Consider the following 72,089-nt stretch of genomic DNA (forward strand, 5'->3'; position numbering starts at 1 on the left):
GCTGATAGCCTAGCTGAGGCACCAAGAAGACAAAAGTCCTTAATTCCTGCTCTGAGGAAGGTTAGACACAGACATACTCCCTGAGCCTATAGCACAGGTTGCATATGGGCATGCCTCTGAATAGAAATATTCTTTAAGGATGTACCCAGGTGATTTTCCCTGAGTTGTGGAATAATAGGTGATGAGTTTTTTCTTCTTTTTGTTTATCTATACTTTCTAATTATTAAAAAATTAATACACATTAATTGTTGAATCAGAAATAAATAAAAATATGGTTTTTTCTTTATTGATTTTAGAGAGAGAGGAAGGGAGAGGGAGAGAGAGATGGAAACATCAATGAGAGAGAACACTGACTGGCTGTCTCCTGCATGCCCTACATTGGGGATTGGGCCTACAACCTGGGCATGTGCCCTTATTGGGAATCGAGCCGGCGACCACTGAGCCACACCAGCTGGGCTAAAAATATGTTTTTAAAGGCCATTATTAATTAAATACTTGAAATTAATTAAAATTTTTGTTTCTATTCTTCTCCAGCAAGGAGCATGATATGTAGAAATTTGTGATTGTGACAAGTCAGGAATTCACTATGAGGCTGGCATATAGGTGCCAATCTCTGATCTAGAGAGTGAGCCTAGCTAACATCTCAAGGTGGCAAGATGATCATAATTTAATACATGATTCCATTTAACTCTTACAACAATACAGGTAGATATGTTTTACAGACAAAAAACTGAGAGTATTATATACTGTGTTGTTAAAAAAGAATTTGGGAATCTGAGAATGTCATGAGTCTAGGACCAGGGTTCTGAATCTCAGCACTATTAACATTTTGAATCAGCTAATTCTCTGTTGTTGAGATGTCCTGTGCATTGTAGGGTGTTTAGAAGCATTCCTGGTCTCTACTCATTAGATTACAGAAGCATCCTGGAGCTCCTACAGGTTGTAACAAGCAAAAATGTCTCCAGACATTGCTAAATGTCCTCTGGTTGAGAACCACTGGTTTGGTATTGATACCATTGTAACCAGCTAGTTATTAATAATAGGAGAGGAGCAAAAGGGAGACCAGACATTATAAGCATGGCCATTGGGCAGCTTTACCAGGAAGCTGCAACTTCATACTCCCCAGGGAACCACTGGCCCATTCCCTGAAAAACACTGGGTACAGAGACTTTTGACCAGAATGGGTGTGGTCACTGCAAGCCTGCAAAAATTTGGGGATACATAATCCCCTAAACAAAGAAATTATCTCTTGTTGCCCTTGGCTCTCTCATTCCTATTTCCTTGCATTTGCTCATGTTTCTTCCATAACCATGTGGCCCTGGGGATCCCACATTCAATGGACTGATGAACTTCAGCAGGGGACAAAAGCTAAGCTAGCTTGATGGTCGATTGGACACTGCTCCAATATGGTGAATTTCTGCAGGTGCACAGAAAAAGCATAGGACAGTTCAGAAAATCTGGGTCCCTGAATATACAGTAATAATGGCAACCATTTACTAGATTTTTCCTATGTGCCAAGCACTGTGCTAAATGCAGACTCCATTTGATCCTCACAATACCTCTCTAAGGCGCATATTGTTACTACCATTTCACAGCAGAAGAACCTGAAGTTTAGAGGCCTACAGTCACATAGTCAGTAGTGGAGCCAGACATGTCCATTCATTCCCTTGTGTAAAACAGCTATTACCTCTGGTTCTTCGCTGTTCTCAGCTGTAAATCTAAAAGGATTAAATTGGAAAATCACAAAGTTCACCATTTCTAAAACTATATTCTAAATTAGAATAATACCCCCTATCTTCTCAAGCCAATGAAATATACAGGGTTCAGAAGAGCAGCTTGCTACCTTCCCTGCCTACCACCCAAAGGACATGCTTCCTCCCGTCCATGCCTGGTCCCAAAACCTTCCTTTCCCATTCTGATGCGGTTTCAACTAGTTATGTTTACCACGCACCACACATAGACCTGAACTAGATAATATAATTAGATAACATGCTCAAGGAGTGATTCGCTCCAGTAGACAATCCTAAAAAAAATTAGCTCAAAGCCTAGTGCACAGTAAATGCGGGGTGAACATTCATGGAATCAACTTCAAGGGGACTGGAAGGAAGCTTTGAGTCAGCTGAAGTGCACTAGTAAGGCTATTACTCAGAAAACCGTGCTGACTGAACAAAACCCCGAGTGGACAGCCTGTGTCGAGGCTGGAGACAAGGACTGACCCGCGGAAACCTGAAGAAGTAGGAAAACGGTAGGAGTGGTGGCGGTGACGTTCATGGGGGGCGAGCGAGACTCCTCCCCCACGCCGGCAGGGCGGGAAACTCCACCCACGACGGAACAGGGTCGCCGGCCCGGACTCGCGGGTCTCCCAGCTTCCCGGGATCCTCCCAGCCACGCCCTCTTCGGAGGTCGCGGCAGAAGCTGCGGCTGCGCAGTAGCGCGCGCGTGGGCGGAGTGGCGCGCGCCGCGGTCAGCTGACTTGCTCCGGCTGGCACGTGACTTGCTCCATGGGTGTTGGGGTCGAGGAAACCGTGAGGACGGAGCTTGGGTCTGGGAGGGATGGAGCGCTGAGCCGTTAACGTCTGCCAGGTTGTGTCCGCCTCCGTACCTGTTACTGCTGCCACTTCCTCGTTTGACACCTTCCTGGGTCAGTGAGCGATGGCTACCCCGGAGGGGAGTCCCGGCCAGGCCGAAGCTTGCGTTGCTGGCGCGGGCTGGGGAGGATGGGGGCGGGCGCGGGGCCCAGGCTGTGGCGTTGGAGATGGCTGGGTGGCTGTGACTGGTTTCTCGGCATCGTTTCTTCGTAACCTTGGGCCCAGGTTCGTCTCTTAAGAAGAGGAAGGAGGGAAAAGGAGAAACGGCGCCAGGGGCTACTCAATTGCAGAGGCAAGAAGGAGTAACACGGCGGGTCTGGGACATTCTCCATGGATGGGGGTGGGTGGGGGTGTCACAGCATATCCACGCCCCCTTGATTGGGGAGGATGAAGGTGACAGAGTGGCCCAGATGAGTACCTGGGGTGGTGTGTATGAGGTCACAGCGAGCGCAAGAGCCTTTACTGAGTGTAGGGGCCTGATGGTGTAGGGGATGGAGGTTTAAAGGGGGTGGGAGCCCCCCCGGGTGGGAGCCCCCCCCCCCTGTAGGCAGGGCGCCCTCACAGAGGACGCAGGGTCCTTGCAGGCACCGAAGAACAAGAATCCAGAGAATTCAAACCATTTGTTAGACTGGGGAAGGGTAGGCAAGAAACCCCTGAAAAGGAACTTGAGGGGAGAGTCACAGAAGGCTAATTGAATCACCTGAGAAATAGAGCAGTTAGGGGAAGTTAATGTTCTCTGGAGGGAAAAACATTTCAGTGAGCGCCCAGTACTTAGCAGTGCTCTGGAGTGGAGGAATGGGATGTAACCACTTCAGCCTCAGGAGTTTGCACCAGTGTTGGGTAGATAAGTCACGCACACGACACACTGAAATACTATGTGGTTATATGTAATTATCAAAAAGAATGCTAAGTGCTTTGGAATTGTGGAACAGGCACAGATGTATGAACTGGCACTACGAAATATCCTGGAGGAAAGATAACTGGAGTTAGGTCTTGGCAAGCCAATGGGATTTGAACAGGTGGAGAGAAGCGGGGCGAACATTTTAGGTGGGGAGAGCCGCAGGATTTTAAGGCCTGAATATGAGGGAAAAAGTGCTTCTAGGGGAGTCAAAAGTGCAGTTTTGTGGATTTGAATTTCGGAGAAGTGGGAAATAAAGTTGGGGTCAGATAATGAAGTCTTTTGAGTGACTTATTCAACTAATACATGTTCAGCTATATACCATGTGCTGGTGATAGGATTTAGAAAACAAGGCCTCTCATAGAGCTCACAATCAAGTGGAGAAGATGGATTTTAATAAATAATTGTGTAAGTCTGAAATTTGCTTTGAAGGAATGACAGAGTGATGTCAAAGAGTTTATAAAGGACATGGCCTTTCTAGAAGTTTTAAAGAAGGCTTTTTGGGGGTTATGGCTTTTGCACTGACATCTGAAAAGGATGTGAAGGTGTAAATGAAAACATTCCAGACTGAGGGAACAGCATCTATTATTGCCCTGAGATGTCAGGAGGAAAAAAGCTTTTGAGAAGTTGTAATAGGACTAGCATGGCTGAATCCGGAGGGAGTCGTGTAAGATAGGCAAATGGAGGAAGCCTGGGGTTAGGCCCCGCAGGGCTTTTATTCCTAAAAGCAGAGGGAAGCCAGTGAAGATTATAGGCAGTGAAGTGAGTCAGATGAGTTAGATATGGATTTGAAAAGAAAATTTTGTTGAGAATGTGGAGGATGCAAAAGGATATTGTCATAATTTCACCAAGAGATGGCAAAGCAGTTTAAACTTTCCTGCAGGAAGTGAAGAGCCTCTGAAAGATTGGAAGGCAACATGCTTTATCTCTTCCCAAAGGTAATTAAGGAGAATATTTAACTATACTCACTTTTATTAATTTTTTTATTTTTTCAAATCCTTACCCGAGGGCATTTTTCCATTTATCATCAGAGTGGGAGGGAGAGAGAGAGAGAGAGAGAGAGAGAAACATGGATGCACCTTGACTGGTTGCCTTCCGCATGACCCAACCAGGGCTGGGGACGGACCACGACCGAGGTATGTGCCCTGTGACTGGAATCAAACCCGAGACTCATTAGTCCTCGGGCTGAGGCTCTAACTGCTGAGCCAAACCAACCAGGGCTAACTATGCTTACTTTTAGAGGGGCTAAGGATTTTGGGAAGAGGAAGAATGATTCTATTTGCACCCTTCACTGATAGTTGTTATAACTACCTCTAGGCAGTCCTGAAGTACACAGGGGAGGCTGGATCATTTTGGGGTTGATGGTAGACTCTTTTGCAAAAATCTGTTTTGGCCTTCCAAATTTATTCTTTGGTAATATCATTTACTCAGAATATCGTTTATTGAACAGTAGTTAGTCACAGGGAGGACTCAGTTACCGTTCATGTTTATTCTCACAGATCTTTGAGGGAAGTAGATGAAAATGCTATTCATTGTATAAATGGGAACATTTCTAGGACTTTGGAACTAGGAAACAAAGTGATTTGTCTAAGTCTGGCATAACTTCCATGGTAGTCGGTGTATTGTTCCTGCTGATTACCTACACAGTACTTGCCACATTAACATCTAGAGAGAAGGGTGAATTTCTTGAAGTGCTCTGTAATCTTTGGTTCAGAACTTTGGGTGAACTTTTTCTAGTAGGACAGCTTCAAGGGATTGGCAGCTGGTTAAAAATTGTGTTCTGTAAGCTTGGGTAAAGCTATTCACTTTACAGTTCAGCTGGAGGTGATGATGAACAACAGAGGCAAGCTGAAAGTGCTCAGGTTGTCAGGGTTCTTTTGCAACAAGCAAGTCTCAGATTGTGCTGAAGACAGCCTCGGGGTTGTCTCTCAGAATTCCCGGATCTTTGTCTCTTTTGGTATGTCTTGCATGGACTAGACTAGATAAAATCTAAAGACTCAGTACTTGGGGTTTGACTAAAGTAAATGCTGAGCAAGCTAGGTGGTTAGAGTGATTCTGCTTTTAAAACTGTGCAGGAAATGCTCATTTTTATTTTTTGGCATATTAGTCTTAGGAACCTCATTTACATTAGTTTTTAATAACCTAAAAAAAACTTGTGGGCTTCAGAAATCTGATTCCTTGATTCTACCGCCCCCACTTGTGAAATAATTCATTGACCAAAGAGCAAAACTGGAATGCTAGAATAAACCTTTGCAAAAGGATCTCCTAATAGCCCACTAGTCCCTAAACAGTCAGTCTTTCCTTTGAACTTAAGTTGCTTAGGGACAACTACAGTTTTGTAACTAAGTACCTCCTAGTTAAATGTTGTTCTTGTCTATATTCTGGTCTGTCTGCAAAAGTAAGTCAGTCTCACCATTTGGATGTGGATTTCTATACAATTTTAGTTGTATAAAAATGAATTCATATTAAATTCCCATTTCAATGATGTTTTTAAGACATAGTAGAAACCATTAGCATAGTGCCCTTGGAAAGATAGCACAGGCAGTGAACCAATGAATCTAAAATTTCCTGTTGACATGAGTGACCCTTGGAACTAGAATTTTCAAACTATAATGAAGCAAAAATGATTTTCCAGTGGTAAATCTACTTCTAATGTTATATCATTGTGCAAATGTACTGAAGGGAGCCAGGTGGGAGTGGAAGAGAGGTGCTTTGGTTCCATCAGAAAATATAAAATGGAATATTAGCTCTAGATTTAAAATGAAATGGGTATTTGAAAATAAAATGCGAACCCTGACCACTTTGGCTTAGCGTTTAGAGTGTTGGCTTTGCAAACGAAAGGGTTGCAGGTTTGGTTCTGGTCAAGGGCACATACCTCAGTTTGATCCCCGGTCCTGGTTTGGGTTATGCGGGAGGCAGCCAGTTGGTGTGTCTCTCAGATCAATGTTTCTCCCTCTCTTCCTCCCTCCCACTCTATCTGAAAAATCAATGGAAAAGTGTCCTCGGGTGAGGGTTTAAAAAAAGAAGAAAGTAAAATGCCAGGTAAGCCCTTGGCTAGTGGGCTCAGTGGTTAGAACATCCCTCTGTGCACCAAAGGGGTTCCATTCCCAGTCAAGGGCATGTACCTGGTAGAGGCAACCAATTGATGTGTCTATCTCAGATGCTTCTCTTTCTCTCTCCCCTTCTCTCCCTCCCTCCCATCCACTCTCTCTCAAAATCAGTGGAAAAAATATCCTCGTGTGAGGATTAACAACAACAACAAAAGCCAGGTAAATGCAAAAACGGTGATATGTAAAATGAGACTGATGTCCCTTTTAAGGTATTTTTTTAAACTATCAATGATAGGAAGTTACTTGAAAATTAGGCTGATTAAGAGATGAATTAACTTTACCATGAAAGGTATTTGTTTCTCTGTGGGTGTTATTGGCATTTGGACAGTCACTTATTTAGCCCCTATCCACTAAATGTTGATAATGATCCTTACATTGGGCAACCTAAAATGCCTCCATATATTATTTCCAAACTCCTGGAAGAGAGGTACCATTTGGTTGCAAAATGCCATGTGTGGTGCCATTTATTTGTTGGACAGATACCTGAGTGCTTGTTAGTGATAGGCAGTCTCCTAGATGTTGGGGATATAGATGTTAAGAGTAGTATTTTAATAAACTAGCATGTAAAATGTATGTAGTCACTAGCTGTGTGACCTTGGGCAAGTAACTTCCTTATTTGTTCTCTCATCTGCAAGTGGGGGTAGTGATAACGTCTTTGAAAGAATTAGGTACACAATTGCGTACCATATTAAAGTGTTTATTAAATAGTACATATTCAATAAGTGGTTGTCACTAAGAGCAAACAGAATCTCAAACTTACTACAGTAATGCATTGAGGAAAATACATTGTGTTAGAGATATCAGCACCTTCTAATGGAACATGGTATTGTGGTCCACTCACTATTCTAAAATACCAGTCTGAAAGAAAAGGGAAGTAATGTTTTGGGAGCCATGAGTGTAGTAGATTCAGGGAATCCCCTGGCATGGAAGGAATTCTTGGCTCCTTGGGGTGTTGCTGAGTTGCCTGTGGCAGAGAGGAAGTCTCTGGGAACTCAGAAGGTTCTGACGATTACTTTGGAAATAGGTGTACAGTGCCTTCCTTGCCACGTCTACCGATTTTCCAACCTTACCAGAAATTACAAGAAATTTTCTAACGTTTAAAATCCTCTGTATTCTGTCCTCCATAATTAAATAAAATTGTGCATTTCTTGAGCAAAGAGAGAGTTTAACCAGATTTTGTTTTGCCTTGTACTTGATTTCATATTATTATATAGCTTTTCACTTTTTAAAAGTTTGTAAGTTTCCATATGCAGCATGCAGTAAGTGGGTTGATGTATTTAAGGTTTCTAAACTCCACAGAACAAAAACCATTTCTATATTATAGGGTTAACAATAATTTGTAATTCTTGATAATGATGAGATGACATTTAGCCATCTTTTTTTTTTTTTTAAATTTTTTTGGTATGTGCCCCTAGTGGGAACCGAACCTGGGCCTCTCTGGTCTTCAGGCCGACGCTCCAACCGCTGAGCCAAACCGGCCCAGGCCATTTAGCCATCTTTTAAAGAATATTTGCCATTTCTTTTAACATTCACTATATAATCACAAATTCCTGTTTTAGTACAATGGTTCTGAATATTTATACCTATACATAACTTTGTTTCCTTTCTTAAAGTTGGAAAAATTGGACCAAAGTGTGTCCACATATTTATGGCTTTTCATAAATATTGACCAACTACCTTTCAGAAATTGTGCTGCCCCCCTTTTTAATCACAACACTTTTTTGGGGTCTCATGATAAAATTTTAGGATAATGATGACACATATTATATATTCTTTTAAGTGAATTTATATTTTATCATGATAACATGCCATACATTTGCAAATTAATGACATATGTGCATGTGTGGGACATTTATTCAAGCTGCATCTGTTCTTTTTATTTTTAATGAAAATGAACATTTTTCTTATTACCCAAAGCTAGACATGAGCACTGTACTTCATTCTTCACAAACACAATATTACTGCAGTCTTACAGCCTAGACTTGTTACATTTTTCACATTCTGTTGTTGTTACTCCTGTTTTCTATCAAATGTTAAAACATGGGGCTGAGAGAGGCCGGGAAGTTGTGGCCAAATTCCTACATAGAAACAGAGCAATTAGATAGCAAAACTAAAAACTCAAGAACAATCTATATAACTAACTAGGTAAGACTTTATTTATTTACTTATTTTTTATCCTCACCCGAGAACATTTTTTTGATATTTTGTTCAGATAGAGTAGGAGGGAGGGAGAGAGAGAGAGAAACATCAACGTGAAAGGGATATGTCGAGTGGTTGCCACCCACATGATTTAACCAGGACCGGGGACAAACTGCAACCGAGGTACGTGCCCTTAGTGGGAACTGAACCTAGGTCTCTCCGGGCCAACGCTCTAACCACTGAGCAAAACCGGCCAGGGCAAGACTTTAAAAGTGTTTGGTCGTGATGGGATAACTAGTAACATATTTGCTTTTCCACCATAAACAAATAGAAAACTAAACAAAATATGTGAAAAAACTGCTTCCAAATGTTGGATAATAGGTAGTATAGGAACTGAGAGCGAGGAAGTAAATGAATTGAGCTCTGTAATCTTTCGACTTTCTGCCTAGAGTCACTCTCTGGACCATGGTTTGGGAAGGGGAAACCAAACAAGGCATGTTGTCTTGCTGAGTTAAGGAGACTGAAGTTGGGGAACGCTTATCTAGCCGGGATTTGCAGGTCAGATTGGCAGAGAGGAGGAGGGAGTTAGACAGAAGTCTGTATAGGGATAGCTGCAGAAGGGCCAGCAAAAAAATCACCAGAGAGCTTTAAACTGAATAATTTCCAGGGCTCATGGAGCTGAGGGTATTTGAATACTTTATTGAATACCTGGGGCATTCGGTAGAATCCCCAGAAGGTCAGACCTTAGTAATAGAGCTAAATTAGCTCTAGAGTGCAGCATTGGACACATCTGAACAAAAAAGTTGAAAAACAAGCCTTGCTGGATCGTGCTGATTCTCAAGTGACTTCACACACTGAAAAGTTGCAGGTTGCAGGTTCGATTTCTGATCAGGGCACATACTTAGGTTGTGGGTTTGATCCCTCCCTGGCCCTGGTTGGGCATGTGATTGGTTTCTTTCTCTCTTTCCCTTGCTCCCGCTCCCTCTAAGGAAAACAAAATCCAGTGATCGACATTGTAACATTGTGAATTATAAATATGCTCAGTGATTTAACAGAAAACATGAACATAATGAGGAAAGAAATGGAAGGTTTAAAAAAATGGAACTTATAAAGCTGAAAAATACATCTAAAGTGAAAATTTCACTTCATGAGATGAATGGCAGATTATTCTAAAGAAAAGGCCAGCAAACTAAAAGATGCAGCAAGAGCATATCCAAACTGAAGCACAGAGAATAACAGAGCTAAAAAATGAATAGAAGCTCATTGACCTGTGGGATAATATCAGGTAATTTAACATTTCTGTCTCAAAGGAAGGGAAAGGGAAGCAGAAAAAAATTAGAAGAAAATGATGGATGAAATATTTCCAAATTTGATGAAAACTGTAAACATAGATTCAGGATGGTCAGTGAAGTCCAAGTAAAATAAGTCCTTGTGACCTTGGGGTAGGCACATTTTTTCTTATGCCACAGAAAGTATATACAGGGTTGGGCAAAAGTAGATTTACAGTTCGTATGGAAAATAATGCAGTACTTAATAAACTCTGTTTCTTGTATTCATAACTGTAAATCTACTTTTGCCCCATACTGTATTATAAAAGAATATTGCTATATTAGACATCAGAATTAAAAACTTCACAGAACTAAGTGTTGGTGAGCATGTGGAACAAGTGGAACTTGCATACTTTGCTAATGGGAATACAAAATGTTATAACTATTTTGGAAAACAGTTTGGTAGCTTCTTATAAAGTTAAATATATGCTAATCAGTCAACTCAGAAATTCTACTTTGAGATGTTTATCCAAAAGAAATGAAAAAATATTTTACAAAAACTTTGTAGGGGAAAGTTCATAGCACCCTAGTTGTTAATGGCCCCAAACCAGTAACACTCCAAATTTCCATCAACAGATGAATAGATAAGCAAACTAGTATATTCATGTAATGGAATGCTAAGCAATAAACAACTACTGCTGATACACTCAGCATGGACAAATGTCAAAGACATGCTACAAAGGAGTACATAATGTATGCTTACATGAATTTGCAGTGAAATAATCCACAGTGTGACTGAAAGTAGATTAGCATCTTTTTGAGGTTCTACATATCAGCCTCTGTGCCAGGTACTGAGAATACAATTGTGAACAAAAATTATCAGTGTTTCCACTTACCCTAATGGGCATTTTATTTGGAAGAGAGACATTAATAAAAAGTGTTCCTTGGGAAGGTGCTGTGAGAGCATATAATACATGCTCCCATGTGATATATGACATGAATACATATAATGTGATATATCTCATAATATATGAGGTACTTTCTGTGCCTTGGTTTCTTCATTTGTAACTACTGCCCATCTGATAGGGTTGTTTTAAAAGTGCTAAGTGACAATACATGTAAAGTGTTTTGACTGGTGCTAGTAGACACTAAGTACCCAATAAGTATTGGCTGCTCTCTTGATGACATTTGACAATTCTAGTTGACAGCTGTACAAATTCAGGAAACACTGGAGTAGTGCGACCAGGTTTGGGGGAAGAGATTATGAATCTGATGAGGAATACTGAGTTTTAGGTGCTATTGAGACACCCAAGTGGAGATGTCATGTAGTCAGTTATGGAGACCTGTTGGGTACAGCTCTAGAAGCAGCAGAGGGGCCTGGGCTGGAGATACAAATTTGGGAGAGTGTTCAGCATCTAGGCTGGAATTGCCTTGAGTGTAGATAAAATCATCAAGAGAGAAACTATGTATGCACACATTCATACACACATATAACAGAGGGACTGAGACCTAGATCTGAGTCTTGAACTCCACCATTTAATTGGTATACCTTTTAAATAATTTTCTCTTTTGTTTAACATATGATATACCTGCATTTTTGCCTGGCTTCCAAAATATGGGATGAAACAAAAGGAAATAATTAGAAGTCATCTGAAGCAGTTAGAGGAGGTGGAGGTGTCCAGGTTTTTGGTGAGATGATAACCAGTCAACACCAACTCTTTGTTCCCATGCACCTGAGAGAAGAAGGGAAATGTGTTTAGCAATATATGTTGGATTTCATTTTCTTACCAAAACATATATATTCATCTACAACAAATTTTGTTTGGAACTGAGCTTAAATTATTCTTAAATTTCAAGGAGAATTTTTTTTTATGTGACTTTCATAGATGACAAGATGACAGTGAACATTATTTAAAGACAGAGAAAACAGGGATTTTGCAAAAGACTTATTTGATGCTGTCCTTATGGGCAGTTCTTACATTTATCCTTAGATGTTTAAGTAGCTTGTCTTTCCCATCAGGTCCTTTTTATTATTTACTTTGACTAGGGGATAAAAGAACTGAGGCCATGGCTTTGTTAAAGTACAGATAAGGTTTTTTTCTCAATTCCTCTCTTATATTTTGACTGAATTCACCCTTAAGACTTAGTAATTTGCAACTTAACCAGTTTTTAATTTATAAAGTAAAACTAGGATTTGTTCTCTGAAAGCCTCTAAATAAAAAATTAAGTATTTTTAGTGGTCTTTATTTTTTCTCTAATTAGATGTTTTGGTTGACTCAGAGTCACTTATAATTACATTTCATTTATTCATAAAACAGTCTTTATTAATTGTATATGCTGGCTTATAGGGCTTCAGAGACTATATGATTCTGGCTCTTCAGGATTTCCCAGTGTAGTAGAGAGGAAAGTATATTATTTAAAAAGTGTAATAGTGACATTTGTAAGGTATTAAGTAAACAAGATATTTTTCATCTGAGATACTGGGAACAGCCTTTGGAAGTAGAATGGGTTGGGGCAGCAGCTAATACAGTCACCCTCAGGAAGGGAGGTCAAATGGAAAGGAGAAGATCTAGATGCATCATTTTATTCATTTCTTCCAACTGCTCTGTGAGGAGTTTTGTAATATTCCTCCTTACAGATGAGGAAACTAATAAGGGGGTAGAGTCAGGGTTTCAACTACGTGAGACTCCAAAGTTTGTGCTCTTGAACACCAGGTCTCTTGAATCTCTAATTTTAAAAAAATTGCTTTTCTGTTTGGAGGAATCATTGTTTATTTTAGGAGATGGCATAGTTTTGGAGGCTGGTTGATGCTGTTTTAGAAATGAAAACAAAAGGGAAGGGAAGCCCAGATCCCTTTATCTAGTAGCAGAATTCATTGGGCTTACAGGGTGCTGTGAGCCTGGAGTCAAACATGGAGTGAAAAGGTTTAAGGCTACATGTGGATCTCTCTCCAAATAGGAGAGCTCAGGTAGGGTTGGGTGCAGAACATTCTCTTCTCCCAGCATGACATGGTGGAAATAACATGGCCTTTATAATCAAATACAATGAGATTTGAACCTTAACTGCTGGTTGTGTGATCTTGGTAAATGACTCACCTCTCTGAGTATTACTACCCAGCGTATAGGGCTGGCATGAGAATTAAGATAATGAGAAGTATATATATAACACAGTACCAAACATGGAAGACATCTTTTCCTCCTCATCTCCAAACAGGCTCTAGAGAGGGCTCCAGTTAAAAGGTGGAATTAGAGAACATGCTATAAATTTCCTAAACATTTCTGGACTCCAGTTTTGTTTAGAATTATCATGATATAATTTTATTTGATCCTGATAAAAGCTCAGTGAAGTAGGATAGGGCAAGTATTTATAGATGAGAAAATGGGATCCTCTTTCTAATTCTTGAAATCCTTTGGAAACCTGTTGGATGAAAAAGATTTTCCAGAACTCTTAATGGTATGATAGTGACATCTACTGTAATCGCTCCTATTATTACAGTCTTTGAAGAAGCTGCAGTTTAGATAATTTACCAGTATCATCAGGAAGGATTTAACAATTGATTTTATCACCTGCCATTTTTTGGGAGAAAGGAGGTATAAAAATGTGTCATCAACTATACTTTGTTTAATAGAAGCACTTGTATAAATAATTACAATAAAACCTCAATTTTCTAAAACTGCTATCACTTAGAAGATCTGGATTATTTATTTTTTTCCTCACCGGAGGACATTTTTTCGTTTTTTATTCAGATAGAGTGGGAGGGAGAGAGAGGGAGAGAGAGAGAGAGAAACATCGACGTGAAAGGGGCACATGGAGTGGTTGCCACCTGCACTACTCAACCAGGGCCCGGGACAAACTGCAACCGAGGTACATGCCCTTAGCGGGAACTGAACCCAGTATCTCTGGACCGCAGGCCAACGCTCTAACCGCTGAGCCAAACCGGCCAGGGCAAGATCCGGATTATTAAAAGAAGTTTAGCCCTGGCTGGTTTGGCTCAGTGGTAAGAGCATTGGCCTGCGGACCAAAGGGTCACAGGTTCAATTCCAGTCAAAGGCACGTGCCTGGGTTGCAGGTCTGGTCTCTGGTCCTAGTCGGGGTCATGTGGGAGGCAACCAATCAATGTATCTGTCTTACATCAATGTTTCTCTCTCTCCCACCCTTCCACTGTCTCTAAAAAAACAATGGAAAATATCCTCAGGTGAGGATTAACAATAAATAAATAATCTATACTTAAGAAAAAAAATTTAAAGATGGTATTAGGTTTAACTGATAATTTTAAAGTTCAAGGTAGTCTTATGATTGGTGTTTGAACTAAAAAAGCTAAATTTGTTAAATGCAAGAATATTAGATCCAGGAAACCAAGGCCAATGTGGACAAAGGGAAGTGAAAAGGGAGCAAGTGTTGGAGCAGCTTAGGTGAGGTGACCCAGGTTCAGGTGAGGACACGAACAGGGGATGACAGGAAAGCAGGTGATAGACCCACACCATTTCATTAGGAATTTAATTTAAAAAGCAACTTAGTTATGTTACAGATGTAGCCCAAGCTTGTACTTTTGCAACACTATGCAATGAGAATTGTTAAATACATTGATCTGAAAATACTATATATTTATTTTTAAGTTTTTTTTTTTTGTTGTTGTTAAGAGCAAGAGAGGAAAGGAGAAGGTTCCGCTTCAGCCTGTATACTGAAAGGTTGCTGGGTGATTCCTGATCAGGGCACCTGCCCGGGTTGTGGGCTTGATCCCCAGTATGCAGTGCACAGATGTTGTCAGCTATAGTGTTGTTTCTGCCAAGTGGCCTCTTATCCTATTGTAGGCTAGACTGGTTTCCTTCCACATGGTCTGAGGACAGCCATCCAATAGGTTGAAGTTTCAAGGTCTCTTAAGACCTGGGCTCTGAACTTATAGTAGTGTGGCTTCCATGGGTTTTGTTGGTCAAAGCAAGTCACAGGCTGGCCGAGATTTAAGGCAAGGGGAAATAGACTCCATTTTTTGATAGCAGGAGTGGCAGTCACATTGCGAAGGAGCATGGAAAGACTTGTTGCCTTCATCTTTGAGATAATTCTACCACATTATCATACTCTTCAATTCAGCTGTTTTACAGTTTTCTCTCAGTCCTGGAGAAACTCACAAAAACAGAGATGTGCAGTACAAAATTGTTCACTGCAGACTTGTTTATAATAGCCAAAAAGTAAAGCAATATAACTGTCTTCCAGAGGAAAATGGATGATAAATTTTAGTTTGTTCATAGAATATTATATAGCATTGAAAAGGAAATGAACTACATTTATATGAATCACCATGAATAATTCTAAAAATGGGTTGAGTGAAAAGATCAAGTTGGAAAATAATATGGGTAGAATTATATTTATATAATAACTTTGAAGTTTAACATTTGAAGTTTCTCCTGTAGGCTAGTGAGGATTTTGTTTTTGCTTTTGTTTTAAATCAAAGCTTATCTTTGGATAGCCTCCTTAGAACTTGGTGCTTTGAGTGGCTTCCATCTTTGGACAGCCAGTTAAGTTGTACAGTTTTCTGGCCAGACTGGGTGCTTTTTCTGGTCTAGCCATCACTAACAAGTCTGTGTTTAGTTGTTGGCCATTTGATTGTTGCTCTTTGTGCAGTTTCATCAGTATTGTTGGAAAAATTATCTTAGCATACAGTTGACTGTCTAAACTTACAGCTTAACTTCTCTGATTTTCTTATCTGTAAATGGGGAGGAGGATATATATTTCATAGAGGTGTTGGGATGACATTTAGAGCAGTACCTGGTATAATGTAAATGCTGTATAAACTGAAGTTCATAAAAACACACAAGCATGTAGAATGGCTTCTATGTTGAGTTCACTTTCAGTTGTGTAATGACTAGGTAGGATTACTTTAATTGTAGTGGGCTTCTGAAATTATGAAAGTCCATTATGATTAACTGTAATTAACATTTTAAAGGAAGTTTAAATTGATCAAATTCTTTACAAAGTTCACTATCTGATTTTGTTATCAAGACAACTTTGTAAGATAGTTATCCTCTATCTAAGATAGCCTCCAAATTTCAGGACAGGCTAAACAAGCAGTGGTAATAGAAAGCTAATAGTGGTTCTAATGAAGGCATAGTTAAGTGTAAATAATGATATTATTATATTTTCATTTTTACTCTTTTTGGTTTATGTGCTTTATCTACTTAAATTCTGAATACACTTGGCTTTGTACTTTTTTTTCGTGTGTGTGTGTGTGTGTGAGAGAGAGAGAGAGAGAGAGAGAGAGAGAGAGAGAAAGGGGGAGGGAGAAAGACTGTGGAAGAGAGTTGGTTGTGTCTTAATGGAACATGGAACTCTTGGAAAAGGAGATCATGGCTTCTTTCTTATTCAGATCCAGGGTCATATATATATGTATTTTTTTATCCTCACCCAAGGACGTTTTTCCATTTTTTGTACAGATAGAGTGGGAGGGAGAGATAGGAAGAGAGAGAGAGAGGGAAACATCGACGTGAAAGGGACACATCGAGTGGCTGCCACCCGCACGACCAACCAGGGCCGGGGACAAACTGCAACCAAGGTACATGCCCTTAGCGGAAATCGAACCCAGGTCTCTCCGGACCGCAGGTGGACGCTCCAACCGCTGAGCCAAACCGGCCAGGGCGAGGGTCATATTTTAAATACAAGGGTAATTGGCAAGATTTTTTTTCTTTTGCAAACTTATGTTTTATGGCAGCCAAGTATACACCAGGGATTGGAGGAGAATTTCTTAGGTTGACTATGGATGAAAATTAACCCCTATTCAGCCAGCCTTGTAGTATTTGCTAAGCTAGCTGTGGTAAATTTATTTGGTGGCTACTGTTCAAATGCATTGATTCAAGTTACACGTTAAAAAAATTTTTTTTTTAATCCTCACCCAAGGATATGTATTTATTGATTTTTAGAGGGGTGGGGTAGAGAAACATTGATGTGAGAAACGTCAGTTGGTTGCCTCCCATATGCCTGCTGACTGGGGATCAAACCCGCAACCTGGGTATATGCCCAGTCAGAAATCGAACCCATAGTCTTTCGTGCACGGAATGACACTCCAGCCAACTGAGCCACACCAGCTGGAGCTGTGGATTTTTTAATTTCCTCATTTACGTTTTAGAAGTTTAAGATAAACTTACACATTTGTGTTTCTCTGACTTCTGTGGAATGAAACTGCTGATGGTTGGTATTTTGGGTAGTCCATCTTTTTGAATAATTCCCATTTTATTATGTTTTGTAGTTTTTTAAAAAAGTAATAGTTCATGAATTAGGCCATTATCATCTCTCTTTTTATTTATTTTTTATTTTTCAAATCTTTATTGTTGGATGTAAAATGTATTACAGATGTTCCACATTTTTCCCCCATTGACCCCCTCCTCCCCACTCCCGCCCCCCTCCCACCTTTTCCCACACTATTGTCTGTGTCCATTGGTTATGCATATAAGTTCTTTGGTTTATTTCTTCCCACCCCCCTATCCCCTTTCCCTTTGAGGTTTGTCAGTCTAGCAATGAATTTGTGCTTCTTAATCCATTATCATCTCTTTTATATTATAAATAACCTTTACCATTTATATAGATTTACTTTCCAGTAAGTAATTTTGAGTTTGGGATCATATGTCTGTGGTAGATTAGTTTTGAAATAGGTTATACTTATCACTTATCCTGTGACTCTGAAATACTTTAGAAACAAATGATACTAAATTTATTTATTGTTTTATTTTGTATTTCAGAGTCTTTCTTGATTTTGGAAGAAATATCTGGTAACAAACATGACTGAGTTCTGGCTTATATCAGCTCCTGGGGAGAAGACATGTCAACAAACATGGGAAAAACTGCATGCAGCAACTACAAAGAACAATAATCTTGCTGTTAGTTCAAAGTTCAACATTCCTGACCTAAAGGTAAAACTGCACCATGCAAATAGTGTATGAGTCATAAAGAAAGGGAGGACAGTGTTTCTCTGTTTCCTTTTTGGAATAAATGAAATATCCAGGTTTCTTCTCTAGTCATTGGCATAATTTAAAGCCTGTCTTGTTCTTTCCAATCTTCAGATTTTAGAAAATAAGCGAATTGAGATTTTAGAAGTGAGATACTGAAACAAAATAACATTTTTTTAAACATTTGTGCTTTTCTAAATTGTAAAGAGAAATCTTATGAAAAGATTTGCTATATTACATTTACAAATATAACTTTGAAGAGGAAAAAATCTTAATAATATATTCTTAAATATCACAGTGAATCAATTTTTCTGTAATTAAATGTATATAACGCTCATTAATGTTATAAATATTTTACCATTGTCCTTTAATTATACTTGGAAAGTTTAACCTAATTATTTAATCTAGTTAATCTAGTCAATAACCTAGCAGCTTCAGAGTGAAGCAGGCTGTCAGTGTAATCATTTGACTGAACTTTTGTAAAGAATGGAGAAAATTATGATAATTTATATTTTGCTGGGTAACTAAGAAGTGAGGCAGTTACACACAGTACTCATTTAAGAAATATATAAAATTACTGGTTTTTAATATTTTGGGAATTATGAATTCGTTCAAGACAATGATGTAGACTGTGAACATTTCTTCCCAAACATGCTCATTGACACACACACAGTTTTTAAAAAAAAATTTTTTTCTTTATTGATTTGAGAGAGAGAGAAACATAGATGATAGAGAACATCGATTGACCACCTCCTGCGTGCCCCTTAATGGGGATTTGACCTACAACCCGGGCATGTACCTCGACAGGAAATCGAACCAGCGACCTCTTGGTGCATGGGTCGATGCTGAACCACTGAGCCACACCGGCTGGGCCACACACATAATGTTTTGCATATAAAATTCAGTTACAGACCCTCTAATGCACAGTCTTGGACCTGTGCTTAAGAGCTGCTGTTGTAAACCATGGCTTCAGCTGATCTGTTGTCACTGGGCCATGCAAGCAGAGGCACAGGCCTGCCATTGCAGAACCATCATGTCTTAAACAGTGGTTGTACCCAGGCATTAGAGGATTATCTTGTACATATAATAGCTTTGAGATGCCTGGCAAACATTTTTTAATCACACTTGCATATTATGAAATAAAAAGGAGAACTTAAACTTTGTGGACCCTTCAAATTAAGATATTATATCATCTTGTAAAAAGAAACCTAAATAATAAAATGCTATATTGCCCCTCTAGGTTGGCACACTGGATGTCTTGGTTGGTTTGTCAGATGAACTGGCTAAACTGGATGCATTTGTAGAAGGGTAAGTACTTATATGCACAAACTAGAGCAAAATGAGAGTCACTGTTATCAAGCTACCTGGACATTGGGTTTATTATCATATGATACTGTGCTTATTGGAATGGTTTTAGAAATGACTCTTGTTATCAACTTTATGATGATATAATTTACATACATTAAAATACACTTGCCCTGGTCGGTTTGGGTCAGTGGTTAGAGCATCGGCCCGTGGCCCAGAGAGACCTGGGTTCGATTCCCGCTAAGGGCACATACCTTGGTTGCAGTTTGTCCCTGGCCCCGGTTGGGGTCGTGTGGGGGGCAGTCAGTTGATGTGTCTCTCTCACATTGATGTTTCTCTCTCTTCCTCCCTCTCTCTCTCTCCCTCTGTCTGAAGATGAATGCAAAAATGTCCTCAGGTGAGGATTTAAAAAAAAACACACTTGTTTGAAGTGTGATATCATTTTTATTGAGATATACTCTACACATCACCTATGTAAAATGTACAATGCATTGATTCTTAATATATTCACAGAGTTGTGCTGCCATCACCACAATCAGTCTTAGTAATCCTGTTCCTATTAGCAGTCACTCCCTGCCTCCCACTGCTCACTAATCTACTTTCTGACATTATAGATTTGCTTAATCTGGACATTTTGTTGGAGTCATACAATATGTGCTCTCTTGTGACTGGCTTCTTTTCCTTAACAATATTTTCTTCTTCTTTTTTTTAAATTTTATTAAACCTTATGATGGATGTTGTGGCATATCATTTTCCATTGTGTGACAATTTATTGGCTGGTACCCAAATACAGTACTTCTTTTGAAAAATACACAATTGGACTGACAAGGGAGCGAAACTAGTTGTTTAGTGATTATATAAAGCCAAAAAATGATGATGAGCAATTAATTTTAGTTTTCTTAGTATCTTACTATAAAATGGTTAAAGTTCCAAGCACTAATGCTGTCACAGTGCACAAGAATGATTATGTCATTCAGCTCCACGATTCTGAGAAAATTAATTTACAAAGATTACTATAAAATTCAACCCAAGAACAATGTTTTCAAGGTCCAGATCGGCCAGGGCGAGATCTCTCTCTTTCTTTCTTTCTTTCTTTCTTACAGCTGCATAGTATTCCATTGTGTAAATGTACCACACTTTTTTTTTTTTTTATCCTCACCCGAGGACATTTTTCCATTTTTTGTTCAGATAGAGCGGGAGGGAGAGAGAGGGAGAGAGAGAGAGAGAAACATCGACGCGAAGGGACACATCGAGTGGCTGCCACCAGCACGACCAACCAGGGCCAGGGACAAACTTCAACCGAGGTACATGCCCTTAGTGGGAACTGTACCCAGGTATCTCTGGACCGCAGGCCGATGCTCCAACCGCTGAGCCATACTGGCCAGGGCTGTACCACACTTTTTAATCCACTCATCTACTGATGGGCATTGGGTTAGTTCCAGATCTTAGCTTTTGTAAATAGCGCTGCTATGAACATAAGAGTGCATATATTCTTTTTGATTGGTATTTCAGGCTTCTTAGGATATATTCCAAGAAGTGGTATCACTGGGTCAAATGGCAGTTCAATTTTTAATTTTTTGAGGAAACACCCTATTTTTTCCATAGTGGCTGCACCAGTCTGCATTCCCTTCAACAGTGTACTAGAGCCCTCTTTTCTTCACATCCTCGCCAGCATTTGTTGTTCAGTTTCTTTGACTTTTGATATACAGAACTTTTAAATACTTAGGACTTGGGTGAAAAGGCATCATTTGTAAAACCAAGCAAAACAAAACCTCCCAGAAATTTGGAGAATCTTAAGAAATGTACATTTGATTACTGCTTTAAAGGAGTAGGCTTGAATAGAAGGGAACTTATTCTTGAAATCTGTGCAGAAGGGTATACCATTTATGCTGTTAGATTTTCTGAATTGACAGAACCACCATAATACAATGGCTCTGGTAGTAGGGGCTGAGATGTTGCAGAGAGATCTTTTAACATAACAACATGTAGTAAGGAAACAGACTTACAGATGTGCTGATAGTCTTTAATACTGGAGCCAAGAGGCCAGTTAGGAGACAGTTTTAAAGTAGATTAGGCAAGAGGTATTAAAGGCCAGGCACTTGACAATGGGAAAGAGGATGAAAGAAAGTAACAGATTACTTGAAGGTTAATAATTCTGTGCGTTCGTATAGAGCAAATGTAAAAATAATTATTGATGATATTCTCGAAGGACTAATTAATTGGTGGTAAGTAAGAATCATCTCTTGGTTTCTTGAGTACAGGTTTTTTTGTTGTTGTGGGGGGCTTTTGAGAGAGAGAAAAATCAATGTGAGAGAAACATCAATCAGCTGCCTACTACATGCCCCCCACTGGGGATCAAGTCCAAAATCTGGGCATGTGCCCTGACCTGAAATCAAACCAGGACCTCTGAGTCCATTTAACGACGCTCAATCCAGAGTTACACCGGCCGGGCTTGAGTATAGGTTTTTTTTTTTTTTATCCTCATCCGAGGACATTTTCCCTTTTTTTTTTTTTTTTTTTGTTCAGGTAGAGTGGGAGGGAGAGAGAGGAAGAGAGAGAGAGAGAGAAACATCGATGTGAAAGGAACACATCGAGTGGCTGCCATCCGCATGACCGACCAGGGCTGGGGACAAACTGCAACCGAGGTACATGCCCTTAGTGGGAACTGAACCCAGTCTCTCGGGACCACAGGCCGACGCTCTAACCGCTGAGCCAAACCGGCCAGGGCGAGTATAGGTTTTTAATTAAGAAAAGAGTTTGATGGGTCGTGTGGGTGGCAGCCACTCGATGTGTCCCTTTCATGTCGATGTTCTCTCTCTCTCTCCCTCTCTCTTCTTCCCACTCTATTTGAATAAAAAAATGAAAAAAGGTCCTCCGGTGAGGATTAAAAAAAAAAAGAGTTTGAGGAAACTTTTGGTGGTCACCATCTCTGAGGTGATTGTCTTCCCTACAGTTCCATCTACCTCATTACAGTTTCAGGTCATGACAACCAGAGAGACTGAGAAGGCGAGGTTCCTGAGAACATAATTATTAATACTTCATCAGATCCTTATTAAGTACCTCTATGACTTTATAGGTCTTTCTTTTTTTATCCTCACCCGAGGACATTTTTGCATTTTTTGTTCAGACAGAGCGGGAGGGAGAGAGAGGAAGAGAGAGAGAGAGAAACATCGACGTGAAAGGGACACATCGAGTGGTTGCCACCCGCATGACCAACCAGGGCCGGGGACAAACTGCAACTGAGGTACGTGCCCTTAGCGGGAACCGAACCCGGGTCTCTCTGGACCGCAGGCCTATGCTCTACCGCTGAGCCAAACCGGCCAGGGCTATAGGTCTTTCTTTAAATTGTCAATAGAATGTCCTGAATGTACTTTGGTCACATTTTTTTTAAGTGAAGGAATCTGAAAAATATTTAGGGCAAATTTAGTTTATTTAGTCAGTAAAATTGAAAGCTACCTGTACAGTTTGTCACCTGTTCTTCTCTGCACTGTTATGCAGTCTTGTCTTCATCAGTCTTCCTGAAAGAAATGAGGAATTTAAAAGTCATGTGGTTGCCCTGGCCGGTTTGGTTCAGCGGTTAGAGCGTCGGCCTGCGGTCCAGACAGAGATACCCGGGTTTGGTTCCCGCTAAGGGCATGTACCTTGGTTGCAGTTTGTCCCCGGCCCTGGTTGGGTCGTGTGGGTGACAGCCACTCGATGTGTCCCTTTCACATCGATGTTTCTCTCTGTCTCCCTCCCACTCTAGCTGAACAAAATATCAAAAAATGTCCTTGGGTGAGGAAATAAATAAATAAATAAATAAGTCGTGGTTGTTAGACCTTGGTAGAATTGATGGATGATAGCTTAATGACTTAAATGTACCAATTTTTAAAGTCTAAACATTGTGCTGTATAGAATAAATTAGAGTTTATTCTTTTTTAGTGATTAATCATCAGAGCAGATTTTTTAAAATGTGGCCCTGTGTACTTTGACATAGGCTTATAAAGATGCATAGGGAGATTGTGAAGTTCTGAGTCAGTATTAAGTTTATCTATTTGACACCGGACAGTTCTACACTTTGTACTATTTCTAAGGTAAGCAGTTGAATGTATGTACAAATCCTAACCTAAACATATTGAAGATTTATGGTTTATATTTTTTTTCTGAAATTGTTCCACTTTCTAAGGTTGAGGTCATTCAAATTTAGCCCTTCTGTCAATTTTTCTGGTCCTTACTGGTTCTTGTGCAGGAGTTTCTTAATTTATCTTCCAGTTTACTTTCTTTGCCATTAAGCATACAGTCATCAGATTGTTTGGCACCCTGTTTTGACCATGTTATACTTCTCTTTAAAGTCTGACATCAGAGACTGTCTATCTGTAGTCTGGCCCTAGCCTACTTTCCTAGTGTAACATCCCCTTCTCCTGAGCAGGACATTCTAGGCAGTCTGGACTCATCATTCTCTGAATGCCTGTTGGTTTCCTACCTGATCTTGACTCATATGATGCCCTGTGGCAAGAGTATACTTTCTTCCTGTCTACTCATCCTGTCAAAACCATTCCTTTCCTCATTACCCTGTTCAGGAGCCATATGCTTCTTGATTACAGTAGCTGGAGGTGATCCCTTTTTCTTTTATGCTTCTCTTTTGTGACCTGCTAATCTCAGCTGGCACTTACCACAGATTGCTTTGTATTTAGTCATTTGTATATTTTGGTAGCTCTCCAGTTCAACTTTAAGCAATGTGAAGTTAGTGCTGTTTTGTCTTGTATACTTTCAGATTTCACTCAGGGCCTAGAAGCACACATGAATGGGGAAAGAACACCAGACTCCAGAGTCACGACACCACATTTCGAGTCACAAATTTGCCACTAAGTGGTTTTGTGATTCTGTGACTTTTGTGACTAAGTCACTTATTCTCTTTATAATTTGGTGTCTTTACTTATAATATTTAGGAGATCAACAAGGTGATATCTAGGTACCTCAGGATTTTTGGCACTAAGGTTTCTTGTAGGATTGCTCTTTGCAAATGTTGATGCTCAGTAGTTAATGAGTAAATGATATAGGACTTCATTCTTCATCGTTACTGTTGCTTGTATTGTGTTGCCTGCTGGATCCCTTTCATCCTAAGTGAAAGCATATAATTGGTGAATGCTAGCTAGCTCTCTGCCTCCTCCTCTGTTCTTGGTCTTTGCAGATCCATTGCCCAGTTTTTCAATTTATAATGTATGACTATTTATAGACTGTTTCTCACTATTTTTTTCCAGACCAATAAACATATTTCATGTAGTCTCTTTAAAACTGTATGGTCATTCAGTTGAATTTTTTATTAAACAAAATTTTGGTCCATTTTATCCTTAAAATATTACTTATAGATGTTAGGACCCATTTGTTTTACATAGATATGCATAATGGGAACATACATAGTCAAAGTCGTGTCTTTGTGTAATGTGTTCATTGTATAGCATGGGATTTAGGTCTTTTTTCTGAAGATGATTGTTAATTTTTTTTTTTTCCTCCTAAGGGTGGTTAAGAAAGTGGCTCAATATATGGCTGATGTATTGGAGGATAGTAAAGACAAAGTTCAGGAGAATCTGTTGGCGAATGGAGGTAAGCTGATGTTTCATATTTGATGTTGACTTGTGCAAAATGAATGACTAAGCTACAGAAACAAATTTAAAAAGAAATCTATAGACAAAGATATTAAATATAATAGAAGGTCATTAAAATATAATAATTACTGAATTTGGTGATACTGTTAGTTACAGCCTGTCCCCTGAAACACAATCTCATGTAAAACAATGTTATAAAATATATAATATAGATTATGATATCCATGTCAAGTCCCTCCAAATGCAATATTATAAAGATTTACCTTAGTTCTTTTGGGATCTATTTGTTAACTCACTTTTACAGGTGTGTTTCTAAGTTATATCTCTCAGCATTTTTTAAGTTAAATACATGCTGTCTTCTCTAGCTTTTAAAAAATGTAATAGTATCCAACTGCTAAAGCCTTAGAATAAAAATTATCTTTTTTTAATTGCAGAGAAATGCCCCTTCAAATTTGAATGTGGCATTTCTTTACCTTAGTACCTTTAGAATAGTCTACTACTGATCTCTCTGTAGCTAGAAACTTAATATTTACATAGAGTTTGCTCTGTGTAATAATAGCTTTGAAAAGATGGCTTTGACATCATTGTCATTTGTATTTGGCATTTGCTGTTTTCTTACAAAATATCACTTTAGTGTTTGCTTCATTTTATTTTATTTTAAAATTTATCTTTATTGTTGAAAATATTACAGCTGTCCCTCCCCCAGATGACGAACAAAATAGACCCAGAGACACGGAAGTAGGAAACAGACTGACAAATCTCAGAGGGCAGGGGCGGGAAGGAAAGAGATAAACCAAAGAACTTATATACATATATGCATGACCAGTGGATATAGACAACAGAGTGGTGAAGGTGGGGGGAGGAGGGAGTCAATGGGGGAAAAAGAAGAGACATTTGCTTCATTTTGAATAAGACTGATTTTTAGTTATATGTCATTATAATACAAAATCCCTTTCTATCCTGTATTGCCTACTATTATAAGGTCACGGATATGATTTTGTTAAATTAACATTTGTTAAATAGAGCCCCCAGGTGTCATGGGGTGGGAGTGTCATGGGATGGAGGTATCATGGGATGGTGAGCCACTGTTCAACAAAAGATCTCAAGGGAAAGTGAAATAGAGAAGTTTATTACTCACAGGTCCTGGAGGAAGTAGGGCCAGTAGAGAGGCAGGGTTTTGGGGTTCCCAGGCTAAGTCCGATTGGTCAATTCAAACCAGAAAGAGTGGGGTTTTGGTAACTTGGAGAGAGTCTTATCTAAAGGGTACACTGCCCTGGGCAGTGGGGGAGAGTGCTTATTCCAAGGGTCATATCAGGGAGAGTTAAATCAGGAACTTATATTTAGTTGTGACTCTGAGGCTGTTATATAAGACTGTTATTGAAGGACGGGGTAGTGTAGTTCCTAGGCCCCTGCCGGCCACTTGGCTGCACAGAATGGATGCCAGGAGCATATGGAGTAGTTTGGCTAGACTCTTCAAAAGAAACAGTATTTTTTTTTTTTTTATCCTCACCCGAGGACATTTTTCCATTTTTTGTTCAGATAGAGCGGGAGGGAGAGAGAGGAAGAGAGAGAGAGAGAAACATCGACGTGAAGGGACACATCGAGTGGCTGCCACCCGCACGACCAACCAGGGCCGGGGACAAACTGCAACCGAGGTACATGCCCTTAGCGGGAACCGAACCCCGGTCTCTGTACCGCAGGCCGATGCTCTAACCACTGAGCCAAACCGGCCAGGGCAAGAAACAGTATTTTAAGTCCAGTGTTTCTCTAGTCTCATTTCTTCTCCTTGTAAATAATACATGCTCAGTAAATACTTAATCAGTAAAACATATATATAGTTTATCGTTGCTCTGTGTTTTAATGGTGTTCCTGATTTACTTATTTACTGTTTCTGTTAATTTGTGTTTGGGACATATGGATGGAAGGTAGATATGTTAATTTAGTGTGGCTTTTACTGATCTTTTAGGTATTTGATGAACTAGGGCATCGGTCTAGTAGGTATAATGGGGGTTGACAATCTAGGGGGGCATTGCATTTAAAATTGCTTTGGAAATACCGTCTGTGTTGTTGACTTGGTATTATGTAGGGAGATATTGAGGAGAGGAATATATTTTGATATGAATTACTTTTTCCAGTTAGCCATACTTGACATCAGACTTGAGGGGTAAAGTCATCTTGATTACTAAACTTTCAGGGAAGTAATTATTGTGTCTTTTTGGCTCTAAATATTTTATGTCATTTGAAAGTGAAAGGGTCTGTGTTGTGAAGATAGTTGAAGTATAGACCCCTAGAAATAATCATTACATGCTTTTAACAGACGAGTTCATTTTCAGTTTTTGTGAGTAAGCTGCCATAGTGAGAACATACTTTTTTTCAAATTTTGCTTATTGAGGAAAGAATTTGAAGCAGTTTCTTAATCTTTGTGTCTCTTTCTCCTACATATGAGGCATATCATGGGTACGTACATATTCTATTTATTAAGTCATCAAATTAGAAGGAGGATTTTAATATATATTAAATTTTGAGTAAGGATAAGAGATCCAATCAGATTGCAAGGTAAAATTTTGATTAATTCATGTTACTTAATATAGTTCCACATTTATTTAATCAAGATGTTTCAGAAATGATGACATAACTTTTCCGATTTTCTCAATGCCAATTTCAACACTAAAATCTGAATGTTTACTGTTTAGCAAACTACAAAAAATTCTATTGCTTCTCCTCAGTATTTAACTTATTTCCTATTTCAGTTGACTTGGTTACTTATATAACAAGGTTTCAGTGGGACATGGCTAAATATCCAATCAAGCAGTCTCTGAAAAATATTTCTGAAATAATTGCCAAGGTAAGATAAAAGAAATGACACATTGATTTATAGTGGCTTCATTTATTTTGTAAGCATTTAGCTATGGAAATAGTCTAGGTTTTGACAACACAACTTAATTATATGTGATTGACACAAATAGGAGGTACCCTTACTACAACTTTACTAAAAAAAGATGTTGAAAAGTATAGCTTTTATGTGTAGCTTATCCAAGTTGTGTAGTTTACTTATTTATGCAATTAACTTAAATATTGCATCAACAATCTTTTTTTTGTTGTTGAAGATCTTACAGATGTCCCCCTTTTTTCCCCATTGACCCCCTCCTTCCCGCTCCCACCCCACTCCTGCCTTCAGCCTAGTGTCTGTGGATTGGTGCATCAACAATATTTAAATAAGAAAAGAAACTTTAAAATTCTATAATTATTATTTATATAAACTTTAAGGGTACCTGAGGTTACATAGATGGTCACGTAGGAAATTGGATAACTGAGGTCATATAGGAAATTGGAGTCTTCTGAGGATTTATGAGTCACATAGATGGCAATGGTCACTTAAGTATGTTTATGTGCAGTACTGATTTAAACATTAAACTTTATGTGTTCTCTGACACCTTCTGACATTCAGTATTGCTTCTCTCACTAGAGAGATGCTGTGTTCACATACCGCATGATTTTATGTAGTTTCAGGGAGTAACACATCCTGAAGCCCATCCATGAACTTGCTGAGTTAAAAGCTCCTTTTATATTGCAAAGTCCTGGCACTTGAGAGAAAATGTAAAAGTCTTACCTGAATTTATAATAAGGCAAATAGACAAGGACCTATTTGTCTGTCAACATTTTGAAGACCTGGTTAGAGTGAAAAGGATTGTTTCAACTACTTGGGCAGACTTTGCTTGACTTCCAATGACTTCATTTGTATAGTGTGCTCTATAGTTAAATGTAACTGAATAAATTATCAATGATTTTAACTAAAGTCATCATATAATTTAATGAAAATGAATAGTTTGATAATATAAAATGGTGCTCTTACTATGACAGAGCCTTATTTACTTTTGATCTTTATCAAGGATTTAGTGTTCTTCTTCCTGATACTATTACAGATGACGAAACAGGCTCAGAGAAAATGAAGTAACTTACCCAGTTCCATACCACTCATCACGATAGAGCTGAGTTGAAGCTAGTTTTCAAATATTAAATCAGGGTGTCAGGATGGCCGAGTGGTCTAAGGCACCAGACTTAAGGTGCTCAAATGTGAAATCTGCTTTGCGTTTTCTCCCTAAATTATTAGTGGTTTCAGTCATCTTTTTGAAAAATCAGTTTTTGTAACATTTATAAATAAATTCAACTACAATTCATATTACGTTGAGAAAACATTTTGTGTAATGATAATGGAGCTGTGAACAATAAAAATCTAAATTAGTTTCTTTTGGGAATAAATCTTTAAGCTGTGTGAACTAAAGCCTTTTAATTAGTAATCCCTAAACTTGGTGGCCTATGTTCCATTTAGTTTTAAGAAATAATATAGTAAATAATTGAAGTACATGGGGACTAAAACATTATCTTTAGTAGAAAAGATTCATATGAAAATTACCATGGTTATTAAAAATAAGTTTGTTTTTTTTAAATGACCTTTTAAAGTAGAATATTTTTACATCAGAAACTAGTGGTGGTGGTTCTGAAGTTAGTGTTTAAGTACAGCTACTGTAATTGTATTAATAGAGGTAGACTTAGGAAAAACTTGCCTATTTTTTTTTTAAGGGAGTGACTCAGATTGACAATGACCTGAAATCTCGAGCATCTGCATATAATAATCTGAAAGGGAATCTTCAGAATTTGGAACGAAAGAATGCGTAAGCATATCAAGTATTTGTGAATATTAAGAATTAGAGAAGCACTCTAGCATACACTGAATGAGATATTGTTGGGGTTTAGTAAGTTCCAGATGTTTCTACAATCAAAATGGTATTTTCTTCCACTTCATGAATAAAAGTTTATTAATTGAGTCTAGTCAAAACAGTTGTGAGGCTGATTTATTATACTTGTTTCATAAATAATACTTGTGAGTGCTACTTATGAGCTCAATCCTGGTTTATTCTTTTATGCATTTAATGGAAAATGTCTAAAATTATTATTATTTTTTTTTGGTATGTGCCCCTAGCAGGAACCGAACCCGGGACTCTGATCTGCAGGCCGATGCTCCAACCACTGAGCCAAACCGGCCGGTTTGATTCTGGGTCAAGGCACATGCCCAGGTTGTGGGCCTGATCCCCACTGGGGGGCATGCAGGAGGCGGCCAGTCGATGTTCTCTCTCATCAATGTGTCTCTCTCTCTCTCTCCCTCTCACTTCCTCTCTCTAAAATCAATAAAGAAAAAATATTGAAAACAACGATAACAACAAAAAAATAAAAAAATAAAATTAATTGTTTTAAATCAAATCATAGTTTAATTACATAATTTGCTTAAAAGAATTCTGTAGAATCATTTTCTAATGTAATACTCGTTCTTTATTTGTTTTCCAAATTTAGGGTTTTTACACATCAGGTTTTTTTTAAAATCGAACATACTTTTGGTTGATCTCCTTATAGCATGACTACTAAAAGTGTAGCTTTAAGCACTCAACTGTTGAAGTTAAGTGTTTATGTCTCAGTGGAAAAGTTGGTTGATATGTATACTATCAGTGGTGCAAACAAGCAAGACATTTTCATTATGAAAGGTTCAGTACTGGGAGACTAAATGAAGATTGATTGAAAGAGTCGATATTGGGTTAACCAGATTGCCTGGTATCAAATGATACCCAGGGAGAGGGAGGAAAACCAAGGTTGTGCTTAGAGATATAATTTCAGAATTATCATGAAAGAGACTTGAATTGATATCTAATCACTAGTGAGCAACACTTCCCCAGTCAAGATATTATATATGTAATCAAGAGAAGACCCAAGTTACATTAATTAAAGCAAACACAAAGGGAGACACTAGAGGCAGATTTTGATAAATGTTGACATTTGGTTGCAGGGGTGAGAAATAGCTAAATTTTGATGACTTATAAAGTAAAAATTTTAGTAGACTAATGTCTCTCTTGAGATGTCTTTATAGTATATGTGAATTTAATTAGCTTGCTGTTTCTGTACTTGTGTTATGGGAGCACATAATTATCAGCCTAATGATTTTTTTCTTTTTCCTTAGAGGAAGTTTGTTAACTAGAAGTCTAGCAGAAATTGTGAAGAAGGATGACTTTGTTCTTGATTCAGAGTATCTCATCACATTACTGGTTGTAGTTCCCAAGTATGTTTTTTTATTACAAAGATTGTTACCTCTTAAAATACAAGAAAAATGTTTGTATCTGATATTGTAATTTGAAGTTTTTCATAAAACCCACGTATAAAGGAACTGTCGCCTGTCATTCATTCTGTCAACCAGCATATCCATGTGGCACAGACAGTAGAATTTAGTTCATAACTTGAGACATCAATTATAAATTGAGATTTCAAGTAGAATTTAGCAGCTTAATAGAGTTGATTCATTAAAATAAAGTTAAGTAATGTTACATTTTTGATTTAGAAAATAAGTTTCAATTTTTTAGAATACAAAGCTCTTTGTATTTGTTTTTTTGAAAATTTTTTATGATTGGTTAGGATGAGTTAAGCCATATGAGAAGCAAAGGATAGCCCTGGCTGGAGTGACTCTGTTGGAGCGTCCTCCCATGCCCCAGAAGGTCGTGGGTTCGATTCCCGGTTAGGGCACATACCTGGGTTGCAGGTTCAATCCTCAGTCAGAGCTTGTACAGGAGGCAATAGATCTATGTGTCTCTCACATCGATGTTTCTCTCTCTTTCTCTCCCTCTTTCCTTTCCTCTCTTTCTTTTTCTATCTCTCTCTCCCCAGCTTTGTAAACCATTTGGTCTCTGTTATTAACTACTCAACTCTGCCTTGTCAGCTTTGTGGTTTTACTTATTTTTTTGTTAATCCTCACCTGAGGATATTTTTCCATTGATTTTTTTTAGATAAGAGTGGAAGGGAGGGAGGGAGAGAGAGAGAAACATCAATGTGAGTGAGGAACATCAATTGGTTGCCTCCTACATGACCCCAACCAGGGCTGGGATTGAACTTTTGGAAACCAGGTACATGCCCTTGACTGGGAATCAAACCCATGATCCTTCTGTCATGCTGAAGCTCTTAACCGCTGAGCCAAACTGGCCAGAGCTCAACTTTGTGGTTTAAACTGAAAGCAGCCATACACACAATACATACACAAGTGGTTGTGGTTGTGTTTTAGTAAAACTTTATTTATAAAGTAGGCACAGGCTGTGGGCATTGTTTGCTGGATTAGATAACCCTTTGAAATCATTTTTAGATTAGGCCTTCTATGTTAATTAACATTTGATCATCGTTAATCTTAGTAAAATGAAACCTTTGAACACTTAGAAGATTAGAACTGTGTGTGTGTGTGTGTGAGAGAGAGAGGGGGGTAGGGAGAAACACTGTTAATGTTTTCACTTCTGACACACTGGATTCAAACTGAAATGGGAGATTTGGGGACTTTTCAGAGTAGCATCATTGTGTGAAGTCTTTCTTTGCTGTTTTTTTTTTTTTTTTTTTAAATCTGGTTAGGAAACAGAATAGTGGAAAAGGATGCGTTCTGGAAAGGGGAGAGAAAGCACCTCCATTGAATTTACAGTGGCCACAATATTACTTGACTTTTGCTTTCCCCCCTTACTACACAACGTATTATTCTTTGCTTATGATGAACAGCTTAAAATTTAGGGTTTGGCTCCTAAAGTTGTATTTTGTGTTTTAGTTATGTAACTCATCCCTGCTATGCTAGAACACTGTTTATTTATAATACATTTCTGTGTATCTGTGTTTTTATAAGACATAGGAAAAATGACCCTTGCCCAGATAAAAGATTTGTCTCATTCAACCTTTATTTAAAATTTTTGTTTAAACCAGAAGTTTTCATTGTTTTCTATACACGGTAATTGAAACATAGGATCTAGGTACCTTAAATAATGAAATATTTTCTATCCTGGCTTATAAATGCTACAATTCTTTATTTTAAATTACAAATGTAATAGTCACTTCCCCCACCCTAACAGCCAGTGTTCTTTAGAGAAGGGTGTTGCACAATGTTCTGTGGCAGCATGGCTTACCGTCACTTTATTTACTCAACACTTCCTGGTACTCTGTGCTTTCAGTGAATATAGTTTTATCCAGCCTTTCATAATGGAGCTGAAAAGAAATTTGGCATGGCTTTTTTCTTTCTTTTTTAAAATGAGGTAATATACTTCATCCCTAAAGTTTGAAAGTAATTTAGAATCTACACTTCACCTTACTTACTACTTTTCCAAACTTAGTTCTAGGTTGTGTCTACTTTGCAATAGTTACTGGACGTAACGTAGTTCCCACTTCACTCAAAAAGTGTATTGAAATTCTTTCTCAGTAGGAAACCTGAATATTTTTGTTAAATAGATTTAACGTAGCCAAATAGATACTGTAGCCAAATTTCCTGTTTGTCTCATCACTTTTCTCTTTTTGAGTATGGTAGGAGGTAGGACTTGTTTTTATATTCCCGTGCTTATTGTGCCTTTTCTGCAGGTTAAACCACAATGACTGGATTAAGCAGTATGAAACCCTAGCTGAAATGGTAGTTCCAAGGTCTAGCAAGTAAGTAGTCTTTGTAAAACCCATTTCTTTCCTAGAATTCCTTTCATAGTTTGGATGTTGGGTTAGGAAATATCTTGGCTACCTTTCCTTTGTGGTAAATTTATAGTTTTAGAATTATCTTTTTCACCTTATAAATGAGTTATATTAACTCTGGCTATCATAGTTTTAGGCCTGGAAGGGACTTGCATAGTCTGATTGACCCACTCATGTTTATAGATGTAGAAGTTTGAGGCCACAGAAGTGAGGTTGTTTACCCAGAGTCACACATCTATCATTGCAGGGCTGGAACTAGAACCCGGGTCACTGGTGTATGGCACTTTTTCTGCTGCACTGTGCTACCTTCTGAAAATTCTTCATTTAATATTATTGTGTACCTGTGAGGTACCTATAATTCCTCATTTACCTTGTACCAAAACACTGCTAGAGTACTGTGTTGATCTCCAAATATTCACCATCACTTTCCAGTGAGCATAGATTCTACCTAATTTATACTATCCTTAAAAAAAAAAAAAAGAACTTCCTGCCAGTGTGGCTCAGTGGTTTGAGTGTCATCCCATAGACTGAGAGGTCCCAGTTTGATACCCGATCAGGGCACATGTCTGGGTTGCGGCTCAATTCCCAGTTAAGGGGTGTGAAGGAGGCAGCTGATTGATGTTTCTTTCTCACATTGACGTTTCTATCTCTGTCTTCCTTCTTCTTTCTCTAAAAAAATCAATACAAACATATTTTAAAAGAATGCTTGCCCTGGCTGGTGTGGCTCAGCGGTAGAGCGTTGGCCTGTGGACCCATGAGTCGTGGGTTAGATTCCGGCCAAGGGCACGTACCCTGGCCCTGGTCTGAGTCATGCGGGAGGCAACCAGTCGATGTGTCCCTCTCATGTCGATGTTTCTCTCTCCCCTTTCTCTCCCTCTCTTTCTCCCACTCTATCTGAAAATAAATAGAAAAATATCCTTGGGTGAAGATTACAGAATAATAATAAATAAAATAATGCTTTCAGAAACTTTATTATATACTTTTTAATTTATGGAATAACATACATTGTCTAATTTAATATTTATAACAATTCTGTGAAGTAGTTTGGGCAGTTATTTTTGTAGATGAGGAAGTCAAAATGCAGAAGACTTAAATAGTTGCCTAACGCATACATCTGTACAAGTCAGTGTCCAGTGGCAAAGTTAGGATTAGCACCCAAGCCTTTTAATTCCAGGTCCTGGCCCTGGCCGGTTTGGCTCAGCGGTTAGAGCGTCGGCCTGCGGTCTGGAGAGACCCGGGTTCGGTTCCCGCTAAGGGCATGTACCTCGGTTGCAGTTTGTCCCCGGCCCTGGTCGGTTGTGCGGGTGGCAGCCACTCGATGTGTCCCTTTCACATCGATGTTTCTCTCTCTCTCTCTCTCCCTCCTGTTCTATCTGAACAAAGAATGAAAAAGTGTCCTCGGGTGAGGATAAAAAAATAAATAAATAAATAATTCCAGGTCCTGTACTCTTTGACACTATACCATGTTATTTTTTCCTGCATTCGGCTCTTCTACACAAGATGTTCTTTGGGAAAATACTAAATGCATTGTATTTGCACTCTCAGTGGTTCTTTTGTATGTACACGCCTCAGGAGACGGCAGTGTAGTGAAAGAAAAGTGTGGGCGATAGTAAGGAAGTGGTATTAGTAAGGCCAGGCCCATGAAATATTTTCTTTTCCAGTTTCATTGTGTCATGTGGGAGGTAGCTTAGTATAATGGAAAGAGTCCTGGACCCAGGGATCTGAGTTCTATTGCTGGTTCTGCTACCAACTTGCTGTGTGACCTGGGGTAAGTCTTTTAACTTCTCTGGGCCTCATTTTCTTTGTCTGTAAAATGAGTATAGCACCTTCCTTGTACATGTTATGAGGTTATGTTAAGGCTTGATAAGATTTACAAAATATAAAGTAATATGATTATCACTGTAATTTCATAAATACTGTACTGACTTTTTTTGAGACCTAAACCACAAACCTGTGCTCATCAAGAATTTTTGCTGGGGGTGGAGGTGGGGGAGGCGGGCTATCTCTTTAACTCACCCAGCCCTTCACATGGTAAACTGAAGACTAGCATTGTGTCTTGATACCAGTTTTCCACCGAAGCTCTTTATCCTGACAAATACCACCTCTTGTACTTTTGTGCTCCATAGGGCATTAAAGCCATAGGGGTTGACTTTGTCTGGGAGGCAGGGGAAGGAAGAGAGTAAGGACCCTGTGCACACATTATGTCCTCTCAATTTGTACATATGCCAGGCCTCAGTTCCAGGGGAGTGGTCTGTAGGCTAGTTAAGTAGGCCCAGATTTACTCTAAAAGAAAGACTTTAAAATATTACTCTAGAGATGTACATTTTTTGAAAATCACGTTAGTAGTTTCAAGGAAAAAATGTCAGGCAATAACAGTTTAGTGCAGGCAATACCTGTCTTCTGAATGACCTGTACGTGCTCACTGACCACCTGAGAGTTCCCAGCCCTTCTTCACTCAGTGAAAACATCTGTTTCTCAGTTCAGAAGGCATTTGGAATCACCGACTTGAAAACTTACTGTTTAAATTTAGTCATGAGCAAAGCAGCCAGCAGCCTGCAGCAGATGGTTAGTTCCTGTGGGGCAGACAGGCTTTAGTTGGTTAGTCTGGAATTTTGTCCAAAGATTTCTCTGGCTTGGTGCTGGATTTAAAAAAAAAAAAAGAACTGAAATGTAATAACTAACATTTATTTATTTATTTATTATTATATTTTTGGTATGTGCCCAGAACGCAGGACTCTCCGGTCCTCAGGCTGATGCTCCAACCGCTGAGCCAAACCGGCCAGGGCATAACTAACATTTTTGAGTAATTATTATGTACTGGTCATTGTTCTAAGTGCTTTCTTTTGAACTCAGTTCTAAGTAATAATACTTGTTGCTTTTGGGCATGATACTTGAGTGACAGTCTTGGGAGGAGTGAAGATGAAAGTGGAATTCTGAGGTAGAAGAGTAGATTGAAAAATACCATCTCAAACCTAAAAGATGCATGAAATCTAGCTATTTGCAAAATATTCCACCTAAAGTCTTAAACTACTGAATAGTTCGAAATACTGCCATTATTTGTTATGTGCAGGGATGGGTTTATAAATGCCATGTCAGTATGACAGCCAAAGAAGTGGAGGCTGGGCTGCTGCTGCTTTTTGATTGAAAAACTGTTTATAAAGAGGTGCTTCTTGTTTGTACCTTCAGAATTACCACTTTCCTTTTTGTCTGTCTACTTTTGCTTGTTAAGATAATTTGACTGGGTCAGATCACTGGTTCACTTCTGCCTTTCTCTCACTGATGCTGCGTAGAGATTTGAGTTCAAGGAGCTAGAGCTCCAAATGAGGCATAGGAGCCTAGCGAGAAAGGGCTAGGAAAAAAAACATCAGCCACTGTGCAGAGGAAACACCAATCAGAAAGAATATTTGCACCCCTATGTTTCGGAACAGAGGTTGCAAAAATCACTTTTATGAAGAAAATCAGGGACGGTGTCTTGACAATGAAGCAGGTGGGTTGACTGGGGAGCAGTGAAGATGGTAGATCTTTTCTGTGATGTCCATGAGAGCTGTAACTGGGTAGAAACGCTGACCTCACTGGGATCTTCTAAAGTCTAACATGGAGCCCTGAGATGCATAAGAGTGTGTTTTTTCAGCGGTTATTTCGGCAGTTGTGTTAGTTACTTTTTGATCTAGGGTGTGATGGGAGAAAAGGAAAGTCTGAGGTAGGAGGTTCTGGCAGTGCAGAGAGGGTGGGCCAGGCCTCCAGGGAGTTGGGCTGGGCTGAAGAGAAAATTAGGTTTCCAGAAGAGAACAGGCTACTTAGCAAGGACTCCAGGAGACTGTGGAAACAAACTAGCTGCTGGACAGTTGCCTTGGCCAGCCTGGCACTGATGTAGATTGAAAAGAATGGTTCTTTGAGTTTGGATGCTCTACTTGAGTTAATGTTTAACATTATTGGTTAGGAAGCAGTAAATGTAATACAGGGCTATGATGGTAAACAAAAACATCACAAGCACTCAATGTCTTCAGTGTTTGAGGTAATAGAGGTAAATAGCATTGAGATGGTTTGGGAAGGGCTACAATATCCTACTCGTCCTCCTCCTCCACTGTTTCTGAATTCTGTCTTCAATATGAAAGAGCAAATAAACACAATTTTAATCAGACTTTGTTTTTTTTCCATAGTGTTCTCTCGGAGGACCAAGATAGTTACCTTTGTAATGTCACCTTGTTTAGGAAGGCAGTTGATGACTTCAGACACAAAGCGAGGGAAAACAAGTAAGATTATTCTTATTCTTATTATTTTCACTTGTTAAATCACCTATACACAATGTGGACAATTTTGTTTTCCCCCCCCAAAATATAGATTCATTGTTCGTGACTTCCAATATAATGAAGAGGAGATGAAAGCAGATAAAGAAGAAATGAACAGGCTTTCTACTGACAAGAAAAAGCAATTTGTATGTGTTCTTTTTTTTTTTTATCACCCGAGGACATTTTTCCATTTTTTTTTTTTGTTCAGGTAGAGTGGGAGGGAGAGAGAGGAACAGAGAGAGAGAGAGAGAAACATCGATGTGAAAGGAACACATCGAGTGGCTGCCACCCGCACAACCGACCAGGGCCGGGGACAAACTGCAACCGAGGTAAATGCCCTTAGCGGGAACCGAACCCGGGTCTCTCAGGACCACAGGCCGACGCTCTAACCGCTGAGCCAAACCGGCCAGGGCTGTATGTGTTCTTAATATTTAGTATCAGCAATGTTAAACAGAAGAAGGACTGATGTTACTTTTATTTGATTTAAAAGAAAGCAAAATTCCAGTTTTAATTATTTCTTTAATTAAATAATCAGAATAGCCCTGGCCGGTTTGGCTCAGTGGTTAGCGTGTCAGCCCACAGACCAAAGAGTTACGGGTTTGATTCTAGTCAAGGGCACATACCTTGGTTGCGGTTCGGTCCCTGGCCTTGGTTGGGTTCATTCGGGAGGCATCCAATCTACGTAGCTCTCTTGGTTGATATTTTTCTCTCTCTTTCCCTTTCTCCCTCTCCCTCCCTGTTCCCCTCCCTCCCTCTCTGTCTGAAGATGAATGGGGGAAAAATATCCTCAGGTGAGGATTTAAAAAGAAATAATCAGAATAAATGTTCTCTAAACAAGCTTAGATTTGCGAGTAGTTATCTTAAAATACATGTTTAAAATTAATTTACTCCATCTAAATCCATATCAGAAATTGAGTTTAACTGCAGTGTTTTGGTTCAAGCCTCTATAGTGGAAGGGTAAGTTATTTAAGTAGTAGCTTTTTCTTTCCAGTAAGAATTTTCATTTTCTTGAGGCAAATCTTTTTTTTGGGGGGTACGTGCCCCTAGCAGGAACCAAACCTGGTCCACAGGCTAACACTCCAACTGCTGAGCCAAACCAGCCATGGCGAGGCAAATCTTTTTAATGCCGCAATGTTTTGCTGAAGCAATTTGTATTTATTTAATTTTTAATTTTTTCTTTTTATTCTCACCTGAGGACATATTTGCATTTATCTCCAGATAGAGTGAGAGGGAGGAAGAGGGAGAGAGGGAGGAAGAGAGAGAAACATCGATGTGAGAGAGAGACATCAACTGGTTGCCACCCACACGACCCCAACGGCTGGGGACAACTGCAACGGAGGTACACGCCCTTAGTGGTTACCGAACACAGGACTCTCTGGTCTGTAGGCTGACACTTTAACCGCTGAGCCAAACTGGCCAGGGCTGAAGCAATTTGTATTTAAACCACTGGAGAATTATTATGTTCTAGGCAAAATGAGGAATAGGAATGGATTTGGTGTCCACTTTCTTGCCATCTTCTAATATAGGATTACTATGAAGACCAAAAGATTGTATAGAAGGGGGAGATGTGACTAGTGAAAAGGTGTTTCTCTCGCAATGAAAGAAAATAAAGACAAATTTCACTTAAAATTATTTCTAAGTACTTTAGAAACCATACCATCTTAGTTGGGAGAAAACTAACCCTAACCAAGTAATATCTAATAAAGCCAATTGGTTCATCTAATTCCTAATTGCCATTTTCTAAACCAAATTTGTGCTAATTTTTTTCCCTTTTATAGGGACCACTTGTGCGGTGGCTGAAAGTGAATTTCAGTGAAGCATTTATTGCGTGGATTCATGTGAAAGCATTGAGGGTTTTTGTTGAGTCTGTTTTAAGGTAAAGAAAGTTAATTGAGAAACTTGAATCTGAAGAGCTCATAGATACCTCTATATTAGACCTCTTTATTATAACACACAGTCCAGTAATGGGAAATTGTCTTGTAGAAACCAAAGGGTTAATCGTGAGGAGAGATTATCAGTATCACACAACTTATTATGTGCATATTAATTCTGTTCCTTAACACCAGGGTTAGAAAAAGAGATTCATGCTGGTATGCTCTCTGATTCTTTTCTTAGGTATTTATTCAGATAGAGTGAGAGGGAGGAAGAGGGAGAGAGGGAGGAAGAGAAGAAACATCGATGTGAGAGAGAGACAGCAACTGGTTGCCACCCACATGACCCCAACGGCTGGGGACAACTGCAAAAGTAAATTATATAGTATTAGCCAATGTTTGTTTAAAACAAAGATCTTTCAGATATTTACATGTAGTACACAGTGTACTAATGACTTATTTGAAATCATTGTTTCATTTAACCTAAAATATTTAATATTTTGACATACTTAAAATCTAAATCATCTTGTGATCCTCTGTACATGTTACTTACATTAGAAATTGTTGAAGACTTACCTGCAGCTATGCTATTTTTAAGTTACTTTGAATTTTCAAAGTAGATGTGGATAATCTCATGTTGTTTATCCTGAAAGTATTTACTGAGTTTACTTGTTATCACTATTTTATTCATAGACTCCCTTAAAAATTGAAGAGTAATTAAAGTAATTCCTAGTAGACAATTGACTCTCATTTTAAAGAAAAATACCTAGTGGACAATAAGGACCAGAGAAGGTTTGAGTTTCTATGTATATTAGTTAAGCTTGTTATGGTGGTCATTAAAATGAGGTACCATCTTCTCATTAACTATGATTAAAGAAGAGACTGAGAATATTTGCTTTAAAAATAAAGTCTATGTGTTTGCTTGTGTTACATACTATGTTTTTGCTTTCTTATAAGGTATGGCTTGCCAGTGAACTTCCAGGCAATGCTACTTCAGCCCAGTAAGAAAACAATGAAGAAACTAAGAGAAGTATTATATGAATTGTATAAACATCTAGACAGCAGTGCTGCAGCTATTATTGATGTAAGTACTTATTAGATAGCCTTGCAGAATAGGAAATGGCATGAATTTCAGAAAAAATTATTGGAAAAGATAGGCAGAAAAGGGATTGTGAATATTGGGATGCCCGTTTTTTAAATTATTATATTGAGATTCTCAATTAGCTTGTTAGATAAACATAGCAAGTAATTTACCTACTTTATGTTGTTTCATGCTAGTTACAGCTGGGATTTGTAAAAGACAATCATTGTCTTGCTGTAAATCAGATGTTCATAGTTGCAGAAATACAGAGCCAATCATTGATACTGGTTGTTTACGGAAATTATAAATTGCAGAGAAGAAAATAAGTAGTTACTTTAACTTTATTTGGTAGAAGTAATGAATGAGTAGATGAGCATTGTAAAGCAAATTGTTTTTCTAAAATGGTATGTGTTTATATCTTCTTTAAACAAAACATAAACAATATTTTGTTTGTGTGGGTTTTTTTGGTCATTTCTTTGTTTAAGATTATAGTGGGCTTTTATTTTATATTTTTGATTTCAGATATCTTGATTTTTTTCCTTTTTAGGGTGGTATATCTCACAGGTGTACTAGTTAGAACCCATGAAAAATTAGGTTTTTTTGATAGAAGAAAATGCAAGAAATGACTTGCATTTCATGGAATTGTCGATAAAATATCAGATCTAAATATTTGCTACATAATTTCCTACCAGTAAATTCTTATAATGTGCATATATAATATATGATATCTCTAAAGCCTTTCCTTTTTTTTTTTTTAATCACCCAAGAACATTTTTCCATTTTTTGTTCAGATAGAGTGGGAGGGAGAGAGAGAGAGGGAGAGAGAAACATCAACGTGAAAGGGACACATCGAGTGCTTCCACTCGCATGACCCAACCAGGGCTGGGGACAAACTGCAACCGAGGTACGTGCCCTTAGTGGGAACCGAACCGAGGTGTCTCTGGACCGCAGGCCAATGGTCTAACTGCTGGGCCAAACCGGCCAGGGCTGTATCTGGTTTGTTTTTTTCCAGTATTTTATAAGCCTTGTGTCCCATGAACTCAATACCTCAAGCCTGAGATTAAAAAATAATTTTTTATAGGATACATGAAAAGGGATGGTAGGGTCATGGTAAACACATGCAGGCTTTGGAGTCAGAACACACTTGAAGCGGGACTTACTACTCACTGTAGTACTCTGTGTTTGCTCGGGCAAGTCAACCTTTCAGAGATTGTTTCCTCATTTACAAAATGGAGATAATTTCTACCTCAGATTAAATTAGTATAAATGCATAAACTTGGTCCAGAGTAGGTGTTTAATAGAAGGTAAATGGTAATACTTTATTTCTTTGTTTGCTTTCTGTAAGTACAAAACTGAATAATTTGTCTGATTTTCATAGGCACCTATGGATATTCCAGGCTTAAACCTGAGTCAGCAGGAATACTACCCTTATGTGTACTACAAGATAGATTGCAACTTGCTGGAATTCAAGTAAACATGAGCTCCTCCCAGACAATCCTGTCCTTGTGTTGGTGTATGCTAACAGAAATAGTTTGAAGTATGACAGTACTTTTAACTCTCTTACCCTTTGCTTGCTTCTGACCCCTTTTCCTCCTAGGTGAATTCTCCCATCATGGTCCATTTCTGAACATTTTCTTTTCAAAGGAAAATGTATGTCTTGTTTCTTTTTATTGATCAGGTCTGTAAATGTATACTGAAAAAATCAGAGTCTATTTATAAACAGAATAGTTTATTTAAAGAGGTCTTTCCTCATTGATGTTGTGATATGCGTAATTCCATTTGTTACTATTGTGCTAAGCCTTGTTTACAAGGGAATGGTGTAAACATTTATACCATTTTGTTCACTGTATTTAGTAGACATAACTGTTTAATAGTTACTGAATCATGATGTAAAGAAATGTGACAATATTCAGATATGTGCTTTCTGAATGTTTCAAATTATAATCTATGAACTTTGTTGACACCCACAGGAGAGAATAAAATGACCTGTGCAAAGGTGTATTGTGGTGTATGTAACTTCAGAAGATTACAGTTCAGCTTGAGAGTTTAATAAATGGTACCATAGCTAACTTGCTATGCCACTTTCAGGATTTTGTTATATACTAGGTGTGACCATTTGTTTCTGACATATGTCATGATTTAAATGTGTCAAATTTGGATCAGAGCACAAATTTGAAGATTGTTTTTCCATATATGAGTGTTTACATTTGGACACTAGACTCATAGTTCTCAAATAATTAGGAGGCAAGGCCAATTTTGAATAAAGAATAGCAGAACTATGCAGCTTTAGTCATTTGTTTTGTCTGAGTATTTTACACATTTTAAAGATCTATAATTATCAAAGCCCTTATTTTGACATTTATGACGTAGTCTGAAAGTAGAAGTGTTGCCAGCCTTTAAATTCTCCAAGGAATGGCTTAGTCGAGCACCCTTAGAGCTTTTGAACAAGGGTCGTGGCTGTGCTGCCCTTCCTGCGCCCTCACTGCCTTGTAAGTGGGAGCAAGAAGTACACATTTTATTTTAAGGGCACTTATATTCTATTTTCTCTAGAAAGTTGGTCTCCAAAATTTTTTTTTATTTCAAAAGTAATTGTCAATGTCAAACAACATAGACTTCTAGAAGTAAAACCTGAGACGTGATGGCTGCTCCCTCCACGGCCCCCCTCTTCACTCCCCAGCCCAATTGCTTCTTTCCAAGGAAGTTAATTTATTCTTCCAGGCCTTTTTCTGTACCTCCATAGCACGTGTCTCTCTCTCTCTCACACACACACAGAGTTTAGTTTTAAATAAAAATAAGATCATACTGCACATATTCTGTCACCGCTTTGCTTACCCAAGACATTCTTACATGTCATCGTATCTAAAGCTACCTTACTCTTTTAACCAGGTACATGGTTTTCCACCATGTGTTTGTGCCATAATACAGCTGACTGGATGGGTATTCAAATTGTTTCAGTTTTTGCTCTTAAAACACTGCTTTAATAGACATTCTTGCACAGATATCTTTGTTTTCTTATATTAGTATTTCTGTGAGAGAGATCCTGAAGTGGGATTAGAAGGTCACAGGGTGTGTATGTTTATAATTGTGACACATAACTGCCAAGTTATCTATTAATATTAATTCAAGAAACGTTTGGAATGCAGATTTTATTTTCAGCTTTCCTTTGGATAAGAGGAAGCTGAGAAGTTTTGGTTTTGATACCAGAAAATGCTAGTCTCTCTGTCTTTTGCAAGTGTTCTTTGAGTCTTAGTGTCTGTAAAAGGGGTATAATCTCTATTACGGGTAATGTATTTTGCTGATTAAAGTAAAAGATTTGTAGGCCTATGCAGTGATTTGAAGGGTTGATTTAGACTTCAATACTGTTCTGATGTAAGTAGGTAGGAATGGTGTCGAGTTTAAAATCCCAGTGTATGTTTGGAACTGTGAGATTTCCACTATGATTTTTCTCAGGGATGCAGTACAGCAGAGGCTGAGCGTGTAGCTCCGGAGCTAGACCCCAGCTCTGAATAGCTCTGTGATCTCCACACTCAGTCTCTCCTTCCTGGACTAGGGACTCAGGGTTGTTGTGCTGAGTAAACAAGTTCCCCTGTGCACATAAAGAACTTAGAAAGATGCCTGGTAAGTGCTGGAAACATGTACTTAACAATCCTAGGGGAGTGCTGGTCGCTCCTCTTTCACTTGTCTGTGATCTGGAATTTCATGGCATGTCATTATGGAGTCTGAAGGCTAGAAAGAAGTAATTGTGGGGGGCAGGCAGGAGGAATAACAGTTTGTTTCTGTAACATAACATTAAAGCAGTTTGAGTGTCTCTGAGCTTCAGTTGTGCTGGTTTATTTATATTGTTAATGGCAGCTACCATTCTTGGGAAGGGCCTATTCCCATTGCTTGCCTTGCTTTGTGTGACGAATCTACTGGTTCTCCTCGAGGACCAGTAGAAACTACTGGTTCACCATTCAGCTGGTGCCCACACCTGTCACCTCATCTCTTCCCTTGTTGTTCATGTAGAGCAGTGGTTCTCAATCATCTAATGCCGCGACCCTTTAATACAGTTCCTCATGTTGTGGTGACCTCCGACCATAAAATTATTTTTGTTGCTACTTCATAACTGTGATTTTGCTACTGTTATGAATCGCCATTAGAAATAATGTTTTCTGATGGTCTTAGGTGACCCCTGTGAAAGGGTCGTTCGACCCCCAAAGGGGTCACGACCCACAGGTTGAGAACCACTGATGTAGAGGCGTAGGGTCAAAGAAGTTAATTGATTTCTGTGTTAAACTCACAAATTTTGAGTCAGGATCAGAATATGAACCTATGAGTTTTGAATGCTGAGATCTTCCCTTCATACCATGCCTCCTGCCTTCCACTAGGTACTTACTATATGAGTGAGCCAAATGCATTCCTTAACCAGAGCCCAAGTTAGACAGTGATACAGAAAAGACATTAGGTGTAGACATTAAATTATTGTGTTGGTGTTTGGCAGGAACCTAGGAACCCAGAACATTTTGTCACTGATTGGTGATGAATGATGTGTCTAGGTGTTGCATACTAATTTCCGTAGCCTAACATACTCAACCTAGATTTCCCTACCTCTGACAGTACCTTCTGGAGTTGCTCTTAAGCAGATGCAGTGGTCTGGGTGGAACATGATCCATATGGCATTTTTTGTTTTTTCCATCTAAAATTTTCCTGTTTTATTTATTTATTTTATTTTTTAATTTTATTTTTGTTACAGATATTTCTCCTTTTTTACCCCATTGACACCATCCTCCCCATTCCCCCCACCCCGTACCTGACTTTGTTGTCCATGTTCATTGGTTATGCATACATGCATATAAGTTCTGTGGTTTTTCTCTTCCCACCCCCTACCACCCCCTCTTCTGAGGCTTGTCAGTCTGTACCCTACTTCTGTGTTTCTGGGTCTGCCCTATTCCTCAGACTGTTACCTTCATTATATTCCACATATAAGTGAGATCATGTGGTATTTGTCTTTTTCTGCTTGGCTTGTTTCCCGTAGGATAATACTCTCCAGGTCCCTCCATGTTGTCTCAAAGGATAAGAGATCTTTCTTTCTTACAGCTGCATAGTACTCCATTGTGTATATGTACAACTGCTTTTTTATCCATTCATCTACTGATGGACACTTGGGCTGTTTCCAGATCTTAGCTATTGTAAATAGTGCTGCTATGAACATGGGGGTACATATATTCTTTCTGATTGGGGTTTCAGGCTTCTGAGGGTATATTCCTAGAAGCGGGATCACTGGGTCAAATGGCAATTCAATTTTTAATTTTTTGAGGTAACACCATAGTGTTTTCCATAGTGGCTGCACCAGTCTGCATTCCCACCAGCAGTGTACTAGAGTCCCCTTTTCTCCACCCCCTTGTTTGATGATTTGTTCATGGCGGCCATTCTGACAGGTAGGAGGTGATACCTCATTGTTGTTTTAATTTGCATCTCTTTGATGATTAGTGATGTTGAGCATTTCTTCATATGTCTCTTGGCCCTTTTATGTCCTGTTTGGAGAGGTGTCTATTCAGCTTCTCTGCCCATTTTTTAATTGGGTTCTTTGTCCTCCTTTGTTGAGCTATATGAGCACTCTATATATTTTGAAATTAACCCCTTATCTGGTGTATCATTGGCAGTGATGCTCTCCCATACAGTGGGTTGCCTTTCCATTTTGGTGGTTGTTTCTTTTTTCTTTTGCTGTGCAGAAGCTTTTGAGTTTGATGTAGTCCCATGTGTTCATTTTCTCCTTTGTTTCTGTTGCCTTAGGTGATGTGTCAGTGAAAATTCTGCTCCGTATGATGTCCGAAATTTTGTTGCCTACATTTTCTTCTAGAATTTTTATGGATTCACGGGTCACATTTAAGTCTTTTATCCATTTTGAGTTTATTTTTGTGTATGGTGTAAGTTGACGGTCTAGTTTCATTTTTTTGCATGTAGCTGTCCAGTTTTCTCAACACCATTTATTAAAGAGGCTGTCTTTACTCCACTGTATGCTCTTGCCACCTTTGTCAAATATTAATTGAGCATATTTCCTTGGGTCTATTTCTGGGTTCTCTATTCTGTTCTTGTGCCAGTACCAGGCTGTTTTGATTACAGTCGCTTTGTAGTATAAACTGATATCTGGTATTGTGATCCCGCCTACTTTGTCCTTCTTTTTCAGTTGCTGTGGCTATTCAGGGTCTTCTTTGGTTCCATATGAACTTTTGAAGTATTTGTTCTAGTTCTATGAAATATGTCGTTGATATTTTGATGGGGATTGCATTGAATCTATAGATTGCTTTGGGTAATATGGACATTTTAATGATGTTAATTCTTCCAATCCATGAACAAGGTATGTGTTTTCACTTTTTTATATCTTCCTCTATTTCTTTTTTCAATGTCCTGTAGTTTTCTGCAAATAGGTCCTTTACTTCTTTGGTTAAGTTTATTCCTAGGTTTCTTAATTTTTTTGCCGCGGTGGTACATGGAATTGTTTTTTCAGTTTCTCTTTCTGTGAGTGCATCGTTGGTGTATGAGAATGCCATCGATTTCTTGACATTAATTTTGTATCCTGCTACTTCGCCAAATTCATTTATTAAGTCTAGTAGATTTTTGATGGAGTCTTTAGGGTTTTCTATGTATAATATCATGTCATCTGCAAATAATGACAGTTTCACTTCCTCTTTTCCAATTTGGATCCCTTTTATTTTTGCTTCATGTATGATTGCTGTGGCTAAGACTTCCAGTACAATGTAAAATAAGAGTGGCGAAAGTGGACATCCCTGTCTTGTTCCTGTTCTTAAGGGAAATGTTTATAGTTTCTGCCCATTGAGTATGATGTTGGCTGTAGGTCTTTCATATATGGCCTTTATTATGTCTAGATATGATCCCTCTATTCCCACATTGCTGAGCGTTTTTATCAGAAATGGATGCTGGATTTTGTCAAATGCTTTTTTAGCATCTATTGATATGATCATGTGGTTTTTATTCTTCATTTTGTTTATGTGGTGTATTATTACATTTATTGATTTGCAAATGTTGTACCAGCCTTGCATCCCTGGAATGAATCCCACTTGGTCATGGTGAATAATTTTTTTGATGTATTACTGGATCCGATTTGCTAGTATTTTGTTCAGGATTTTGGCATCTATGTTCATCAGGGATATTGGCCTGTAGTTTTCTTTGTAGTGTCTTTTTCTGGCTTTGGAATTAGAATTATGCTAGCCTCATAAAACGAGTTTGGAAGTCTTCCTTCTTCTTGAATTTTTTGAAATAGTTTGAGGAGAATGGGTGTCCGTTCTTTTTTGAATGTTTGGTAAAACTCCCCGGTGAAGCCATCTGGGCCTGGGCTTTTGTTTGCTGGGAGAGTCTTGATTACCTCTTTAATTTCCTTAGTTGTTATCGGTCTGTTCAAGTTTTCTATCTCTTCCCGGTCCAGTTTTAGGAGACTGTGTTTCTAGAAATTTGTCCATTTTGCTTAGATTGTCGAATGTGTTGCCATAGTAGCTGTTAACGATCTTTTGTATTTCTGTGGTGTCAGTTGTTACTTCTCCTCTTTCATTTCTGATTTTGTGCATTTGGGTTCTCTCTCTTTCTTTCTTGGTGAGTCTAGCTAAGCGTCCATCAGTCTTGTTTATCTTTTCGAAAAACCAGCTCTTTGTTTCAATGATCCTTTGAATTGTTTTTTTGGTCTCCATGTCATTTATTTTTGCTCTGATCTTTACTATTTCCTTCCTTCAATTTCTCCGGGGTTTTCTTATTATTTGCTTTCTAGTTCTTTAAGTTGTGAGGTTAGGTAGTCTATTAGAGATTTTTCTTGCTTCTTTAGGTAGGCCTGTAGTGCTATGAACTTCCCTCTCAGAACTGCTTTTGCTGCATCCCATAGATTTTGTGTTGTTGTGTGTTCATTTTCATTGGTTTCCAGGAAGTTTTTAATTTCTTCCTTGATCTCCTCGGTAACCCATTCATTGTTTAATAACATGCTATTTAGCCTCCATGTGTTCAAATGTCTTTGCATGTTTTTGTTGCAATTGATTTCTAGTTTCATGCCATTGTGATCTGAGAAGATGCTTGATATGATTTCAATCTTCTTCAATTTTTAGAGACTTACCTTGTGTCTTAACATGTGGTCTGTCTTTGAGAATGTGCCATGTGCACTTGAGAAGAATGTGAATTCTGTAGTTTTGGGGTGTAATTCTCTGTAGATATCTAGTAAATCCATTTGGTTTAGTGCTTTATTTAGAGTCTCTGTTCCTTGCTAATTTTTTGTCTAGAGGATCTATCCAGTGGTGTCAACGGGGTGTTAAAGTTTCCTGCTATGTTTATATTGCTGTTGATTTCTCCTTTAAAGTCTTCCAGAAGATTTTTAATATATTTTGGTGCTCCTATATTGGGTGCATATATGTTTATCAAGGTTGTATCTTCCTGTTGGATAGTAGATCCTTTCAATATTATGTAGTGGCCTTTTTTGTCTCTAGTTATGGTCTTGATTTCGAAATCTATTTTATCAGATATCAGTATTGCTACCCCAGCTATTTTTTTGCATTTCGTTTGCTTGGAAAATTTTTTTCCATCCTTTCACTTTCAACCTATGTGAGTCTTTTGTTGTGAGGTGGGTCTCTTGTAAACAACATATGGATGAGTCATGCTTTCTTATCCAATCAGCTACTCTATGTCTTTTTATCGGAGCATTCAGTCCATTTACATTTAAGGTGATTATTGACATGTACTTATTTATTGCCATTTTTGTTTAGTTTGGTTATATTTTCCTTTTTATTTCTTCTACTAATTACAGCAGTCCTTTTAACATTTCTTGTAGTGCTGGTTTGGTGCTAATGTATTCCCTTAGCCTTTTTTTGTCTGGAAAGTTCTTTATTTGACCTTCTATTTTGAATGACAGCCTTGCTGGGTAGAGTAGTCTTGGATTCAGATTCTTGTTTTTCATGACCTTGATTACTTCATGCCATTCCCTTCTGGCCTGTAGTGTTTCTTGTGAGAAGTCAGCTGAGAGCCTTATGGGGTTTCCTTTGAAGGTAACCTGTTGCTTATCTCTTGCTGCTTTTAGGATTCTCTCTTTGTCTTTAATTTTTGGCATTTTAATTACTATGTGTCTTGGTGTGGGCCTGTTTGGATTCCTCTTACTTGGGGTTCTCTGTGCTTCTTGAACTTGATTACCTTCTTCCTTCACCAAATTAGGGAAGTTTTCTGTCACTATTTCTTTGAATATATTCTCTAACCCTTGCTCATTTTCTTCTTCTTCAGGGACTCCTATGATGTGAATATTATCTTTCTAGTTGTCCCACAGTTCTCTTAAGCTGTCTTCCTGTTATTTAATTGTTTTCTCCTTTAGGTTTTCTGATTGGTTGATTTTTTTCTACCCTGTCTTCTAATTCACTGATCCAGTCCTCAGCTTCCTCTGCTCTGCTCTTTAGACCTTCCAATGTGTTCTTTATTTCTGATATGTCGCTCTTGATCTCTTCTTGGTGGTTTTTAATTTCCAATTGGTTTATTTTCAGCATCTCTATGTCTTTACTCATGCTCTTGAGCTTTCTCAAGATCATGGCTCTGAATTCTAGCTCTGTTAACTTGCCTAAGTGCTCCACATTGATACCATCTTCAGTGGTGGTCTCTTGTTCTTTCATTTGGCTTTTGTTTCTGTGTTTCACCATTTTGGCTATCACAGTGGGCTTTGGAGCCTGCCAAGTTTCCCTGTGGGTGTTGGTGTTCTGCTGTTTGTGGCTCCCTCTCCTGGGTTTAGATGAGCGAGGGAGGACCCACGTTAAACACCACTGACAAGTCTTACTTTCCTGGTTAGAGTTGCTAACCCAGGATTGGTACTGTTATCCTCTAGCTTTTTGCCTAGAGGCTAGCAGTCCAGGTCACTTGAAGAGTTTCTGGTTGTTAGTTGATTGCAAAACTCCCTCAGGTGCTCAGTTTAAGGGGATTTCCTGAGGGTGGGGCAGATGCTGGTTTGTTAGTGAGCCTCAATTTGCATTTCCATGGCTCACAGAGTGGGGTTGAATCTCCGAGGGAGGGGCTGCTGTCTCTCCCCAGAGCCCTGGGAAGAAGCAAGATGGCCACCGTCCTGTGTGTTTGCAAGTCAGCAAAAGCTCTGAGCGCCCTCCAAATCCCGAGTGTCCCCACACAGTTCCAGTCCAGTCTGCCCTCCCTCTGCCGGAGCCCAAGGTGAGTGGCTGTGGCTGTTTCAGCCTCTGTCCCGGCTCTGCGCTGTGGAGCCGCCTGGGAGTGTAACCCGAGGGCGCTTCTCCCAGCTGAGGCCGCTGCCGAGCTGCCGACCGGGCTCCCAGCCCCCGTCTCGCGCCTTCGCAATCCTACCAGGATCGAGTCAGTGTTCCTGGTTATATGGTCCTTGCAAGCTGCTTTTCTATTGCTTTCACCCATCGATTTGTCTGTGTTTTAGTTGTGATTCCAGTTTGGTCCTGGGAGACGGTCTGTGTAGCTTCCATTCACTCCGCTGCCATTTTGGAATCTCCATATGGCTTTTTGAATGATCACAAATCAAGTAATATCTTTAAAGTAATACTTTGTACATAACAAATACTTGGCAAATGTGAACTTTTCTTTGTTAGTCCTAGATGTTGGAAATAAAGTATAGGAAATTGATCTAGATATGAGGTTATTTTCCTTCATTCTAAGCTGCCTTTTTAAAAAAATCAAAGTAGTCCAGCTGGTGCTGCTCAGTGGTTGAGCATCGACCCATACACCAAGAGGTTGCCGGTTTGATTCCTGGTCAGGTACATGCCCAGGTTGTGGGCCCTGTCCCCAGTGGGGGACATATGGGAGGTGGCCAATTGATGTTCTCTCTCATCGGTGTTTCTGTCTCTCTCTCCCTCTCCCTTTCTCTCTTGCTAAAATCGATAAAGGAAAAAAAAACTTGTCTCTGCAGAGAAAGAAGTAGTTAGATACGTTTCTTGGCTTAAAAAAAAGTTAACATGCACAAGGTTATAAACCATATACCCAAATATTATAGAATAGCTTATAATGAAAACCTTGCTGGTCTTTCGAAAAAATGCGGGTTTTGTTTCTATTAACATCAGTAAAAGATGATTTCTCCTAAACCATCTATAACAGTATGTATTGAAATCTTTCTGAAAACTTGCCTAATTTCATGCTTGTCTCTAAATTGAAGTATACCCATTTCAATAGTGTAAACTTATTTTTCTAGCATAGATAGCTTTAGATTAATATGTGAATATAATTCTGGCTTAAAAAAAAAAAAAGAATATGACATCAGAACCATTTTATTCTCCAGTGGATTTACCCCTAGAGTATTATTAGTTCTGAGCTCTATGACTTAGAGAAAAAGGAACAGTAAAACCATGGATGTGTGATTGGCAGCAGTAAGAGAATAAATACCTCCTGGGATTATTTAGCTTAGAAAAGAAAATGAAATTGAGAAGCAACAAGACGAACATCCTTCATACCAAGAATGGTCGAATAATGCAGGAAGAAAAAAAGTTTAAAACGAAGCAGAAGACAGTCAGCAAACCACAAACAGGTTACTCAATATTGAAACTACTTATGTCCACAGTGGTTTCTACTTGGGGAATTTAATAAAAATGCATATTGATTGCCAAACTCCCTCAGAGAACTGGTCTTGAGTAGGTCTGAGAAATAATTTACATTTTTAACAGACACCCAGGAGACTCAGGTGCTAGTGGTCAACCAGTTATAATCTGAGACTGCCTTTTTTAAAAAAAAATTTTTCTTTATTGATTTTTAGAGAGAGCGAAGGGAAAGGGAGAGAGAGAAAGAGATAGAAGCATCGATGAGAAAGAACATCGATTGGCCGCCTCCTGCATGCCCTACACAGGGATTGAGCCTACAACCTGAGCATGTGCCCTGACTGGGAATCAAACCAGCAACCTCCTGGTGCATGGGTCGACACTCATCCACTGAGCCACACTGGCTGGGCTCTGAGACTGCAGTTTAAAGATTCTTCCTCTGAACCGCCCCCCCTCCCCAGATAGGGTTGTTGACTTGTGATTTGTGAGCATCTTGAAGTCCCTTTCAAATTGTGATTCTCATATTGTGATCATACTCACCAATCATTACGGGTAAAGCAGTTTTTCCGACCCTGTCACCTGAAGAAGCATTATGTATCATTAATCAGTAGAACCAGAAAGTTCTGCCTCAGCAGAAACTGATCAATGTAGGTGTCCTCTACTCTTTCAAGGCCACAGTATATCAAATTGACATGTGCAGAACTGTCTGAAATGATCAAGGTCACATTTTTATCTGAATTCACAACCCACTTTGGGTGTGATTTATCACTTTTTGTAACGTTTAAAAGAACGACCAAAACAGACTTTCAAAGAATAATGTATTAATAAGATAGACGTGAAAAAAGGCGTTGAATGCAGCAAAGATTCTTGGGTTTTAGACAAAAAAGGAATAACCTGTATGTACAACAGTACCTGAACTTGAAAGTAGTGTTTGTTTTTTTAACCAGAGGGTGAACAGAAACTATCGAGAATATTACATCCAAAGGGCAGGTTTCAAGTATTTCACTGTTTCCTAGGTTTCTGGATGACTTAATTGGATAGTTCTGTGACAGATCATCCTTAATTTATGTTTTGCAGAAATACAACTTGCCAGATTTCATATTTAATTATCTTGGTACATATTTGGGCTGATTCTTAGAGTGATTACACGTCTAGTACAGGTTACTAGAAGCATAGAGGAACTTGTTTTTTAAAATAGAAGTTGACTTGTGTACACAGTACTGATGTTACCACAAGAGGGCACTCTGGTGCCACTGAAAAGCAAGCAGGTAGTTTCTTTACCCGACTCCCCCTCATGGTTGGTTATGAAATACAGTCAATTTAGAGAAGCCCATTCTGCTTTGGAATATTTTGTTACAAGTGCTTATTAACAAAGTTTTCAGAAAGTGTTAGACAGATTCATTCTGTGACTTAGTGCAGCCTCTGTGTATGTGTTTAGAATTGTGTCTGGTGTCAACCAGTGACAAAATTTTCACTTGTCAAAGGTAAAATGAAAAACACTAAAGATATATGTGTATATGTTCATGTGTCTTTGTGTGTTCACATACATAGATAAGCACATATTCAGCAAACAGTTGCTGAGCACATACTATGAACCCGACAATGTTGTAGGTATTGGGGGTATGAAGCCCAGCAGTAGCAAGGCAACAGAGCCTGCCTTGATGGGCCTCACAGCCTAGTCATCTGGTGGCAGCCTTACTTGACAAAATAGAAACTTGGTGACCCAAAATTAGAAAAAGTATTTTACTGATCTGTGAAATCCAAAATGTGCTAAAGGATATCTGTTTAGAAAAGTCAACTTATAATACCAGTCAATGGGTACAGAATAGACCTATATTTTTTTCATGTCTGACTGCACAGTTGATCTGGTTCAGCACTGTCCAGACGATTTGGACATTAATATTGATTTGGACATATGGTGATTTACGTTCTGTATCTGTCACCCTGTGTGTGAGCTTCTGCCACATGTCGCTGTAGACCCCTTGAAACATGGCTGATTGAAGGAACTGCATTTTAAATCTTTAACTTGAATTAATGTAAGTAGCTACATGTGGCTTGTGGCTACTGCACTGGACAGTGCAGGGTCACATGAGTAATCAGCCATTTTGCCCTTGAGTTTCCCATATGCCCCATATCCTTTGATGTTTTTTGTTCCTATAAACTGGAAGAGCCAGCCTAGCTTCTGTTCACGTTGCTCGCCAGATTGCATTTCCCCATGAGTCTGAGAGACAAGGCTAGGATAGGTTTGCCTATTGATGTGCCTCAGATCGCTACACAGGCAGCTTGCTTCCTCTTTGATCACAAAAGATAACTATGCATACTTTGTGCCTTTATGTGCATGAGGGTAAACTGGTTGCAATATTGAAAGACCAAAAGCTGTTTCTGATGGGAAATATTGAATCGGCGGGATTGAAAACACAGCTGTGCAGTTCTGACGGAGTGTAATTTCTGCTGTCAGTCAGTGCTCAATTAGAGCTCATTGTGTGCTGGGCGTTTGCCACGCCAGGCTTGGTGGGGAGACAGCAAGGAGACACTGGGCAAATGTTCTTGAACATTGTTTGTCTCTATTGACTTAGGGATTTAAGAGGTTCATAAAGTAGTGAACAGTTCAGGTCTCTAGCAATGTACAGGATCTCTAGCAATGGAAAGAGGCAAGTTGTATACAGAAGGGATAGCACCTTGCCTGCGGGTTGTTTTCATCAGTGATATGTTGGCAGGACAACTGGCGGGGCGGAAGGGGGGGAGGGAGGGAGTGCATTCAGTACTCAAGCTCCTCCCCTCTTGCTGGTGCTTCCATCTCGCTCTCTGCCCCTTGTTTATCTCACCCTTTGCATTCAGGGCCTTTCTTCCCGTCCTCCACTCCCAGCCCTCCTTTCCCCAGTCTGTTGACAGCCTCCAGCTGGCCTTCTTGTCCCCTCTCTGCTCACCTTTAGTTCACCCTGTTGAGGGTGGAAACGGGTCCTTCATGGTATCATAGGAAACGCATTTCAAGGATACACACATAGGAGGAGGGGCAGTATTGTGGCAAGATTTATTGGAGTGAAAACAAGGACTGTCCCCAGGTACCCAGTGTCTCATTTGTGACCTGATGGCTCAGCTCCATTTCACTGCAAAAGAAGTGGCCGCTCTTGCCTGTGTCTCATTCCCCCTCTGCTCTGCCCCCAAGGCTCCGTGGTGCAGAACTGGGCCGGCGCTGTGCTCTAGCCTGCGGGGCTGCCAGAGGGGGAGAGAAAGTGTGAGTGAGTGAATGAAGGAAGGGACCCTGGGCCTTTGGTAAGCCTTGATGACATCTCCTTGGGTTTAGGAAGAAGTAAGCTTTCTTTCAAAGTATCCAATCTCCCTCCTGGCTCTCCGCGGGCTTAGCTGGGCCCTCCCCCTGCACCATCTGGGCTTCTGCGCATGCCTCAGCAGAGGACTTTCCCCTTTACTGGTCCCCTCCCCCAGTCATGGGGGGAACAGCCGGCTTTTCCCTGGGGAGTTTGGAAAACTGGTTCGTCCTCCCTACTGAGGGGAGAGAGAAGTTTAATCCCCTTAGCAGGGCAATGCGGCCCCTGAGTGTTCGGAAGCTGTTTCTTCTCCTTAGTGACTGACTGACTGACTGCCTACGCCCTACCCCAGCACGGCTGCCAGAGGAGCCGCAAGAGCTCAGATCCGAAGAGCTCCTGTAGACTCAGAGTCAAGTCCCTTGGTTCAAATGGGAATTTTCCTTCTTTTTCAGTGTATTTGTCACTCTCTGTCTTTTCTAAAAACAATATTGTTTAGTGTTTGTTTTTTAATTTGACCAGTCTCCTTGATGGGAGAATTGGACTGGGGGTCGGGGGTGTGGGGTGTGGGGGGGTGTTGGTCCCCTTGAAGCAGCCACATCTGCCAGGTTCAAACCTGTGCTCTCTGAGCGTGATCGTGGGCAGCCTTACACCCTGGCTTCCGAACCAGTTTCTCCATTTGTAGAAGAGAAGAGGGATGATTATGGTAACACTGTAGGATTATTGTGAGGATTAAACCTCATGGTACACGTCAATTTCTAACAAGGTACATGGCACAGAGGAGGGGTCCAGGATACAGTGTGGGGCAAAAGTAGGTGTAGAGTTGTGAGTATGTGAAACAGTTTATTCTTGTATTATTTCCCATATGAAAAACTGTAAACATACTTTTGCCCCACCTGGTACTAACTGTTATTTTGTTATTAGTGTTGTTATCAGACAAATGCATGGATTGTCTTTCTCTGTTGCTACTGGGACTGGGGTTCTTGGAGTACAACTGGAATGAGCATTTCTGGAGGCCCCCACAGGAGGATGAGGTATGGTAGAAAGCTTTATTTGCATGGAATTACATCTCTGGGTTTCCAAAGTCCCATTTCCCTTAATCCAGTCCTGGAAGAGATGCAGCTGGGGATTCAGTAGAACTAGAAGCAAAGCCAGCATCCAAAGTTTCCGTTCCATGTTGCAACCAGGTCCGGTTTAGCATTAGGCTAAGTGCGGTTCATTAGTCCACTGTGTGTGAGGTCCATGTGGCCATGGGCCATGTGGGTGAATGCAGGAGCATGAGAGCCTCAAAAGCCAGGAGTCAAGTGCAAGCAAGCAAGAGAGAAGACTCCTTTGTTTTAGGAGATTAAATATCTCCAGTCTTCCCACGCATGCAGTGGCCACGCCTACTCTGGCCAATGACCTGTTCCCAGGTGTGCCTGACAGTACCTTTTCTATTTCACCCAGACTTTACTGGGCACGTGTCTCTTCTTCTCCTGTCTGGTCACTTCCCCCACTGGTCTGCAGGGGATGGGTTTGGGGATCATTAATCTGCAGTTTACTGGCAAAGCTGCACAAATGACTGTAATACTTGGCTTTCCCTTTGTTCCTTTCCAGTTGTTAATAACTAGGTTAAAGTACAATTGTATTATTATCCATTTTTTATACTACTTGATTTTAGTTTCTTTTTTTGTTTCTTGCCTTCTTAATCTTATGTAAATTGAAAGTAGTTTCCCTTTGACTACATCTGTTTAGAAGGCAAATTTCCCCATTAAAAATCCACCAGGGTCATATGATTGGCAGTTTCACTCTAATCCCCAAGAGAATTGAAAACATCCACACAAACTCTTGTACACAAAGGTTTGTAGTAGCATTATCATAGTAGCCCAAAAGTGGAAACAACCCAAGTGCCCATCAGCTTATGCTAAATGAATGGATAAACAAAATGTGGTATGTCTACACAATGAAATATTATTCAGCCATCAAAGGGAATGATATCTCTATCCATGCCATACACATGGATGAATCTTGAAAACATTATGCTAAGTGAAAAAGCCAGACACAAAAGGTCACATATTGTATGATTGCATTTATATAAAATGCCAGGAATAGACAAACCCAAAGATACAGAGAGATTAGTGGTTGGCAGGAACCAGGGAGAGAGGGGGGTTTGGCAGTAACTGCTAGAGGGTACAGGGTTTATTTTCAGGGTGATAAAAATATTCCGGGATTAGCCCTGGCCGGGTGGTTTAGTTGATTGGAGTGTTGATTCCCAGTCAGGGCATATACCCAGGTTGTGGGTTCAATTCCTAGTTGGGGCCTGTACTGGAGGCAACTGATTGATGTTTCTCACATTGATATTTCTCTCTCTGGGTCTCTCCCTTTGTCTCTCTAAAAATCAATAAAAACTTATCCTCAGGTGAGGATTAAAAAAAATATGTTCTGGGATCACATAAGGGTGTTAGTTGCACAATATTGTAAATATATAGTTTCACAAAATCACTGAATTGTACTTTAAAGGGATGAATATTATAATATCTGTTATTTCACAATTAAAAACCCTATCAGGATTGCCCTGGCTGGGTGGCTCAGTTGGCTTGAGCGTGGTCCTGTACACCAGAAGGTTGTGAGTTTAATCCCTGGTTGCGGCACATACAGGAGGCAACCGACCAATGTTTTTTTCTCTCTCTCTGTCTCTCCCCCTTTCTCTCTCTCTCAAATCAATAAAAACTTGTCCTTGGATGAGGATTAATAAAAATAAACCTACCAGGATTATCTCAACTTTTCTAGAAATTCTCTCAAATCTTTGCTCATGTTTACTATCACTATAAGTTTTTAAAAATTAATTTGCATTCCCTTTTATGAAACTTAATGAGCTTTGCACTTTAGGGTTTTACTCCTTTCAATACTCTTGCTATTTATTCTGAGGTTTTATGGTCTCCTTTTCTGTCAGTTTCTTTTTGTCTTTTGTTTTCCTTTGTTCTACTTATCATCCCAATTACACGCAGCTGCGGCAGTCACGAAACACCCCCTCCTCCATTGCCAGGTCCAAGTCACAGGCACCGGCCAAGGAACTCTGATGTCATTGGTTGTCACGTCAGTGGTCAGCCCTCATCCCCAGCACTCTCTGAGGAAAAGAAAAACTGTCTGAGACTTGACTGGTCTGATGATGACATGCTGTTGCTTTGGTATCTGTGTCACTGACAACTTGTCTAGGTCAAAGTATCCTTAGTTCATTCACTCCACAACCATTTCCTGAGTGCTTTCACCGTTCCTGCAGCAAATATTTGTTAATACTTCAGCCCACGCTGAATACTTGGGTGCTGGGGCAAGTTAAGTGAGGAGAAGGACCTTGCCCTCCTGGAGCTTACCTGCTAGTGGCTGAGAGAGAGCAAACACGTAATAAACGACGTTTTACCTCTGAACTTGTGATGGCCTGTGACCTGGGCTGGGAAGAGGGAAGAGAGCTGCTTTAGACGGTGGGGAGTTGCCCTGGAGATATCGTCCTGTGAAGTCCCTGGAATACCCCTGGCTGAAGAAACAGCAGATGCAAAGGCCCCAAGAGGGAAGAAACTAGCTCAGAGTTTGCTGCAGCGGTCAGCAGTAGCTTAGTGAGCGAGGGGGTGCAGAGAGCGCAGCTGGTGCAGTGAGGCACAGTTTTATGGGAACCATTGGAAGGTCCAATTTACATTTTTCAAGGATCACCCAGCAGTGGTCTTACTCATGAGTTTGTAACCCCAAGTTTTTACATTGTATTGGTACATTCCAGTACGCACAACAGATGGATTTATTGAGTATATACTCTGCCAGGAAGTGTGCCGGATTCTGCACTCAAAAACCCTCCACCTCGTCACTCTTTAAGAGTGTTTTGCAAACATAATGCTCTCCTACAAATGCCCATGAAGATCCAGGCAGCATTTAGTAATTTGTAAGCTTTATTTCTGATTTGTTTGCAGCTGCCCCGATTTATTCAAAATCATAGCCGTCGTGTGCTTATAAAATTAGTTGGCATTTTAAATCGTATTCACTACATATCCAGCGAACTGCACCCCTGCACTTGTCAGACACTAGTCCTTCGATAATAACCAACATATGACAGTGGGTTTTTGGTGGGTGGGGGACACTGGTTTCCTTCTCATTTTTCCAATATGCCTGTATTTCTCACTTCCACATTCCTTAGAGGGGAAAGTTGTCTTTTTGCTTCAAACTGTTACAGCTTTTTCCTGGGAGGCAAGAAGCTGTGATCTCCACTCATTAATATAAGAAGTGGAAATCTATCATCTAAATTGTTGCTACTCTTCTGTTGCCTCTGCCTCTAAAGTCATTTAAGGATTCATTTGTCTCATCTAAAACGGATCCCTAATATTCTTCCAGAGGAAATAACATTGGGATATATGAGTTGATTGCTTGAGAAGTGTTCGTGTTCAGTTCTGCAGTGGGGCTTATGTTGAAAGGAAGTGTCAAATTTTCCATCGTCATAGCGTTCCAGATTTTAATTGGCTGCTTGCCCTTGCGTCAGAATTTCTTTTCTAAAATAAATGATTTGGAAGGCTCTTATCTTTACACCCAGGCACACAGCTTCAGTTCTTCCTGCCTGGGAAAGTTAACTCCAGCTATAATGTGGTACACAGTGTTGTCCTGGTTTAATCGGCCTCCAAAACTCATTAAATCCCACATTGAAGTTGTAAAGCAACAGTAGCATTTACTAGACTCATTTTTTCTCCTTCTTTAATGCCATTGTTTATCAATTTATTTTTCATGCCTTTGTTGGTTTTCTAGGTCCCCCCCCCCCCCCAATTCTTTACTTCTTACTTTTATATGATTTTTAAAAAGTGTTTAAACACTCTGGTACATTTGGACTTCTTCACCTGGCTAATTTCTTATGTTTATTTTTTCTTCTTTTCCCCCTTCATTTCAGAACCCCTTTCCACCCCCTTCCTTTTCTTCTGTAAGGGTTGCAGCTTAGAGAAAGCCCACATACCTGAAACTTCATGTTGCTAAGCAGCCATATCATTTTTTTCCCTGAAGTTGAGAGGAAGAATTGATAAATCCTGCAATAAGGCAGTGTATTGGGGTTCTCCAGAGGAAGAGAACCAGTCGGAGATCTATATGGGATTTCTATAATGCATTGGCTCACAGGATTGTGGAGGCTGGAAAATCCAAACTCTCCAGAGCCAATGTCCCACTTCGAGTCCCAAATCCAGAAGCTGCTACAGAACCAGGAAGAGCTGATGTCCCAGGTCAAAGGCCATCAGGCAAAAGAATTCTCTCTTGGGGAAGTCAGCTTTGTGTTCTAATTGGGCCTTCAACTGATTGGATGAGGCCCACCACATCAAGGAGGGCAATCTGCTTCCTCAAGTCCACCAATTTAAATGTTAATCTCCTCCCAAAATACCCTCACAGAAACACCCAAAATAATGTTTGACCACCTCTCTGGGCACCCCATGGCTCAGTCAAATTGACACATAAAATTAACCCATCATAGGCAGCTCTTGATTTGTCAGTAACTACACAATCTTGAGTTTGGGGTTATTTGTTATTTGATATATACAGAAGCTGAACCAAAAAGGAGAAGCTGAAATCTTAGTTCAGAGCTGTGACTTTTTTTTTTTCTCTCTAGTTTTTGTCTTCTGGTCATGTACCATTTTACCATTTTTATACATGCTTCTTTTTTACTGCAGCTTAAGAGAAAGCCCACGTACCTGAAACTTCATGTTGCTAAGCAGCCATATTTTTTTCCTGAAGTTGAGAGGAAGAATGATAAGTCCTGCAATAAGGCAGTGTATCGGGGTTCTCCAGAGGAAGAGAACCAGTAGGAGATCTACATGGGATTTCTATTTACTGGTTTTTGGTCAACTGTCTCCCATTAACCACAGGAATTGTTCCAAATTCCCCATTTCTCAAGGTCTTGTTCCAACTCCTGCCCCTTTGCTCTCCACTTAAGATCTCTCTTCTTTCACAGGTGGGAGAAACTGAGGCTCAGAAAGGTTAGATACTTTGCCCAAGGCCACACAACTATTGAATGATCAAACTGGGATTTAACTGGAAGCAACTGGACTTGTGGGCCTGGAAACCTATTGGTTGCTCATACCAAGTGCTAACCACCCTTGTTTTCCAACACCCCCAGACTGCTCTATGCCTCTGTCTTCCCCATTTCTGGAGAGGTGTCCTGCTCCATCCAACTGGCGTTGTCCTGCTCCTTCCGCATGCAACGCCCCACTCCGGTCTGAGCATCCAGCACCCACCTCTTGGTGCACAGGTCTCGGGCGCTGTTTTTGCTCCTATAATTTTCTCCTCTTTCCAGTTTATTTTTTCTCTTTATATTTGTATTACATGAGCGTAAGTCTGTTCTTTCATCCTAAGAACTCTCCCTGGACCCTGTGTCCCTGGAGCTGCTACTGATTCCTCCTGTGGCTTTCACTTACCGTTCCTTATCCCCCCAGCCTGCTGAACGCCACCGCCGGCCCATCCGCTGAAACTGACCCTGCTGGGAACGTCATCCAGAGCATTGTGTAGTCAAATACATTGGCTGCTTTGCTTGATTCCATAGCATTGAGGCACTGGACACAATTCTCAGTAGTGAATAGGTTTGGCAAAAATGCTGTTAGGGACTCTCCATTTCCTTCCCCTTTCCCCTTGGAGAGGCACGACCCAGGGCCATACCTTAGTGTTACTTTTCTATTGCTGCCGTAGCCAATTACCACAGCTCAGTGACTTTTCGAGAACACGGGTTTATCATCTTACAGCTTGGTGGGTTGGCAGTCCCGCACAGGTCTCACCCAGTAGAATCTAGGTGTTGGCAGAGATGTGCTCCTATCTGAAGGCTCAGGGGGATGATCCGTTTCCTTGCTCATTTGGGTTGTTGGGAGAATTCAGTTCCATGAGGTTGTAAGGCTGAGGTTCCTATCACCTTGACGGCGGCTGGCTGGGGCCCCTCTTAACAAATAATGGTCCCTCTCTGGTCCTTGAATGTGGCTCCCTGGAGCTTGGAACCAACAACAGGACAGCAAGTCTGTCTCACTCTGCCACCTCACATCCACCTTACTGCCGCCCTCTTCCATTTATAAGGACCCTGTGATTACCTGGGCCCGCAGGGATAATCCAGGATGCTCCTCATCTCAGGTCCACAACCTCAATCACATCTGTGAAGTCCCTTTTGCCATGTAAGGTAACATGTTCACAGGTTCCAGGGACAAGGGCGTGAACATCTTTGAGGGGCTCTTATTCTGCCTGCCACATTACTCGTTTCTCTGAACCCGCTGAAGTTGCACCAAGATTCTTTGACTAATCTGTAGTCGTTTTCTTCTAAAGAACCCTGATATACCAGATGGCCCTTCTTGTGTGTGGTGAGCGAGGTGGCTATTATTTTTGGTACCCCAGATCTGGTCGTCCTTACTTGGGTAATGGTGCCTGGATTCTCCTTGGGGGAACTGCCCAGCCCCCATTCTCAGTGTAGTTGAGGTGGTGCTGACCCAGCCGGGCTGCTCAGGGGTGGCCACTGACAACAGCACTTAAAAGTGATTGGGCCAGGGGGAGGGGGTGACAGGATAGGGGGGGGGGGAGAAACGTGTAACAAAAATAAACAAACTAAAACAAAAGTGATTGGGCCAGGGATGGGGACCCAGCCCACACCAAGTCAATAAGACAGTCTTGGGACTTTTGCTGCAAGTATTGGAAACAGGTTTTTCTCCTTCTAGGGGTCCAGACAACTGGAGAGAATGTCCGCCCAGAGATGGAGGTGGTTATCTTGCCATCACCAGGGTAGGGAGAGCCCGCCAGAGTGAGGCCGACACGTGAAAGCAGACCTGAAAACACTAGATTCCTGCTGACCCGGTTTGACCCAGTTGGGTTCAGAATTGCTAGAAGCCTGAGTACCTGGACTTGCAAGTTGTATGTGCCAGTAAATCCCCCCTTTGCCTTAGCTGGGTTAAGTTGTGTTTGTGATGACCGTTGTCCTGACGAACAGTGAGCGAAGGTGGAATCTCAGGATGTATGTGTTCAGATCCCATAACTGGCCTTACAATACTTGTGGTGCTTGCTGTTATTTCTCTGGAGTTTATCTGAGGCTCCTACACTTAGTGGAAAAAACTCTATTTAGAGACACGTCTAGTTTCAGTGGTAGGTCATTCGGGTCTGCTTCCAGGGAGGTGTCCAGGACACTGCGTGCTGGCCATGAGGCAGAGCAGTCCCGAGAGCCTCCAACACCCAGCAAGGGGGGGGGAGTTCTGCTCCCCCTCTGCCTCCCCGAGGCTGTCTGCAGTCAGACCTAGGGGCGCACTCGAGTACAAAGATGAGCTTGCATCCAGGAATCCCCAGTGTTCGAGGAAAACCAACATGGTGAGTGGGAGGCAGCAAGTAAAACAAAAATAACATGGACAAACACATGAATCACATAAGTAGAGTAAGACTTCTGAATAAATATAAGAGGATATCACATTCATGTTTGTAGGCACAGGCTAGGTATCTTGGGAATTGTTAAACATGAAAGTACTGATTGCTTCCTCCGAAATAACTTACTCTCCATCTAATTGAACACTTCAACAAATTCACCAAAAGTAGCTGAATATAATGTGCCTTGCATGGTGGTTTGCACACATGCTTAAGAAATGTTAGCTATTATTCAAGTTAATAATGAAAAGAAAGCAACTTGAAGAACCATGTCACAATATGTGACTATATTATTAAAATACAGAACAAAACTCCAACTTTCTATAAAGACCTCCATGTGTGTAAATGCCTAGGAGAAGCCTGGGAAGGAAGGAGGGAAGGAGAGAAGAGAAGTCAGCACAACAGAATAGAATAAAAAATATCAGTGTGCTTTAAGAATTATAAGGGTAAATATTGTCTTGTGGAACTGTCTGGTGTGAATTGTATTTCTTGCTGTGGCCTGTGGCCCAAAAAGTTGGAAAAAACATTTTCCCCTGACATGAGACTGCTAAATAGGACTGAATTTTCTTCTATATATTTACAGTACACATTATCCTGAATAATTAAACACTGAAGAAGAAAACAAGCAGTGCAGATTTATTCTTGCCATTTTCTTAAGTACAACTTTGAAAAGCAGAACCCAAACAAGTTGTCAGCGTTGACTCAGAAACGTAGTTGCTCCTTCCAGGTGCTCATTAGCACTGTCAAAGACTCTCCTAGGGGGGTCAAGAGGCTTCTTCCGGGTTCTAAAGTGCACCATTCCTTTGTGACTTAATAAGCGAACTGGCCAGCAACTAAATGACCTGTCAAGAATTTCTTTTCACCTAGATTTACTATTGCAAAATATCAGGAAGAGACATTTAGAATCATGAGTATTTCAGATTTGTCCATAAGGAGCAAGAAGTCATATCATGTGGAAGGAAGAACTAATTTTTTTCCCCCTTTATTGATTTTTAGAGAAGGGAGAGGGAGAGAGAGAGAGAGAAACATCCATGAGAGAACATCGATTAGCCGCCTCCTGCATGCCCTCACACTGCATGCCCCCACACTGGGGATTTGGCCCACAACCCGGGCATGTGCCCTGGCTGGGAATCGAACCAGTGACCTCTTGTCGCATGGGTTGATGCTCAACCACTGAGCCACACTGGCCAGGCTGGAGGGAAGAATTTAGAAGGCAAATTTTCTGGAGATGTGTCTAGGATAGGCATATAATTTGTCTTTGTTGTGCAACAATAGAGTTATATTTATCCATGTAAACCTAATAAATTGCATTTATCACATAGAATATGTTTAAAAAGAGAAATCTTCAGTTGCTTCATCAATTTAAGAAGTGTGGCCAGTGTGACTCAATGGTTGAGCATCAACCCATGCACCAAGAGGTTGCTTGTTCAATTCCCAGTCAGGGCACATGCTCAGGTTGTGGGCCCAATCCCCAGTGGGGGGCTTGCAGGAGGCGGCCAATCGATTTTCTCTTTCATTGATGTTTCTATCTCTCTCTTTCTTTTCCTTTCCTCTCTCTAAAATCAATAAAGATTAAAATAAATTTTTTTTAAAAAAGTACTTTCAGAGCCTACTGTGTGCCAAAGTCTCACTGCTACTTAATAGCAGTGTACTTAATAGACAGAAATCTATGCCCTCAAGAATTTTACATCCCAGAGGGAAAAGACAGATGACAAGCAAATAAAGGCACACAGACAATGTTAGAAGATACGTGCAATGTGGAGCAATGAAGCTGGGGGATATAAGGGTGAGGGGGATTGTAGTTTTAAAAAGGATGTCAGGGATCCTGAGGAAGTGAGAGAACTGAACAGGAATGAAGGAGGGAGTCATACCGGTACCTGGTGTAGGAGCATCCCAGAAGGAACAAAGAGCAAGTGCAGATACCCAGGGACAGGAGATGGCTTAGTGTGGATGATCAAAGGTTATGTCAGTGTGGTGAAATGGAGTGAGCAAGGGCAAACTAGAAGACCCAGTTCCAGAGCGAATGGGCAGGCAGACTGCAGAGGGCACTAATTTGGACCAGGGAAGCTCAGAAAAATGATGCTGCACTGTATGCCCAGCTGGTTGATGCCACGCCCAATACAATTGGTTGTTGGTCCCTACCTGCCCCTGGGCTTATTCTCTGCTATGGTGGATAGCAAAGTAGAAGAAGGCTGTCGTTAAAGTTTCCTGCACATCGGACAGCGCATGTGTATAGATTTCTGGAAAATCCTGAAAATTCAAAATTCATTTCCTCAGGTACTAGGCAGTGGAATATTGTTTGGCTTCATTTGACTCAGCCTCTGCTACATTTCTATCAGTAATATTTCTCCTTCCCCAAAGATTACAGTGACATTGCATATGTGATATTAAATATTTTTGGCTGTTTCAGATTAAAGTAAACCAAAAATTTTATTTTAAAAACTTGGTAAAATAATATTTCACCAAAATGTACATTTATCATCACTTATTTAAAAAGTGTATCCCTTCGCTCGGCCCCTCCAGCACCTTAAACTCTCTATGCGTTGACATGTTGTCTCCATTATCTACATGCATTTCCCTTTGGGTAACTCTTCTTCCTCCCTTTCCGAGGAACCGATGTAGCAGGCAACCCTGCTCCTTTCTATTGGTTCATCTCTGTCTTTGCATTTTGTTTCCTTGGGCCTTTCTCCTGGGCACGTTGGTGGAGGTTGGGATGCTGGCCGCAGGAGATGGGTTCAGGGCTGGGGGAGCCCATTCTGGGGACTCACATAGGTCTCATAATTGAGAGCAGCTGGAGCTTCATTTCTTCATTTCTCCCATCATGGCTCACTGACCCTCACGGAAGAAATTCTGACCTGGTGTGAAATCCTTGACCTGACAGGGTTTCTAAAGGGGGGTTTGTTTCTGCCTTCAAACTGTCCCTGGCAGATGGACAAAGAGTTGTATAATTCCACCATGTCAATGTAGTTTTTTTTTTTTAATGTAAAAAGGAATTTTTTTTTTCCTTTTAATTTATTTTTGCTGCAGATGTTTCTCCTTGTTTCCCCATGGTCACCCTCCTCTCAATCCCTAGCCCCTCTTTCCCACCCCGGCATTTATTAAAGAGGCTGTCTTTACTCCATTGTATACTCTTGCCACCTTTGTCAAATATTAATTGAGCATAACGTCTTGGGTCAATTTTTGGGTTCTTTGTTCTGTTCCATTGATCTATATGCCCGTTCTTGTGCCAGCACCAGGCTATACTGATCACAGTGCCTTTGTAGTAGAACCTGATATCCAGTATTTGATCCCACCTACTTTGTTCTTCTTTTTCAAGATTGCTGTGGCTATTTGGGATCTTTTTTGGTTCCATATAAACTTTTGGAGTATTTGTCCTCGTTCTGTGAAATATGTCTTTGGTATTTTAATGGGGATTGCATTGAATCTACAGATTGCTTTGGGCAGTATTGACATTTTAATGATACTAATTTCTTCTAATCCATGAACAAGGTATTTGCTTCCAGTTTTTTATATCTTCCTCTATTCCTTTTTTTTTTTAATGTCCTGTAGTTTTCTGTGAACGGGTCCTTTACTTTGGTTAAGTTTATTCCTAGGTATCTTAATTTTTTGCTGCAATGGCAAATGGGATTTTTTAGTTTCTGTTGCTGTGAGTTTATTATTGGTGTATAAGAATGCCATTGATTTATTGATGTTGTTTTTGTATCCTGCTACAAATATATTCCCTTAGCCTTTTTTTGTCTGGGAATCTCTTTATTTCACCTTCTATTTTGAATGATAACCTTGCTGGATAGAGTAGTCTTGGATTCAGGTCCTTGTTTTTCCTTATCTTGATTATTTCATGCCATTCCCTTCTAACGTGTGGTGTTTCTGTTGAGAAAGAAGCTTATAGCCTACGGATGTTCCTTTGTAGATAACCTGTTGCTTATCTCTTGCTGCCTTTAGGATTCTCTCTTTGTCTTTAATTTTTGGCATTTTAATTATTATGTGTCTTGGTATGGGTTTCTTTGAGTTCTTCTGACTTGGGTCTCTCTGTGCTTCTTGAACTTGTATATATTTTCCTTCACCAAGTTCAGGAAGTTTTCAGTCACTATATCTGCAAATATATTCTCTAACCCTTGCTCATTTTCTTCTTCTTCTGGCACTCCTATGATGCAGATGTTGTTATATTTCCTGTTGTCCCACAGTTCTCTTAAGCTGTCTTCCTGTTTTTAAATTGGTTTTTCTTTTTGGCTTTCTGATTGGTTGATTTTTTTCTACCCTGTTTTCTAATTCACTGATCTGATCCTCAGTTTCCTCTACTCTGCTGGTTATTCCTTTCAATGTGTTGTTCTTTATTTCTGTTATGTCATTCTTCATTTCCGCTTGGTGGATTTTCATTTCCAACTGGTTGATGTTCAGTGTTTCTATATCTTTACACATGCTATTGAGCTCTTTACTCATGCTGTTGAGCTTCCTCATTATCATTACTCTGACCTCTACCTCTGATAACTTGCTTAATTGCATTTTATTATCTCTTTTTCTGTGGAATTCTCTTGTTCTTTCATTTGGGATTTGTTTTTTTGTTTCACCATTTTGGCTGTCTCAGTGGATTTTGGGGCCTGCTAAATTTTCCATGGGTGTTGGTTTTCTGCTAGCTCCCTCTACTGGGTTTGGATGAGTGTGGGAGGATCAGTGTTATATACCACTGTCAAGACTTACTTTCCTGGGTAGATTTGCCGGCTGAGGAAAGGTTCAGTTATCCTCTAGCTTTTGCCTGCAGGTTATTAGTCCCTGTTACTTGATGAGCATCGATTTGTAGCCCTCAGCTGAATGAAAAATCCTCAGGTGTAAGATTTTCAGTGGGTGGGGCACTTGCTTGCTGTCAGATTCTAGCTCTTAATGAGCCTCAATTTGCATTTCTCTGACCTGGCCTGGTGGTATTGACTTCCTAAGGGAGGGGCTGTTGCTTCTTCCCCAGGCTCTGGGAAGGGGTTCTTTGAGTAATATGGCTACTGTCCTATGAGGGAGTGATTCAGCACAATACTCCCAGTGTCCTCCCCTCCAACTCTCTCCTGAGCCAGGAGCCTCAGACTCTCTCCACACAGTTCCAGACCAGTCTGCCCTCCCTCTGCCAGAGCCCAAGCTGAGTGGCTGTAGCTGATTTGGTGCTTTTTAAAACCCTCACTTTCTCAGCAGAAACTGCTCACAGCTCAAACAGCACTCAGCTGCCATCTGTGGGCTCCTAGCCTGCCCTCTCACGCCTCCGCAGTTACTACCAGGCTCGATTTGGTGTCTTCTTTCAGTCTCTAGTTATACTGGTTCTCTCCAGCTGCTTTTCAGTTGGGTTTTCCTGATGATATGTCTTTATTTTAGTTGTAATTCCAGTTTGGTCCTGGGAGACAGCCTGTGTAGCTTCCATTCACTCTGCTGCCATTTTACACAAATCTTTTTTTTCTTCTTCACTCAATAAATTTGTGACCTTGGATTGACTGAGAAGTTTTGAGACCTTTTCCTTTTATACTACTCATGAAGCGGTATAATACTAGTGAAATCAAGCGATGGTGATTGGATTCATTGTCTTGTGAAATTGAAGAATGGGTTCATGGACCAAGAGGACACGAGAGACAAGTTTATTTGTAAAATAGACAGACTTCCCCACAGTGGGGAGGGGACCCAAGTGGGCTGCCTCAGAATAGTTCTTTTTCACCATCTGTCTACTCAGTTATTGCCATTTGGGCTCTGGTTAGAAATGCCCACCAGCTGCTCATCAACCTCATATTGAACCCTGATATTCTTGAAGAGATGTATGACCAAGTGTGCTGAGTGGGACAGTTATATCACTCATCCCTTTCCTGAGTAGACATTTATTGGGTTCCTGTTGTATATTGTCACTGTTAGCTGTAGGAGATACAAAGGAAAAGAAAAGCTCTGACCCTGGAGAAGCACATGGCTTTCTTCTTTAGCAGTATTGAAAGGACTCAGAATATCATTTACTCTCCAACTGAGGGGTCCATTTTGGACCTCTCCTTGTGGACCTAGGATCTTTATGTCCTACTGAGCCAGAGGACATAAAGGTGACTGCTTAGGTTAAGGATGTTGCCAATGATCTAGAAAACTGAGGCTCAGAGAAGGTAAGTGTGACCTCGAGGCCACCTGGTGGTCTGGTGATGGTATTGAGGAGGGACACCAGGCATTGCAGGGAGAAATATTTGGAGGATGCCTGAGTTCCAGTGTAGAAGAAGAGCTGAATTGCTGTGAAGCAGGAACATCTCAGGGAAGATGGGGAGGGTTCCAAGTATGCAGATATTCCAGAAAAGAGAAATTTCCTTTCCTACCTCCTCTTACCTGGCATGCTTCCTTACTCCAGGACCAGGAAGGAATTCAGACTCTGTACATTTGTCCATGAGTGTAACTGAAAATGCAGGTTCAGCTGCCTGCCACAATGAAGCCAGACTTGTGAGATAAGTGCTGATGAAAAGGAAAGAAGTTTATTCAGAACCTGGGAGAATGGTGGACTCCCTTCTTAAAGACCATCTCCCCTTTCTGCCCAAGCCTGCAGTTCTTATAGGGATAAGGAGGGGAGGACTTTTTTTCTATTCAATTATCTTGCTAATTTTTGGTGTGCTCAGTACCTGTCCATTAATCTTTCTAGATTTTGGTGCACTTCAATGTAAGAACCAACCCCCGGCCCCATCCTGGCCAGCGGGGGAGACTCCCTGACTGTCTACAGGTATCAGGGTCAGTGGGAAAGGGGACTTCAGGACCCATGGTCAAGAAGCCTAAAGATGCCACAGCCCTCAGCCCATCTCTTAATGCTGGACACAGCACCCCAATACGCATATCTTGGGGAGCCAAGGGGAGTCTTCCAGGGCACCCCTGGGTCCCTGGGGTGTGTGTGTCCTCTGTGTAGCTCCCCATACCTCCCATCTCCACCACTTTACCCCCCATGCCCCTCACTTCCCACTCCCCTACCGCCCCCACCCCTAGCACCTCACTCCTTCAAAGTGACCAGCCAGGCCACGCTCACCCTGCCACCAGCTACCTGTGCTCTGACTGTCTACGGTAACATAAGGACAGAGCTGAAGAGTTAATACAGGTAATGTGCTTATAACTGTGCCTGGCACAGAATGAGTGCTATATAAATGCCCATATGTCTGTCTATGTTGTTATGCTATTATTGTTGTTCCCAAATGATTGAACATATGGACCTGGCCTTTTCATTTGAGGAGCCATTCATCAGCAGTGAGAACGCTGGTCTGAATTCCATGAAGGCCACTTTTTGGCAGATGGCACATCTCTACTCCAACCCTTGCCAATGTCATGTGACTAGAGCCCTCTGATGCCTGATTTAGAATTTACTTTCTAAAGGGCAGGAGGCTGGGGAGGGGCGTAGGCCCCACCTGTTTCTCAGAGCAGGGCCGAGTGGGGACAATGAGGCATCTGCTGTGGGTAATTCTGGTTGGTGTTCAAGCAGCAAAGAGCCCCAAAGACACCTCAGGGGTGCAGTGAGAGGAAGATCAGCTCTTTGTGAGGAGGTGAGGTGGATGGAGGCTCTTATTGGGGAGGGAACTCTAGAATACTCAAGAAGCATCAAGAAATCCCAATTTACCCCCTTTTTTAAATCCTCACCTGAGGATTTTTTTTCTTTTATCTTCAGATAGAATGGGAGAGAGAGAAAGATAGATAGATAGATAGATAGATAGATAATAGATAGATAAAAAAACATTTATGTGAGAGAGACACATTGATTGGTTGCCTCCCGCATGACCCCAACCATGGCTGGGGACCGAAATACAACCGAGGTATGTGCCCTTGACCAGAATTGAACCTGTCACTCTTTGGTCTGCAGGCTGATGCTTTAACCACTGAGCCAAACTGGCCAGGGCCCAACTTACCCATTCTTAGGAGGATTCTCTGTTACAATGGAGAGGATAGGTGTGGAAACTGTTCTCATGAATTAACCAATCCTCCTGAACCTTACTTACCAGGACTCCTTGTAGAAGGTTATGAGGACTTAGTCTGGAAATTGGATGAGTACAAACAAACAACAAAAACTAGGTAGTTAGGGCTCCCCCCACAGTAGGGGGCGCCAATCACCTATATGACAAATGTAAAATAAATGTTTTCACTATAGGAGGTTTCTTTTGGTAGCATACCAGACATAGAATGTAATGTACACAAGTATCTTTACAAAGGAAATCTTAAAAGACTGTCATTATACAAGGCACTTAAAAAGCGAGTCCAGAGGGTAGACTAGAAGGTATTGTGCTGAGTGAAATAAGTCAGACAGAGAAGGAGAAATACCATATGATTTCACTTATATGCGGAATCTGAAAAACAAAATAAGTGAACAAACAAAACAGAAACAGATTCATAGACACAGAG

At 40.2% G+C, this 72,089-nt stretch overlaps 1 protein-coding gene across 2 annotated transcripts; it reads left to right on the forward strand.

The window, feature by feature from the left end:
* The first annotated feature begins 2,431 nt into the window (after positions 1-2,431).
* On the forward strand, positions 2,432-42,866 carry ATP6V1C1 (ATPase H+ transporting V1 subunit C1). 2 transcript variants are annotated; one of them, XM_036263923.1, is made up of 13 exons: positions 2,432-2,641; positions 17,731-17,901; positions 19,178-19,245; positions 24,740-24,825; positions 27,578-27,672; positions 29,409-29,500; positions 30,835-30,933; positions 33,243-33,311; positions 37,505-37,597; positions 37,686-37,779; positions 39,412-39,509; positions 40,462-40,588; positions 41,964-42,866. In XM_036263923.1, the coding sequence occupies exons 2-13, from the start codon at positions 17,770-17,772 to the stop codon at positions 42,057-42,059; spliced, it is 1,149 nt and encodes a 382-aa protein (XP_036119816.1). In that variant the 5' UTR covers positions 2,432-2,641; positions 17,731-17,769; the 3' UTR covers positions 42,060-42,866. The 2 variants fall into 2 exon arrangements, with proteins under 2 accessions (XP_036119816.1, XP_036119817.1); XM_036263924.1 differs by lacking the exon at positions 2,432-2,641 and adding an exon at positions 4,382-4,424 and having other exon boundaries at positions 41,964-42,865.
* Positions 42,867-72,089: the final 29,223 nt, after the last annotated feature.

This window comes from Molossus molossus, unplaced genomic scaffold (assembly GCF_014108415.1).
Source record: "Molossus molossus isolate mMolMol1 unplaced genomic scaffold, mMolMol1.p scaffold_m16_p_16, whole genome shotgun sequence".
NCBI classification, from domain to species: Eukaryota; Metazoa; Chordata; class Mammalia; order Chiroptera; family Molossidae; genus Molossus; species Molossus molossus.

Coding starts and splice junctions, on each gene's coding strand:
- ATP6V1C1 (XM_036263923.1), top strand. CDS start 17,770: ATGACTGAGTTCTGGCTTATATCAGCTCCTGGGGAGAAGACATGTCAA. Junction 39,510..40,461: donor TTTGTTGAGTCTGTTTTAAG/GTAAAGAAAGTT, acceptor CTTTCTTATAAG/GTATGGCTTGCCAGTGAACT. Junction 40,589..41,963: donor GTGCTGCAGCTATTATTGAT/GTAAGTACTTAT, acceptor TGATTTTCATAG/GCACCTATGGATATTCCAGG.